Source organism: Schistocerca piceifrons, chromosome 2, assembly GCF_021461385.2.
Source record: "Schistocerca piceifrons isolate TAMUIC-IGC-003096 chromosome 2, iqSchPice1.1, whole genome shotgun sequence".
In the NCBI taxonomy this organism is placed as follows: Eukaryota; Metazoa; Arthropoda; class Insecta; order Orthoptera; family Acrididae; genus Schistocerca; species Schistocerca piceifrons.
The window spans coordinates 756,363,427-756,435,515 of NC_060139.1; the positions used below are offsets into that span (position 1 = coordinate 756,363,427).

Genomic DNA, 72,089 nt, shown 5'->3' on the forward strand with positions numbered 1-72,089 from the left:
AGTATAATTACATATCTTACAAATAATAATGCAGAAGACTCAAGCACTTATCACATTAATACAGTAAATTACCTTTTATTACATAGCATAAATGAATATTCATTCTCAGATTGGAGAAACATGTACTCGTCACTGTTACATAAAAATACTATATTTCACCTCAAAAATAATAATGTACATTATAACACTCAACTTAGAATGTTTTAAGTTGGAACTGGCTAAGTTAGGATGTTTTAACTTAGCCAGTTCCAGTCCGAAGTTAAGATTGAAAAGAGAACTTGGTGATATGAATTTTGTCACATATCACGCTTCTGCTCTCTGACATTTCCATGCACAGAAGAGTTTGCTTGCGTGCGTGATTTTGAACAACAAGAGGGTACACCATGCAGATGTCACTCACTAAGGGGTTAACAAGGTTAGGTTTATTCCATCAAACACAGCATGCATCAACTTACAATTTCTAACATGTAACTACTACAGGGATTCAAATACTTAGTGATTCTGACATGTTTATCGCAGTATCATAATCTCATGCTAGCTTGACCCAACTCTGCAAATAATGATCTAAGACACATTGGCTGGCAGACTTACATACACAATAGTATGTAAAGAAGAAATGAGCAATGAGCATCCACTGCAATAACTTTCCTTTCCTTCTGGTCCTTAAAATATTTTGTCGAAACAGCTTTTATGTAGGAAAATTACATCTAGTGATTTATTATACATCAGATAAGCTTTTTTTTCCATCTCATGAGAAAATCACTCTGCACTTGTGAAGAAACAGTTGTTGATGAGCAAGATTTGGGCATGACTGAAAACAAATTGCGTGCTTTATTTTTGTGGTTCTGTTTACACCGGCCCATTTCAGAATTTGATGGCTGGCTGCACGAGCAGCAAGAAAAAGTAGTTTCTATTTTACTTTAAGTAAGATTAAAGTTATGATACAAACATGGTGAATAATCTTGGCAATATGGCCAACAACAACTGACCCCTATAAGAAACATACCAGTCCCTCCCCCCTGTAACACAAAAGTCTGCGGAGTATGCATTATTTACTAACACTGGAGCCCCATAACCAGGCTGTTCAACAATGGGAAACTTCAAGAAAACTAAATGTCCAGTTAATGGAGAAGCAGAAAAAAATCCAGTTTTGTTATTGAAAAATAGTTTGTGAAGTTCTGCACCCATTTCTTGCAAAGTACACAGCACTCTATACAAGGGTTGGAACTCAAATAGTGACAACTACTTATTCACAACCAATACCAAAGAGTTACAAGTTTGCACCTGTTACTGTCCTTCAAAGTAGTCACCAGCATTGTGTAGAAGCCATTGCCAGTGATGTGGAAGGCGTAGTATACCGTTAGAGCCTGTTCTGTTGACGGTGAAACTGGAGCGGTCTAAAGTTATGGCGATTCTTGTGTACGACTGATGGTGTCATCCTAACGCATTACGTTTCTCCAAGGCAGACCATCAATGCACAGTATTACTGTTCATTTTTGTAACATCACTTGCGACCAGCTTTGCAAAAGAAGTGGCAGCACAAGCTTGGCTTCTCTGTTCAGTTGATGGGACTGGGAAGTACTTTACATCCAGCATACTCCCCGGATTTAGGTCCTTGTGACCGATTTCATTCCGAAGGTGAAGGAACCACTTCGTGGCATTTGCTTCAGAACCGTTCCAGAGATTCGACAGGCAGTAGACCGCTCCATTCGCACCATCAACAGAACAGGCTCTGCTAATGGTATACTACACCTTTGACATCACTGGCAATGGGTTCTACACAACACTGGTGAGTACTTTGAAGGACAGAAACAGGTGCTAACATGTAACTCCTTTGTATCGATTGATGGAAAAAATTAATAACTTCTGTTGTTGTGGAATGAATGAGAAAGAGCGCGCGCACGTGTACGTGTGTGTGTGTAAAAAATTTCAATATTATATTATATACACCATTATGTAACTGTCATGGAGAAAGTTGTGTTTTACCCCATATTGCTGATGTATGTCTAAGTGTCCTTGCTTTTGTAAGGAGGCAGCCAGAATAGCTGTTTGCAGAGTAATAAGTTTCTAAATTTATTTCACAATTAGTTTTCTATTCGTTTGGTTTTGTTAAACATATTAATATTTGCATATTGAAATGACAAATGCATCTGAATAGTGATTGGTGTAGGACAGTTTTGGTGCAAGAATAATCTCTAAGCATAGTTCTGATCATTTTGATCAACCAGAGTTGAGCAGTTCCTGCACACTGCTAGGTAGGTATATTAGGAGAGAAGCAGACTGAACAAGGGTTGGTAGTCAGCTATTGCACATGCAGGTCTTGTTTAATGCTTCTGGCTTCATTATGTGTAAAATGAAGAAATAATTGACTTCTTGCATCCAGATTGTGTTGCCGTAATAGCAGTTCATTTATGGAGTTTTGTGTAGTTAGGAAGTTTCTGGATTGTTTTGTTGGAAAGAAAACCGCGTGTGAACTTTCAGCCTTTATAAAATAATGCGCGGCACGTTTCATATTCGTCTATGGAATACTTGGCAAGCAATTTATTAGAAATCCACTGAAAAGGACCAAATGTGAAACTCATTATAGATCACGTAATAATTCAGGTCAGACTTTAGTACATTTCTGGCTATATTGCGTGTGTAATGGGTTGTATGAACTGCGAGCAGAGGACAGTGATTATTCTTTTAATTAAATAAGGGCTGATGGCAAGTGTTTAATTTTGAACGTAAGGAAATAAAAGAAATCGTTGCACAATTTTGCTATTTTTCTAAAGAGATGATGCAATCTCCCTTCACCCGAAATTTGTTGTAACATATTACAAGATAGTTTACGCAGACTTTACATAGGTATTGGCAGTGTTTTTCTTCAACACTGATTTTAACATCAGTCTGGATGTATCTACGTAAGCAGAGAAATGGGCTGGTGATCAGACGCCATACTGAGGTAGGTGGAACTTTTGCAGTGCACAGTACGATGAGACGCAGTGATCAAACAATTATGCAACAACAACACCACAAACCTTAACCAACTCCACTGCAGAAGGATGAAGATTTGCAACAATAGATGAGAACAGAAAATTTGCAGATGGCACTTCGTGCGATCGAGCAATAGGCACAAAAGACTGCTTCCAGAAGTGGAAACTGCATTGTGAGCAGTGTATTAATTGTGGAGGAGAGTATTTTGAAGGAGACCATGCACAACAAAATGTAGGAACATTCTGTGGACAAAGTAATGAAATTGTTTGAACAGACCTCATTTTGACACCATGATCTCTTCACCAGATTCCACTTGTACCACCTATAAATTTCTCTCATTGTTGATCATATGGAGCAGGCCATTGGAGTGCCACATCTGATGCATAAATCGAAAATTTTAGAAACTTATATTTTCCCTTTGAAATCTATGCTGTTTTACTGTTTCATTCAGTTTAGAATTCTGCACTGGGTAATACTCCAAGGTGGTATTTTAACCTATGCAAAGATAATCGATAAGAATTTCTTTACTATCCCTGAAAACACTGGCCATAAACTTTCTGCCAGAAAACAGACTTGCTACCGTCCCACCAACTTCACTTCTTTCCACCGATTTGTTTCTGTATGATCTGTTGGGCACACATCTCACCCACAGTAACATACTGAAGTATAAACATCTTGGGGACAGTTTCCTAGTGTAATGTGTAACCGATTAAAATACTCCACTGAAAAATACTTTGTGCAATTGTAAAACAAAGTCAGTGTTTAAGTAGCTTCAATTTCATCATGTTTATACCCCTTTACTAAAATTGATTGCATTTTGAAGCAGTCAATTTTGTTCTTAATTTGTTCAGTTGCACAGTCATTTCCATAACGGGTAGTCACAAGTGAAGTGAAAATATGCCAATCGCATGAACACACAGTTCTTACACATTTTTCCAAATTTAAACAACTGCAGATCATTTATTTTCCAGTGCATAAATTGCTTAGTGTTGTTGCCGCACCTATGAGAGGTTTATTTGTTTAATTTAAGCTTCTTTTGCTTTAGGATTTGAATCTAAGTACCACTTGTGGCTTTCAGTAATGCACAGATAATCCAATTCTCTTGTCAAAGCACACTGAAACAATCTTTATTTCAAGTTGGCTCAATAATCATTATCATGCAATCTTATTGACATCAAATTATTCTAAAGCAAAAGTAAACTAACGGTAATGGAAGGAGCTTATATTTCAAGGAATGGAGACAAATATAGAATCAATGAAACAAAATTACAGCCAAGAATCAATTTTACTCACATAAAACTTTAATGCCATCCTACAAAACTTCCTGCAAATTTCAATATTCTGATTATATTTTCCCTTGAAGACGGGATATGCTCATATTTCATAAAATAAGAAAACAGACAATGTTGAAAATTAATGTAGAGACTTCATCAGCTGCAGTAATCTGATTTATTCAATTAAGAAATTACTTCTTTCAGCTGCTCAAGTCTATACACTATTTCTTCAGAGTGTTTGCAGATATAACTACCTACACAAATATTTTTTTCTAATGTACTCTACACTTACTAATTTGAGAATGTGCATTTGCCACATGCCAAAATTGCTATAATCCAATACCATGGACCAATCATACAAACTGTAAAAACTGAATTTCAAATTGACTAAAAACCCCCAAAGTGGAACAATAAACTGGTATTTTAAACAAAAGAGGCAGTTTTTAAAAGAGTTACATTTAATTAGACTGCCTAATGGATGGCAGTTCACAAAATTCTGTGTGTACATAGTTCATTTGATAAGATTTTATATTAACATTTCTCAATCACACCATGCACACAAAGTTTCAATCAAGTCACAATAGAATCAACTTTGCTGCAATGGCAATTTGATTCTATAGACATTTTTGAGATCTTCATTGATGGGCACATTGAATGCCTCCAGAACCAGGACCATATTCATCATCATCACTTGCATAGGCTTCTTGTCTTCCTGATCCTCCCGAACTGCGGTCATTTGGATCATACTCATTGAGATCAACTTCTTCTACGTGCTCTCCTTGAGGTATGTGGAATGTAGGTCGTGGTGGTAACAATTTTTCCAGTTCCTGAGAAAAGTAATCATCTATTAGTTTCTGAACATACTGTCTTCAGTTGACAGTTACCACCTTGTAAACAAAATACAATAAAAATGTACTCTGGGGACTAGAATACAAAGAGCTAAAAAATGAGGTACCCACGAAGCCTTCCCTTGAGTTATACACAATCTACTGAACCATGAAATTCTGGCAGCTATAATTTGCACCTGTGTGATATTCAACGTGGCTATGTTATTGTGATGACCTGATAGTCTGACTCATTCCATTATCACTCAACTAAAGAATGATTAACTCAAAGCTTTTTATGCTGGACATGACTAACAAATATTTTCATTTTAAACTAATTTTGTGGTTGAGAGTTCCAGGACAAATTCACAACAGTTTTTGTTCTTGGTAACCTAAGTCCAAGTAATTGTGGAACCACAGTAATTATGATAAGAATAACTGCATATTTTAGACACAGTGAGCAGACAGACTAAGTTTATTAAGCTATAAACACTAGTGTCCTTACCTTCAATGTTACTTCATTTGCAAAGTTATTGCTTGGGAACAGTACATCAAACTTTATGTATAAGTTTCCCCTTTCAAAGGGATTTCTGTACTGTGGCATTCCTTCATTTTCAATACCCTTTACATCACCTGCAAGAAATTATTTCAATTAAATGATGTTACATGGCATACTTAATTTCCTCATAAATTAACCTACAATACATTATGCAATAATGCAAAACCTCATGGCACTAATTTATTAAATGTTCTGAGACTTCCACATCAGCACCCATGGCATAGGTTGCCTCCATGTTCAATGCACCTACAAATGTGGAAGAAACATGCCCACACATGGTATACCATGGGTAAAGGCGACATCAGTTGGCAGCTAGAATACATAAGGCCATACCAGTGAATTATCAGTAATCATTCCCTTTGCCAAGGAGTGCTTTGACAAATGCTCTTGTCATTTTAACCACTTGACATTGCTGGGAGCTGGAGAACATTTTATTGAATCCTTCATTACTAACTAAGAATTTAGTTAACTATGAACATTAAATCATGTTTATTACAATATTCTGAAGACATTAATATGTAAAATATTGTTGTAAACTTTTCCTGCTGACTTTGGTGATTCTTTTTCTAATCATTTACTTCTGTTACTACTAAAATCTTCAACCTACTATTTGTTTACAACATTTGAGTCATCTACATGAAATTACCAAATTTTATGAACTGTAAGACTTGTTTGAAAAGTTGCTTCCAAAACTCAGGTGACATTCAAAATTAAAGTGTCCAGTGTTTGATTTCAAATTCCCACCAGTCTTAAAAAGGCCTTATATTTGGTGTCATGGGAAACCTATCTGGAAACATTGGATTTAACTGGCACCATACAACGAACATGAATTGTGGAGAGTCACTAGCTTGCTAACACTTATCACCCTCCCACCCTGCTATCACGAACCTCTAACACTATCTAGGCTAAGATGCTTCTTTGCAATCTATGGCGCCAGTGAACTTAAATGTTGTGTGTGTTATTGGTAACCGTGTTAGTAGCTAGTTTCAAAATGGAAAAAGATGTAGACTGTAAATTTAAAGTAAAGCATATGCAGAAGGACATGGAAACAGAGGCTGAGTGGCATTTCAGCCCTCCACCAACAGAAAAAAAATTATTTGCAATTGGCAGGCTTATAAAGGAGCTAAAAAATGTGCAAATAAAGGACTGAATGCAAAATGGCCAAAATGGGAAGATTTCCATGGGTTTTATTTTAAGGTCAGTTAAGTTTTATAAACTAAGAATTGTAATAAAAATGATAAAAATATTTTTAAAAAATTACTTAAAAATTAAGGTACATCTTATTCCATAAAATATGGTACAAACTATTTACAATACAATTATTTTCATAACCACAAAAGATGCAGAAAATTAAACTTTTACTTTTGTAATTTAATTCCCCACACAAAAATCTTAAATTTGTCTTTCACTTAAAGATCTGTCAAGATTTTTATGTATGTGGTACTGTATCAAATATTACTTCAGTACTCACCAGATTATTTTAGTTTCCCAAACATTCCAAATACTAAATTACCCAGAATATCAACCAAGTTAAATGAATCAAGATTATGCATACTATGCTCAGCCATTTGTTTCACGTGTGGCTAATTTTATATGTTGCCTGGCACCTGCAACTTTTCAAAATGTTTGGGATCAAAAGTATTTTCCTTTCGAGTAGCTGCCAGACATAGTTGAATATTTTGGAAACAAATTCTGGTATGTATCCACTTTCTAGTCATTCATTCTGATATAAATGCTGGAATGAAGATGATCTAAATAACAAAAAATGTTTGAACAAACGAACAGTACTAATGAATTACCTCACTGCTTCTTCAATGCTGAGAATTTATTGAAGAGTGTTTATGAGAAGCCTGGTAAGGTACGAACAGAATAGCACAGAACACCATTTATCAATGCATTCACTTTGAACAGCTTATGGGTCACTATGTCAAATCACCTAATTTCTGAACACTTTTCCTGCTCGACCTTATGAAATTATGTGAACATTCACACATTCCAGACAAACATTGGTAAAGTTTAACATTTGTCAAAGCAATACTGGCTGAGATACAGTTACCTCTTTTCACTCCATGCATGATTTTGAGCAAATTGAGCATGAATTTCTGGTAACTGAGTTGTTAAACCTCTGGTAATATTTTGTTGAAAGACATGAAAGTGGCCATCTATGAGCCATATTCAATCAAGAAATTTTTTGGCAAAATTATAAGAAAAAATTGAAAGTTTGGCTTCTTGTATATCAAGGACTAAAGGTATGACAAACATGAACCTCGGCATGTAGTAACCTAACATAAGGTTTCCAAATATAGTGTTTCATCTACTACTTAAAATACTGAATAAATTAAATGCAAAAGTTTAAGATATTGTACAAAAATTAAAAATGTTTTCCATCTGATTTTGCAAAGAAACCTATGTTCCATAAGACTTTCCAAACTGGGTTCATTAGGAAGACCATGGTTTTAACCACAGAAAGTATCTGATTATCCGGGTTGGGCTAACAATGCTAGGTAATTTGAAACAAAGTTGGGATTCTTGTATCTCAGAGTAAATGCATACTAAACATTTAACTTTATACACCATTGCTGTGGCACAATGATGTGGGATACCAAATTTCATTAACTTACTATTTTCCAGTAGTATACAAATTTGTCATTAACATGATTTTTGTAAATAGTAAAACTAAGATATATTTGACTTTTCTGGATATCATTTTCTTAAAAAGCTTCAAAACCAGTCATTTGAAACAACACGTTTTAAGCCACCCTTGACAATGGGTTTACTTTCCAAATGGTGCTAACAAAGCTACATAAATTGTGGCGAAGAAGCAGGAAAAAATCACACTTAGAAAACAGTTTCTACTTTGGCTTCTTACATATCTTCGACTTTAGACAACAACAACTCAGCAACATAAGATTTCCCAATGCAAAATATTCACATATTACTGTCCAAATTTCTACGAAACTAGTTCAAAACATTTTCGTAAATATTGCAAAAAACGTATCACAATCAATTTGCTTTTAGAAAATTGTTTTCCATAGCAGATTTCAAACTAATCACCATTGGAGAGAGCATGTTTTCAAGCATCCAGAAAACAAGCTACATTTCAAAAACTCGTTGACCATGTTTTGCTGTACGTTCTTTTTATTTGTATACTGAAAAGTAACACCTCACTATACTGCGTTTGTCCCACCATGATTCTTCAGTATCATCTGGCTGACAGTATCAATTTCCAGAAATTTGACTGCAAAAAAATAGGTAAAAATCTCAAAAAATGTAAACTGCAATGCTGAGAAGTTTAAAACCAAAATTCACTATACTTTTTTGTCACCTATTTGAGATACTCCTACAGATTTGACAATCTGTGATAAAGTACTTAATAAATGGCTCAACACACAGACAGGTAGCACCACGACAACTGGGATACCAAATTAAGAAATCAAAATAAGGGCTAGGCAACTAGGATGAAGAACCAAACTGTGGCTGGTATTGCACAGCTACCTTGTGTTACCAACATGGCAATGGGGTTGCCAGTTCATGTTCTTGAACTGGTAGTGACAATGGCATCATGCACCAATGCAATATGACAAGATATTACTCACCAATTTAAAAATAAGAACCACACACAATGAGATGTGGACAACAGGTTGCTGCAATGCAGCCTGTTCCAATGGTACAGTCCCTAAAATTTAACCATTTTTATGTATTGTTAGTGCACAGTGGACATTCTAATGTTATATTGTGAATGCCTGAAAACATGCTCTTTCCAACTAATTAGTTGTAAATCAGTTATGGAAAACAAGTTCTCTAAAAATAGTTTACATGTTATCTTTTTGTAACTTTTACAAAAACCAGGTTTTTAATATGAACTGATTTTGTAGAAATTTTAAAAGCTGTACATGAGCAATTTTTTATATGGAATACCTTAGGTTGCTAAGTTGTTTTGTCCAGAGTTTCACATTTACCATGCCAAAGTAAAAGCTTTATTTGCAGTGCAATTTTTTCTGGTTACTTTCCCTCAATTTATGAAGCATTGTCAGCAAATGTTGGACACTAAATCCAATGTCCTGGGGTTGATTCAAGTGAGATTGGTTTGAAGCTTAAATAAAAAATGGTATTTGTAAAAATGTTTAATATACCACATTTTCAACTTTTCATGAAAATCAAATTTGTAGACTCTTGGGAATAGGTGAATGAAATTTTGTATTCCACATCTTTGTACTACAGGGCTACTGTGTGTTAAGTTTCATATTCAGCACGTGACTACAAGATAAAAAATCTTTAAGTTTATGCTTTTTGTGCCACTATTATCACACTCAACTTATTCAAATTACTCAGAACTGTTGGCCCTTATTGGACAATCAAATTACTTTCTTGCAGTCAAGACCATGAGCCCAGTTTGATATGTTTCACAGAACAGTTTTTTGCAAAATCAGGTAGAAAATCTGCATTTCTTATCTTTTACTTTGCACTTATTCAGCATTGGAAATTGGTACACATACAAAACTTTATATTTCAGAACCTTGCATTTTCAAGTTACTACATGTTGAGTTTCACATTCTTAATACCTTTAGCCCTGAGATAAAAGAAAACGAAGTTTGAATATTTTTTGGGTGTTGATTTTACAGGCATTTTGCCAAATATTTTCTGGTTGAATATGGCTCAAAATCCCGTTATTCTTAAGAGAACGCATTCAGTTGAAGATGGCCAAATTTAAAGTCTTTCAATAGAATATTGCACAAGGCATAACGACTCAAACTCGCTGGAAATTCACACTCTCTGTGCAAGCTTGTGCATGTAGTCAAATAAGTGACTATTTTGGCTCATATTGCTTTGACACCTGTTAAACTTTACCAATGGTCATCAGGGATATGTGCGATTGTTGAAACAAAATTACAATGAAATCTGATGGTCGAGTTGGGAGGCTTAGGTGAGTTGACGTATTCCATAAATTTCCCCTATTACTTAGAAAATCATTGCTGTATTAGCTTCACTTATAATACAAAGAACATTATGTGAGTTGTTAACAGAACTGCCACCCAAAACTCACAAGCTTCAAACATGAAGTAACAAATACATCCCATCACATTAAGAATTTAAGAAAATGTCTACTGTAACCTAAGACTTCTTGTTTTTGAAACAATTATGATGCTTTAATTAAAATCAGAGATAAAGTAAAGTAGTGCCCATAAAGAACTTAAAAATCAATGGAGTAAGTTTATGGATTATTTTGGGAAGTAGGTTTCACAAAAAAAAATGTGACGAAGTACATAAAATCAGCAACCAATAAAAGATATAACCATAATTAGACATGTAAGGTGAAGGTAGCAACTGACTCAGAATTTGTTTGTTAGTAGAAAATACATATCAGTTTGTACATTGCAACCTTTATGGTCTCTAATAATAGACAAACTTTCACTCATTAGCTATTCCATCTCAGAAGAGCCACACTCGGTTGAAATACCCCCGAAACCACAGCAGAAAAACAGATAGCCTTTCACCCATTAAGCACACAGTCATATAATCATAATTAACTGTTTGGCAGCTGCAGTAAATCACACACAAAACCCAATAAAGTGGCTAGTACATAGTTTTTGGCATATATCTTGCAATAGCACCACCACACAAATCAAATGCCACATGCGATTTTGAGCCTGTTCAAATGTGATTATCGTTTGCCCATCCCTGACCTTCTGAATTCTTCAAAAGGAATATGCACGTGACCTCAAAAGCCAAGACACCATCTATAAATGTAATATAAACCCATTACACTATTAAACAATGTAAAAATGTTAACCTCAACAAAGCTGGTTGAATCTGTCAATAAAAGACCTAGCACTTCTCAAATGAAGAATTTGGGAAAACCATCTTCTAATCGGATAAATATGGTTAATTAACAATTCCAACAGTCAAAGAGTCTCATGATGCCGAGGGAATTAAATCAGGAAATGTCATATGAAGTTTTAAACAAGTTTTGCTGTTGGAGCAGTCAGTTTACAAATAGTAAGAAGCACACAAGATACAGACTGATAATAGGAATAAATGGTTCCATCAGAAGGAAAGGAAAAGGGAGAAAATGTAAACACTGAACCAATTATCCAAAAGAATTCATGTGAAGTGTAAAAATTTTTTGATATGTAGTGCTATGAAAGACAGGTCAAGATTACATGGGTAAACAGAGCAGTTAATTCAGAGATGCTGCATTGAATTTCTGGAAAGCGCTTCATGACAAAATGTGATTAAGAAGGGTTAGGTGGGTAAGATATCTTGATGCAGTAAGAAACAGTTAACCAAATGATTGAAGTTTGGAGATAAAAATTGCTGATGGAGTCCAAGGGTTGAATGTGGGTCACTAAATAGTGGAACAGTGGTCCTAATTTGAAAGAAATCTTGCAAACATTTTCCCTACTGAATAGAACTACAAAATTTGAGCTCTAGATATGAAACTCAAGTGTTTTAAGAGACTTCCAATGGGGGAGCAGCAAAATGTCGTGCTAACTCCTATAATCATGTGCTGACTTAGAAATGAAATCAGGAATGTAAGGGGGATATATTAGAGGCACAAAGTTGTGTGTTCAGTACAATTATATAATTTCAAGGTGCTGCCATTCACTTAAACTTGAGATGATCATACTACAGTTTCCTTCCATTACTATCATTGTACAAAGCCTCTGTGGAGCCTATCGAAACTGCCAGTTTCTCATGGACCTCATTCAGGCTTGTTTAATACTTCTGACCTTGGAAAACATTTTGAACCTTTTAAATTTTTGCTGCTCTCACTTAACAGAGTGCTGCAGCACTTTTTGTCATGCTTTGTTACTGCAAAAGGATCACATCACTGCTATTACACGAATTTGAACTGAGGAGCAAGGCCTCAGGATAGGATCGACAGGCATGCGCAATACACAGTCCCAGTCACACACTGGCTAACAATTTGTTTTTAATTGTTGCTAGCAAGCTTTTCTAATGTAAATTTGTTTCCTGTAGTTACATAGAACGTGTAAGTATTAAAGACAAAATTACAGAATCTAAAAAATAATTATATCTATGAAACATCACATATAAGTAACATTTTGCAAAAAGTATAACGCACAAAACAATAATCCACAATGGGTGGGCAGGAGTATGGAATGGGGATTGGAGAAAGGACAGGAAGGCGATGTAGCTTAAGGTGTCAGCTATGTCACACTATAGCTGTTCAGGTTGGTGGGTCTTTATGCAGGAGACATCACCTTCAGTAACCAGACAAAAATCACTAAAATAGTATCACTAAAATAGTACCACTGAAACAGCACTCTTCTTGAGAATTGTGAAAGATGAGTGTGGAGAAGATCAGGCTGCCACACTGTAGGTGTTTTGTGTATATGACCCAAAATAAGGGGGGAGACTAAGTTAGACACTTGTTCATGGCTGTAGAATTAACTTATGAAAAACTAATGCACAAGGGCCTCTTTACATAATGTGCGTGGTGCGATAATTTGTTTCCAATGTTTTATTGATGTTTATCACTCAAAAATTATTAATCATACAACAAAATTTTTGTATGTGCCTGCTGCATTCAACTCATATCCAATATAATGAATGTAGTTCTCAGTTCTTGTCAAATGCAAAAGGCAAGAATAAAGGAAAAAAATTGATTTGGCCCAGGCATTTCCTTTACCACCCGACTCACTGATTATGCACTATCTTGTACAATTCTGTTTTAATGAATGACACTTAGATCCATAATTTCAACATCTCTCCTATGAATGGCAACCAGGACAAATGGTTTTAGTGCAAGATAGCTGGCAACTCAAACCACATCACTATTCAGCCTGTACCCTAATTATCCAAGCACAACCACCCTCTTGTCAGTTTCTTTGCTAAATCTGAAGTCCAATTCTGTACACCATAAGCTGTGCAGCACTTGCAAATCAATGTAGAAACTGCTGTGTAATAAAATTTATTCATACTGTCAATGTCATTTACTGTGAGAACTTTGCTGCTTTATCTTTTCTTTGGGACACGCACTTCAATTCCATTAACAGTGCAGTGTCTCCCTCCTGCCATAATCAGCACACCATTTTGCTTTCTCATTCCACAAATTTCCCACCTGCAGTGTCACTGTTTTCTCATTCTGATCAATATAAGTTTAATTTTGTTAAAGCAAGCTTTAAGTGTCAGGTAACACAAACTACACTGGCTGGAGTGTGACTGCCCCTAGTAACATGACCTGATTACTTCCAACTACTGCTGAGTACAAAGTTTACCTGGCCATGTGACAGGCCGCAGTAGCTTTCTGCAAATATGAACACATGATAAACAAGAATGGAAAGGTGCATCAAACTAATCTAGTCTCTGAAAGGAAGACAACAATGACTACAGTATCCCTGCAGTGAGCCTCAATAACACACCAGACTGTCAGGTAACAGTGCCACATTTAATCTTTGCTTTGTGAAAGTATTGTGTAATCTTAAAACTATCACAATATTTCCAGAACAAAAAAGATTATTTTTACAATTGTTAAACTACTTAACAGCCAAAAGTGCATTTGTCTGCTCTTATTAGTAACACGTACTCTATGTTTTCACACGCTTTGTTTTAATAATCAAAGGAACTATGATTATATAAAGGTAGTGCTTGAATGGTATCTACAACTTTAAAAACCTGATTTGGCATTTTAAATAGTTGCAAAGCAATTATGAACATTCGGAATCCAAATACCTTACACTAACTCCTTATTTAAAATTACCACACCAAGGACTTACTATTAAATGGAATACATAACCAACCTCAAAAAATATTTTAGTTGTTTAGAAAGATTGTGGATTTTAGTGTAGATAAAACATCAACGGTAAACTGTCATTTGTAACTATACAGACACACAATGCACACAAAGGAACAGGAGAAGAAAAAACAACAAGCAATGTTGCACACAATAGCTATTAGTCTAATTTTACTTCCAGACTACAGTTGTCAAGGATGGTTATGTACATGTCCTTATACAAATCCATACTGTCCCATTACATCAGGAGAGTATTTAAGGGGATACGGAATCGGATTTTGGGTTAAAAAATCGAATTTTTTTTTATTGGCGTATTATATTCTGCCATGTTTCCTCTTTAAAATGACATATCATACATAGCTCTACTACAATTATAACTATTTTATTTTTATATATTTGTGAGATCGGGTATTGCGCTTTAGTTATACACGTCTCTCGTGGCTGACCATGAACTTTTTGGCAGTACCTTTAAAGTGACATGAATTCAAATATCCCGGTTTCCAGCGACTATTTATACACTAGTTGCCCGAAAATGTTTCTCTCTGGTTTCCTCAAGTTACTCTTTGACTTTGTGGCGGGACTGTTTTGTAAACAGTGTGATATAAGAAAGTAGTTGTTGTTGAGTTATTTCGTATTTAGTGCTTCATTTTTCGCAGTGAAAATGCCTAGAGCTAAAGCAAAAGTATTTAAAAAGCGTGTGAACTGGCAAAAGAAAAGAAATAATGATTCATTAGCAAAGCAAAGCAGTTCATCATCATCACTGTTGGAAAATGTGAATCCACTTATTACTGATTTGCCGAACGAACTTACACCAAATGAAAACAGTGCTTCTCATAAAAAACTAAGAGATTTGGAAGAGAAATATAATTTACTTGATAGAGGGAATGAAGTTTTTGAACTCATTGATACGAATATATTGTGTGAAGCTCTTGAAAACAGTTTGTGCTGCAAAAAATGTCATGGAAACGTTTCTCTGAAAGTAGAATCCCATGTTGGCCTGGCTGCCCAGTTTAATTTAATATGCAGTGTTTGTAAATACAGCTGTAAGTTTCCAAGTTCGGTTTCAGTAACTGTAAATAATGGATACAAGAAAACTGAACTTTATAGTGTAAATATTAGGTTAGTTTATGGATTGCGAGCAATTGGTAAGGGCAAAGCAGCTGGTGATATGCTATGTGGTGTTCTAAATCTTCCAAGTGCACCTTCAAAGTTTGAAGCTTACAATTATGTACTAGGATCTGCAGTTGAAGATGTAGCACAGAAGTCAATGCAGGTTGCTATGGAAGAAGCAGTGGAAGAAAATGACGGCAGTCGTGACCTCACAGTGGCGTTTGATGGCACGTGGCAGAAAAGGGGCCACACCTCCAACAATGGTGTTGTAACAGCAACTAGTGTTGATACTGGTAAGGTTATTGATGTTGCAATAATGTCTAAATACTGTAGGTGCACAGGCAGGCTGAAAAATGAACACAGTGATGACTGTATTGCTAATTATTATGGTAGTAGTGGTGGCATGGAGGTTGCTGGGGTGAAGAAAATTTTTCATCGCTCTTCACAGTGGTATAATGTTCGCTATGTCAAATATCTGGGAGATGGTGACTCTAAAGCATTCAAAGAAGTTTTGGAAAGCAAACCATATGGGAACAGTGTAAATATAAGCAAACTTGAATGTATAGGACATGTGCAGAAGAGAATGGGTGCCAGGCTGAGAAGGTTAAAATCAGTTATGAAAGGGAAAAAACTAGATGATGGGAAAACCTTGGATGGCAGAGGAAGATTGACTGATTCCATAATAGACCACATTCAGAACTGCTATGGCCTTGCAATCAGGCAAAATACAGGCAATCTTGAAGAAATGAGGAGAGCTATATGGGCTTTATATTTCCACACCGCATCCACGGATGAGCATCCACAACATGGTTTGTGCCCCAAAGGTGAAAACAGCTGGTGTAAATACAATAGGGGACTAACAACAGGAGAGAAATACATTCACCACCACAGTCTACCATCAGCCATCATGGCAGAAATAAAGCCCATTTTCAGAGATCTGGCTGACAGAAGTCTTCTGATGAAATGTCTTCACGGAAAAACGCAGAACCCCAACGAGTGCTTGAATAGTGTGATATGGCATCGTCTCCCAAAAACAGTGTTTGTCGGAATTAATACACTACATTTTGGTGTGTATGATGCTGTGGCAACCTTCAATCTTGGAAATATAACTAAATGCCAGGTCCTTCAAAAGTTGGGTATGTGTGTTGGTTCCCGTACGGTACGTGCTATGTTCTTTTTAGATCAGCACAGACTAAGGCATGCTGATAATATAATCAAGACATTAGTGAAAAAAGCAAGACAGGTGCAGAGGGGTGCCAAAAGAAGACTTGAAGATGATTATGAAGACTGTGAAGGGGGTATTAGCTACGGATCAGGAATGTTTTAATCTTCTTTCTCCGTTTCCCGTAAGTTTACTTTTTACTTCATCTAGGAACATTATCTCAGGTACTGGTCAACCTAGAAGTCTGAAATTTTTATGACGTAGTGACATAGGTCCCTATTACATACTGAAACAACGATTTTTTAATTACTTGATTTACAAAAGACTTAAGGGTGATAGTCTAGTAAAAAGCGATGGAAAAAATTTACTTAAAAATAAATGTACAATATCTCTGTAAGAAAATACTTTGACAATAAACTGTTGTTTCAGTATTGTTGTAACATATGAATGCACATACAGTAAAATTTTTACCTCTCTGTCTCCAGTAGTTTGTGAGAAAATGTTCCCTATAGTAGGCATATATTAACATTGCGGGGATAGGTGATTCCGTATCCCCTTAAAATGAGAATGAGAAAACTAATATTCCATAAAAAAGGGAGGAGATTAGTGTTTAATGTCCCACTGACAACAAGATCATTAGAGAGCACAAGCTTGGATTAGAAAGGACAGAAGGAAATTGACTTTGCCATTTCAATGGAACCATTCCAGCATTTGCCTCAAGCGATTTAGGGAGAAACCCTCAGCTGGATGGCCAGACACAGTTTGGAAGCATTGTTCTCCCAAATGCAAGTCCAATGTGCTAACCACTATGCTACCTCACTCTGTATTCCATTAAAAAATAACCCACATCAGAGAAATGCTTAAGCATGTAAAGCAAAACATGTTTTGTAAAACGTAAGAGCACTATTGAAACATTACTGGGAAGAAAATTTACAACAAAATATTCAGCAGCATAGTGCGGTGAAGGGGGACCCATTTGACTGGCAATTTACAGACACAGCACACTCTTAACTGTTTATTCCGAAACAAGTCAGTGTAATAAGGAAAATCCCCTGCACCTGCAGTTGGGCTGAGCATGGCAACACAGCTACATCAACCAATCACATGTTATTATGTAAACAGTCTACAGCAATGATTCCGTGTTGTCACAGCACTGTAGGTGGCTAGTGTTTCTGGCTGCAACTGCCTTTCTTCACTGCTGAAAGCTGAAAACAGCACTGTTAGCTGTCTGGGATCTTCTCATGCCGAACTACTATAGCCAGATGAATAACAAGATGAAAGAAGAGATTTTTAGTGCTACAACTGTAATGGGTTTTCTTGTGATAACCCTGTGTATGTGTTCCAAAACTGTTCAATTAGTGAAGATTTGGATGTTTTAATTATTGTGTATGTAAAATTTGTCAAAGATTCCCATGATAAGATCCTGACTAACGATAGGGACATAGTTGAGAGATGGAAAGAGTACTTTTGACAGCTGCTAAATTGTGATGAATCCAAACTGCAGTTTAATTTCCAGTACCCAATTACAGCCAATGCAGACTATCCCCTACCTACCCTGGATGAGAAAAACCAGAATCAGACACCTTAAACAGAATAAGAGTCCACGGAAGATGGAATACAGACTGAAATGATCCTGGCAGGAGAGAAACTTGCAGAAAAAATACACCAATTGATACAGGCAATATGGACCAAAGAAGAACTACCAGGAGAATGAAAAAAGCTCTGATTTGTCCGATACATAAGAAGGGCGACAAACTGAAATGTGACAACTATCGAGGAATCGCCCTGCTTAACATCTGCTATAAGATCGTGTCCAATTGCCTCATACATAGAATTCAGCCAGTGGCAGAATAGGTGATTGGGGAGTACCAGGGAGGTTTCCGGCCAGGACGGTCAACAGTAGATCACATCTTCAGTCTCCAGCAGCTCACTGAGAACCTGGGCGAATATGGTAAATATTGCATTTTTATTAGTCTATTTTAAGAAGGCCTATGATTGCGTACACTGCAAGTGCCTGCTCAACTGATTAAGATCTGGCAAATCAGAGAAACTCATCAATCTGATAAAGATCAGTCTGAACGAAACACGTGCAAAGGTGAAGATGGGAAAGCACATAACTGACGAGTTTGAAATTGTGACAGGACTCGAGCAAGGAGATGGGTTGTTACCTATCCTGTTCAACTTTGCCCTCAAGAAGATCGTACGCGAGATCTTCCAAGAGAACGAAGGGATTGAAATCGAAGGAAAGAGACTGGCATACTTAGCCTATGCAGACGACATCTGTTTACTCTCTAGGTCTGAAGAGGAGTTGGAGCAAATGACCAATGCACTAAAGGAAGCTGCCAGCAAATTTGGGCTAAACACAGAGTACCTCGTTATGGCGCGTGGTCATTGTCAGAATGCTGATCATCTACAATCACTGCAGGTTGGGGACCAGTCCTACAAGAGTGCAAGAATTCAAATACCTAGCGGCACTTTTCACTGAGAACTCGTCATGTGAAGCAGAGATCAATGCCAGAACACAGGCAGGAAACCGATCTTACCACAGCCTAGCACAACTGCTTCGGTCCAGATATCTCTCCAGACAGTTCAAGATTCGACTGAACAAAACCATGATCCAGCCTGTTCTATATGGCTGTGAGACATGGAGTATCTGGAAATAGGACTTCATAAGCTTTTTGTTTTTGAGAGAAAAGTGCTTCGAAAGAACTTCGGTCCAGTTCTGGATGCAGATACAGGGGAATGGAGGATCAGATACAACCAAGAGCTTGAACTATACCAGCAGCCCAACATAGCGGGAACTGTCAAAGCCAAATGAATGCATTGGGCCGGCCATGTGGCCCAGATGGAGGATCACAGATGGCCTCGGAAGCTCCTGGATTTCACACCTACAGAGACTGCCAGGGAGATCCAAGAAGAGTTGGAGGGATGGACTCCATGAAGATTTAAATTAAGTGTCAATAGATGTGAACAGATGGTGGATAGCAGCAATGGACAGAATACAGTGGAGGAGGAAACTTTTAAATGTGTGCAGTCCACCCGAAAATTTTATCACAAAGCAACACAGATTATGAATATTTGATTTAGTTCCAAAAGCTATATAGTGTTTGCTACTCCCATAATCCCAAATCTTTTAATCTTTTTTATCTTGGCATTTCATTTTTCTCTTGCATCAAGATTTCTTCAAATGGCTCTGAGCACTATGGGACTTAACTGCTGAGGTCATCAGTCAACTAGAACTTAGAACTACTTAAACCTAACTAATGTAAGGACATCACACACATCCATGCCTGAGGCAGAATTTGAACCTGCGACTGTAGCGGTCGCTCGGTTACAGACTGAAGTGGCAAGATTTCTTCCAAAACTTTAAATGATATTGATAGTTTTATCTCAAAATTTATAACATTTTCCAGAACTCTATCAATGATTTACAGTCAAGTTCACAGCAAACAATTTTTGGTGTCAATGAAATACAATCATTTTCACTTTATTGATACAAACAACTATGTCAAATATTAATACAGAAGTACAGTGCCAAATATTAATACAGAATTACAATAAGTCCAAGAACCTAATACTTCCAAATAATTTAATAACTGATTCAGCTTTTGTTTTTATACCCAGGGCAAAAGTTATGGAACATTACTAACCTGGTTTTAATAACCTGTCCTGGAGGATGTTTTATGACAAGATCACGCCCATCAAGATGTTTAAGTGTCATCTCAAAGCCACAGAGAGCTTCAGTAAGAGAAAGTGCATGGGTGATAACTAGATCATCACCAGTTCGTTGGAATTTATCGTGTGGTTTTTGTTGAAGAACTATAATTACATCCCCTGGTTCAACATCAGGCTAGAAATTTAAAAACAATTATTGTCATATCATTAACAAATAAGAAAAGCTACTAATCATTATATAACAAACCTGTTGGTCCCCTTCTCCACGAAAGTATATTTTCTGACTTTCCTTCATTCCCTTATCAACATGGACTTCTAGTATTTTTGTTTCATTCACAACTTTTTTACCCCTGCATGCTACACAGCGATCCTTCTCGTGTATGACCTCGCCTGTAAAATGCAACTGATTACAAACATTCGTGTATTGTCATAATTAAAAATCAGACTATTTTACAGGCTGATACACCAGATTAAAAGGAAAATAGTAGAAAATTTGTGGTGCTTCTGGTGGATACTGCCCATCACATGTATGCAGATGTGTGAAATATCAAACTTTGAGCCTTCTTACAATTTTGTCCAAATTTCCATTCCTGTAAAGAGCTGGTGGGTGTCAAACTCTCGAGTTCTGAATTATGAAGTACGCATACGAAGTATACTGTTGAGCACTGGCAACAAAGACTATGTCCTACCACAATAACAAACTAATTGGCCAGTCTAAGGCTTTCCAGATATTGTCATACAATACAGAAATCTGAAGATACTCCATCAATATAAAATACACCATTCAGTTTAGAAAAGTTAACCACTTCCAGAACTTTTACACTAAGTAACAAAGAGAATTTCTTACTAACCATTTTCAGAAGATCTTTTTCCTGATTAGTTCAATACTTTAAAGGCAATACTTTAAATGCATTAGCTGTAAATTTCTTTCTGCTTCAATTAATTGCAGTTACAAGGTTGGAGTGCTTACCTTCACCACTACATGTTGGACATCTTGACTGCAGTTGCTGCGTCATTCCAGGTCCCAACTGTCTGTAGGTAACTTTAAAACCACAACCAGCACATGTTCGGCACGTATGCGTTGTACCTGCTCTTCCTCCTTTCCTTTAACATAAACAGCATGATAATATAAAACCATTAACACAAATGAAAATTCACAGATCAGTTTTTTCAGTACTTACCCACCACAAGTTGTACAGATGACATTCTTACTAAGCTGCAATTTGGATGTTTTACCATTGTACAGATCTTCTAGGGAGACCCTGGAACAATCAAATGAATAAATTTGGAATGAAGCAGTGATTTCTGCTGATTATTACACTGGACATACACTGTGAGAACAACACTGTTACTTTATATTTTAATGGCTTTTATCAATGTTCAACTATCAATAAAATTTTGTTTTCTGAACTCTTAGTACAAGTTCACAAGGTGACATCATAAACGTCATGAAATTTTGCAGTGAATTGTGGAAACTAATAAAAATTGGTCTATAATCAGAACTATAAAGTATAGACACTCATCTGTAAGTAACTCCATCTATAGTAATTGTGGAAGTATCACTATTTTCATGCCGTCACATATTTGCATTATGGAGCTCTGTTGGTTGCCAGTTATTATAGAAACTCCTCGAGTTCACCTCACCTCAGAGCTGTGTTGGTTACACATTTATGGTTTAGATGTACTCTACTAGGATTGTCATACTTCTGCGAAGTTTTAGTTTTTTTTTTTAATTTCCAAATGACATGTTTTATGAACATGGCAGCAGAGTGTACTTGGTCAAGTTTTCTTTAAGTGTGACAATTGTAGCAGATTTCAGCAATAACTGGCCATGACAGAAGTGCAAACAACACTACTGGCCAACTAAGGACAAAACTGAAAACTCACTGAGGAAGAACATCAGGGGAACTGGGAGAATTATAATTAGAACTATTTTAAAGTTTGACAAAATCTTTGACATTGTCAATGATGAGCTGATCAAGCTACAGGACAGTGAGCAAAATTATAAACCTATCTTGCTAAATGGAACAAGACTAAAAAAGTAAGGAAACTGCTAATGCTATTACTTGGACAGCAAGCCTTTACTTCCTGTTGGGGAATGGAAAATCACCAAGGATATTTGATTTATGCTGTTCATTCACCCAAAAACATTATCTGCTCAAGCACAAATTTCATAGCTGTGTGAAGCACATGGCAGTGCACACTGTCATCCAGCCAAATTTGATGAGACACACACAATTTCCTTTGTTAGACAAGCCAACTGACCAATGACCTTTCTGCACAATTTCTGCAAACTCAGCCCGAAAAGTTCACTTAAATTTATATTACGTGGTACAATTCACCTACTGAAAAGAAAGTTACAAGAAGATGTGGCTCATGTAAAAACTTCACATCATCTCTAAAGATTACACAGCATTATAATGTAGAATTTATATATCAATCACACTGTTATGCAAATGTTAACCAACACATCCCCTGGTATGCGACATTGTGTAATGAAACCCTTATTCACCAAATTTACTGTTCAATTAAGTCACATTTTATACTTAATCATGGTTAAGCACACATTTTCCACTTCAAATACAAGGATAAGGTACCATCAAAGTATTTTAAAAATTAGATTCAACTTCTGCCAAACCAATCTCATCCCCAGACTATTCATTTTTAATGTTATCAAATTACACTTGCATAACAAAATACCTTACAGGCAAGAACAGCAGAGGTGCTTTGAAGTTACATCAATAATCTAAAATCAGTGCAGGACAATGTGCTTTAGACTTTCCATCATTAGATTCTTAAACCTGTATCTTGATTTTAAAAAATCCCAGGCATCAAACCAAAATAATTAAAACAGTTTAGCTGTACCCTGTAACAGTACAAATCACAATGAGATAAGTACTGAACACCATTTCATTATGGAAATCATTAGTATCAATCTACACTTCCACCGTATTTTCTCATGTTCTTTAAGATACTGCAACTACTTAAGCTTTTGATGTTAAAATAATGAAATCACAAATTGAATGTTAAATCTTTGTTAGCACGCACACTAATCTAATTATTTACAAAGAAATATTTACAATCTTTGCATTAGCACAGCAAAATTTGTTTCTGGTTTCATATTTGAACTTTAACTCCACATTTGAAAAGGCACTTTTAATTACATTTTACCCATATGTACAGAATGCATCAAATCTTCACTTTTGCATGTTTATTCCTCATGTAATAATGTGGATACACTCAAAAGATTGTAAATTTTGATACCCCATCTTCGTGTAATGAGTATCTGACAGTCAACTTTTTGCCGTGAATAACAACTGATGTTCTTACGTATGTGATAATACATCACCATTTATTAAATAGGGGGTTTAGTAGTAGCTGAGAAAAACTAAAAATCCCTATGGATAAAGTCCATCAGATAAAATACCAAAAACCCACACACCACTTTTGTTCTACGCAATTTTTCAGTATTTTTACGTGGCTGTCACAACTCTGCAAGTCTATTACCCCAAGTCCATAAAACTTCTTATGCTAGAAAAGTTCAATAATTCATTTGTTAATTCTGAACAGTTTATTTTCAAGATCAATGACTACAGTTACCCATAGGCACAAAAAATGGACCAAAAACTCAATTTTGTTGTAATTATTATACCTCAATCACAACTCAAGGTGAACAACATATCAAAATTTTTCTACAATGAATTAACATGTCTATTCTGACCTGTTAGCAATTAAAGCTGAAGAAAGGAGGATCAAAATTCATATGTAAGTGAAAGCATATTAACTGCTTTGAAGCAACATTAATAATGATACTGTTATAAAAAGAGTATTTCACAATGAATTAAAGTAAATTTTGTCACAACACAAAGAAACAGTTAACTGTTTCCCACAGTAAACCAATAATTACACTTACTTTAGTGTGTGTATGGTATCCTCTCCTCTGTGACGTCTTCTGCCTCTCATACCAGGCCCCATACCCATACCAAACAGGCCACCACCAAATATCTGTGAGAACAAATCATCTGAAGAAAAGCCATGTCCTTCATGGGCTCCTTCTTGCATGCCCTTCAGCCCAACTCTGTCATATGTGGAACGTTTCTTGGGATCAGACAATACTTCATAAGCAAATGAAATCTCTTTGAATTTGTCCCCAGCTTCTGGATTCTTGTCGGGATGAAATTCCTTTGCCAACTTTCTGTATGCCTGGAAAGATGATTTCATTCATTTATAAAATCACAAAGAGGCTTATGGCTGACTAGTACTTACCTTTCGCAGGCAAAACTAATACTTCCTGCTGACCCATCTATAAAGTTTAAGTACTGTAAATGAAAAGCTCTACTTGTGGAATTAACTCTTTGTGATTATAGCCAAATATAAAATATTGATTCATTTTTCTAACAAGAATTTGTTAATTCCCTTTCAGCACGATTTCTGCAGAGGAAAGTTTAGTCATATATGACTTGACACATGCAGCACAACAAACCTGCATCACAGGTGTCAAATTAAACAAGTTGTGTTCTTCCTGCCCATATATTCCAAAGACATTAATAGCCCATTCAGAAACTTAGTTTCTTCTCCTGCTGGTCATTATATTGTAAGTTTAAATTAAAAAGACCAAAATAATCTCAGCTGTAAATACTAACAACACGACTAACTTCCCTTAATGTTTAAATTACCACTACATATGCCCTTAGTACAATTTCATCCACACAATCTCAAATTTACTTACATGACATAGAAAACAAGGAAAACAACGGAAAATGATCTCAGATTATCCTTACACTGAAGACAGAAGTGAGACTGTCATATGAGGAAATTTGCTGTAAGAAATTCTGTTGAATATAAGAATATCCCAAAGACCACTGATTAGACATAGTACCTTTTTGCAGCCAACAAAGCACTGGAAACAAAATCACAAGTATTTTTCATTGTGTAAACAATCCTAAATACTAGAGACCGCTGCACAAGTACTGCAAAAAAATCAGACCAAATTACCATCTTAAGGTAGAAAAAGATTAACTGTGAAAGCACACAACAAAAACTTTCTGCTAGATTAAACCTGTGTGCCAAACTGGGGTTCTAGCCTGGAACTTTTTCTTTTTTGCAAAAAATATTCTACAGGATGAGCTAGCCAAGCACTATTCATGACCTGTCCTCACACTTAGTCCCAACAGTTTCTTATCTACCTTTCAAACTTCACAGAAGTGACTAGGGCTCCTGGAAGAAAGGATATTGCAGGGATTTGGCTTAGCCGCAGCTTGCTGGATTGTCTCCACAATGACTTTTCCACTCACCACTGCAGTGAAAATTCATTCTCATTACTGGGAGAGCATTTCAAGGAAAACAATTATACAGTAGATGTCCAAACTACTATGGCAGCTTGTGAGCAGTTTAACATTGCATGAAATGGAAACAATTGCAACACTACAACCTGCAGCATATTTTTAAGACCCACAAGCACACACAAAGATATATGCCTGGTCAGACCAGACAGAATTGCAATCCCTCTGCAAATGTTATCTAGAAAAATGCCAAACATTAACTGAAAGAATGGAAGTTTTTAAAGTGTAGCATATTGATTTTTACTGCATAATTCCAAACAAATTCTTCTGATCACTTACAAAATGTCAAAGTCGAGAAAGGAAAATCTATTGGCAAATAACCAAGTTGGTCGAAGTAACTTTCACATTCCCTTACTTATGCTACTTTTACCTATATAAAAAGAATTCTGAATGACAAGAAGCCTTAAGCACATGAAAAAGGTTCTGGTTCAAAGATGTAAAAATCTCATTTCATTAAGCATTCATTATATCATTAAACTGAAGACAAGGAAGCACCATATAATTTACCACTTTAAACATTTCTTAAGATATGATGTCATTGGGAATAAAAATCAAAATCCTGTTTACTGCTGATAAAACACGCTACAAAATATTCAAATACAACACTGAATGGTGATGGACAAGCAGCATATTATGAATGAATGAAACAAGCCATCACTAACAACAGGTTATTATATGATGTCTTATCCATTTCTACAAACAAATTTAATTCCATGTTATGCTAAATTGTCTCACAGCTAAAAATGCGCAATTTAATGAGAATGAGCATACAGAGCAATGTGCACTTCTCTTGACCCACAGATTAGCAACATGAACAACTCCTAAACTCTACATATTGCTCCTTCATGCTTTTATTCTCAACAAAGACAACTGAATTTCCAGTAGATATGGTCAAAATTTAACACTGCTGAAAAGCATCTAAGGTAAGGAAAAGTATGTAAATCTACATCTAACAAACACTGGGGGAGAAAAGTTTGCTACTAACTTAGCTTGCATTAATGTTGATTGTGTGTTAACATGTTCCACCTGTAGGACACGACAAACCAGTGTCATCTTTCATATCCGAGTTGCAACCATGTTAACATTGAACTCACTACCCTCTGAAGGGCACCATCCACTGTTTCACACACAACACATTTCAATTGCAGAATATTGAAGATTTGATGCAGCAATCATTCAAATATTGTACAAATAACGAATCACACCATATTTTAAGTGAGCCAGTGTGAATGAATAAGTATGCATTTGTTACTGTTTACTGGCTACCACATGATTTCAGGACACTCTTAGCACAGCAGCCAGTACTCATTCTGACATTTACATTTTCAGCATTTTTGTTCTAACTCAGGTTACCTTGGACTGACTGACGTGAATTTGAATACAGAAAAGCAACTGAAATCACTCAACAGAGGAAAGTCCACTGGACCTGACAGGATACCAATTCGATTCTACACAGAGTACGCGAAAGAAATGGCCCCCTTCTAACAGCCATGTGCCTCAAGTCTCTGAGGAACGTAAGGTTCCAAATGCTTGGAAAAGAGCACAGGTAGTCCCAGTCTTCAAGAAGGGTCGTCGAGCAGATGCGCAAAACTATAGCCCTATATCTCTGACGTCGATCTGTTATAGAATATTGGAACATGTTTTTTGCTTGCGTATCATGTCGTTTTTGGAAACCCAGAATCTACTCTGTAGTAATCAACATGGATTCCGGAAACAGCGATCGTGTGAGACCCAACTCACTTTATTTGTTCATGAGACCCAGAAAATATTAGATACAGACTCCCAGGTAGATGCTATTTTCCTTGACTTCCGGAAGGCGTTTGATACAGTTCCGCACTGTTGCCTGATAAACAAAGTAAGAGCCTACGGAATATCAGACCAGCTGTGTGGCTGGATTGAAGAGTTTTTAGCAAACAGAACACAGCATGTTGTTATCAATGGAGAGACGTCTACAGACTTTAAGGTAACCTCTGGCGTGCCACAGGGGAGTGTTATGGGACCATTGCTTTTCGCAATACAAATAAATGACCTAGTAGATAGTGTCTGAAGTTCCATGAGGCTTTTCACGGATGATTCTTGATGCTGTAGTATACAGAGAAGTTGCAGCATTAGAAAATTGTAGCGAAATGCAGGAAGATCTGCAGCGGATAGGCACTTGGTGCAGGGAGTGGCAACTGACCCTTAACATAGACAAATGTAATGTATTGCGAATACATAGAAAGAAGGATCCTTTATTGTACGATTATATGATAGCGGAACAAACACTGGTAGCAGTAACTTCTGTAAAATATCTGGGAGTATGCGTGTGGAACGATTTGAAGTGGAATGACCATATAAAATTAATTGTTGGTAAGGCGGGTACCAGGTTGAGATTCATTGGGAGAGTCCTTAGAAAATGTAGTCCATCAACAAAGGAGGTGGCTTACAAAACACTCGTTCGACCTATACTTGAGTATTGCTCATCAGTGTGGGATCCGTACCAGGTCGGGTTGACGGAGGAGATAGAGAAGATCCAAAGAAGAGCGGCGCGTTTCGTTACCGGGTTATTTGGTAACCGTGATAGCGTTACGGAGATGTTTAATAAACTCAAGTGGCAGACTCTGCAAGAGAGGCGCTCTGCATCGCGGTGTAACTTGCTCGCCAGGTTTCGAGAGGGTGCGTTTCTGGATGATGTATCGAATATATTGCTTCCCCCTACTTATACCTCCCGAGGAGATCACGAATGCAAAATTAGAGAGATTAGAGCACGCACAGAGGCTTTCAGACAGTCTTTCTTCCCGCGAACCATACGCGACTGGAACAGGAAAGGGAGGTAATGACAGTGGCACGTAATGTGCCCTCCGCCACACACCGTTGGGTGGCTTGCAGAGTATAAATGTAGATGTAGATTAACTATTTGTTGGTTACTAACTGTTGCCAGTGGTTAAGAGGTCTTTGCATTTGGTGTGGTGTGAAAGTTCACAGAGAGTGTAGTGTTTATGGTTAATCTGTTGATATGGACCAGTGGCAGAGTTTTTCCATAATCAAGTTCACATCTTCCTGAACTACTTCTGTTCTCCCCTTTGAGGAGTACAGTTGTGTCATCTGCAAATAATGTGGTTTTGCGTGCATCTATGATCAGGCTCAAGACATTAATATACAGGAGGAATAGTTAAAGTCTCAAGACAGCACTGTGACACCTTGTTTAACAGTTTTAGTAGTAGACAATTTCAGTGGTTTGAGTTGGTTGTTAGTGTACTACATGCTGACTTTCTGTACAGGATTGCTCTGAGACGTTGCAATCCATTTGTCTACAAGTCCTCTGATACCATAGTGTTCAATTTTTTCCAGCAATATCTCTTGATCCACTGCATCAAAACCCTTTGATAGATCTAGAAATATGCCTGTAGTTTCATAACTAATGGATCTAGTATATTAATGCAGTTATATACTGCCTTTTCTGTCGACTTATCTCTAAACCCATGTTGGGATAAACTCAATAAACCTTTTACCTTTGAAGCCCACTAGTTTTTTTATGCACAATTTTTCCAAACCAGGGACTCATGCAAAACATTTTCAATTTTAGAGTTTTAAATGACGACTATTTGGAATAAGTGTAATCATTGGGGGTATGGGTAGTTGTGGAAATAAATGAAATTGTGATATGCCTATTTAGTTGTCAATCCACATCTATCATTACCTTTTCTTTGAAATATGGATTGGTTCAGATAATTTCAGTGCTTCTGGGAATGCACTTACCCAGAAAAATCAGTCAAGAGGAGAATTAGTGGTTGAGCAGTAGTATGCATGCAATTTTTTATGAGAGTTGCAGGAGTATCATCAATGCCAGTTGAATAAGTTTTTTTCTCAGAGCTTTTGCATCCTCTTCTTGTCACTGGTAATTAATATTTACTTGTGGATTTTAGTTGGTTTGGTAGTCGATATTTTGTGCCTGGATTATGTTTCACCAATTTTTCAGCTATGTCCGCAAAGAATTTTTAATGTGTTTAATTTCTACTTTAGCTTATATAACTGTTTTCCATCTTCATCTTTTTGTAATATTCCACACTGCTTTTACTCTGTTTTTGGATTTGACAGTGTACTCCCTGTGCATCCTCTTAGCCTGGATTATCATTTCTTAGGAGGCATGTGTAGCTTTTATATTATTTGTAACAACAAAATTGACAGAATAATTTAATTAGATTGATAAATCTACTCACCAAACCGCAGCAGAAGACAAAAGAAGGTTGTAATTAGGCAAGCTTTCAGAGCCCAATTGCTCTTTCAGGCAGACGGTTTGCTGGAAAAGGACTGGAGAGGTCTAAGAAAAGGGTAAATTTCAGTAAAGTCGCCCAGAAGTGCAGGTCAGGGGAGACTTACCACAGGTATGAGAAGGAAAGACTCTTTCCCTTGCTGTAAGTTTCCCCTGGTCCACAGTTCTGGGTGACTTTCCCGAACTCTCCAGTCCTTTTTCTTCACCCCTCTTCCTTCTCCATCAACCCTTCTGCCTGATAAGGAGTCATTGGCTCCAAAAGCTTGCATAATTACAACCTTCTCTTATGTGTGTTTTATATTATTTGATTAGTTGAGGGGAGTCTCTGTTTTATGTAAGACACATGAAGTATTTTTGGAGGAGGTTTTCACAGCTGGACTAATTGTTCTTGTTACCCTTACCACTATTTCCTTAGTGATTTTTGTGGAAATGCCTCTTCAAAATGGTGAGTCACTGTGTCAAGAGATGTTAAATTTTTTGTTGACTTTATTCACTACATCTCTCCAATTTACTTATAAAAACATGTAGTTCTTGATTGTAATAACTTAGGCAACATTGAGTTTGAGGTATCTCTGTTTACATCAACATTCAGTATGGCAGTTCGGTGGTCACTGAGCCCTACTTTGTAGATTTGTAGTGTTGGTCTAAGTTAATTTCTAGTTGCAAGAATTTGGTCTAAAGCTGTCTTGGACACTGGTGTTATTCTAGTGGCCTCATTTATGAGACCATGCAGATTGTAAGATTTTACAGTATTGATAGTCATGTTAGGTTTGAAAGTACATATTAAAAGTCACCACGACATGTTTCCACTGACTTTGCTTAAAATAAAGTACAATTGGAGCAAAAAATCATTAACGAGCTTTTGATAGAGGTATAAAGTGAAGCATGTGGCAACAAAGCTTGCAGTGAATCAGGACGGAACACTGAAAACACACAATAGATAGATCCAGACACCTCATTCAATGACATGGTACAGTCTGCATTTGAATGTTGAAAGGAAGCCATTTGTCAGAAGCTTTCATTGATAAGGGCCTTTGTTCTGTACTAGTTACATTTCCACTAAATGTTCACAGGATAAACAAATGCTCCCAGCATAGCAAAATAATGCAGTATGGAAAAAAAAACTGTGGACACAGAACAATGAATTTCATCAGGTCATTCAAAGCACAGTGAAACTGAAGAACCAATGAAATATCAACAGACCTGTTATGCTTGTAAGGCTGGAGCCTGGACAGTGAAGAGCACTTTATTACAGGAAAACCAGTGAAAAGACTTAATGACTATAGTTAAGTCTCAAACCCTATAAGTTAAATGATACCACACAGAATAACTTTAATGTTGTGCCACAACAGTATACTTTCAAATGTGCAAGCAAAGTTACTAGAAATTATGTACAGACCACCAGCGCAAAATATCTTCAATGTCACCATGCAGATTATCTATACAGCTACACACACTCAACTTGAGATTTTATGTCTGTAGTGACTAACATTTAAGAGATATTACAGACTAAAGACAATGACAGTTCAGGACCATTTCTATTTTGTAAATATCCTGAATGGCATTAAACAACAGTGCAACAGCCACTGAACTATTTCATCTGACAACCACACAGGTTCCCAGTGCAACATTGCATTAAATTACACAGGAAAATACTATCTGCTTGCTTCACAACCATTCATTTCATATGGTTGTAAGTTTTAGATTAGAAAGTGGACATATAACCCAACTTACATGTTGTATGACAGATTTGAAATACGAAAGAAGAGTGCTTCTTTGTGTAATAACTTTTAGACCCAATTAGTACCAATGATAGAGGTTAAACAGTTTATCCCATCATAATCATGAAACAATATGGGTCTAATACAAAACACTGCCATGCATCATGACAAACTTTCATCACAAAGAAATTCACAAATGTACCCAACAAATTTAATACCCATTTCTATTAACATTAAATATTTTCCTCTACAACAGATCAGAGTAAAATTAAATAGGCAGCTACATCACCATTGAAAAATTATTGGATTCATTCAACATCACATAAGAAATATCAAACAGCCATGGAATTTAAAAATGTGAACAAAATGCTTAACTATTTCCAGAGTTTCCATGACACAAATGACAGGGAAATTACTGGCCACAATATTCAGCAGTATATCTACATATATGACAGCAGGGAAGGACTATTGGTAAATACATATCCCACATTCTCAATTGCTCAAAAGTAGTAACTATTCTGGCTATGTCACTGTACAGTACTGAACTGAGTTACATTTCCCAACAAAAACACTCCATTAACACCCATCCACGAAACTAGAGGAAAGGAAAATCTCTACTTGGGGAACTCTTCTGTAACTGTAGCTCATATCCCACATGGATTTATTGTTGTAAGAAAAACTTGTTAATTACTTCTCAGTTTGACTCTTACAGAGGAAATTCGATAAAGTCACTGTTGTTTTGGTCTTCAGTCCTGAGATGGGTTTGATGCAGCTCTCCATGCTACTATATCCTGTGCAAGCTGCTTCATCTCCCAGTAAATACTCCAACCTACAGCCTTCTGGATCTGCTTAATGTATTCATCTCTCTGTCTCCCTCAATTTTTACCCTCCACACTGCCCTCCAGTACTAAATTGGTGATCCCTTGATGCCTCACAACATGTCCTACCAACCGATCCCTTCTAGTCAAGTTGTGCCACGAACTCTTCTCCCCAATTCTATTCAATGCCTCCTCATTAGTTATGTGATCTAATCTTCAGCATACTTCTGTAGCACCACATTTCGAAAGCTTCTACTCTCTTCTTGTCTAAACTATTTATCGTCCATGTTTCACTTCTATACATGGCTACACTCCATACAAATACTTTCAGAAACGACTTCCTGACACTTAAATCTATACTCGATGTTGACAAATTTCTCTTCTTCAGAAACACTTTCCTGGCCATTGCCAGTCTACATTTTATATCCTCTCTACTTCGACCATCAGTTATTTTGATCCCCAAATAGCAAAACTCCTTTACTACTTTAAGTATCTCATTCCCTAATCTAATTCCCTCAGCATCACCCACGTTAACTCTACTACATTCCACTATCCTCGTTTTGCTTTTGTTGATGTTCACCTTACATCCTCCTTTCAAGACACTGTCCATTCCATTTAACTGCTCTTCTAAGTCCTTTGCCGCCTGACAGTTATGACGACAGCGGCGAATCTTAAAGTTTTTATTTCTTCTCTGTGCATTTTAATACATACAACATATACAACAAATCTGTTTCACAGACATAAAAACAAGCAGTTTGTGCTGTTCCAGCCCCTATATTCCCAGGACACAAATTATTCAGAAACTTATGTTTGTCAATGAGAAGCATGAAAAAGAGAAGTGTTGTGTTTGTGGTGCCCTTGCCCTGTGGTTTTATGAGAATAAGCTGATATGTTACAAGCTGTTCACCAGTAACAACTGACAAAGAGGCAGACACTTGACAGTGAGGAAACAATTGGGTCAAATCCTAACAAGAATGTAACTACCAAACGCCCGGGGCGCGGAGTGGGGGCTGACAACACAGGACACACAAGTGTTTATAATTCCAAAACTACATAAATTTGCCATAAAAATAATTGACATGATATGCAGCCAAACTTACAATCCAAAAGAGCCAAACATTTAGGTAACCTCTGACGTCTTCTGAATGTATACAAAGCAGTGTTTGATTTGTGGGGCACTCAACTGCACCGTCATCAGCACCCATATGAAGTCCCAATTTTTATTCAATCCAATCTGGCCACTGTCATATGATGATGATGACAACACAACACTCAGTTCCCAGGCAGAGAAAATCTCCAACCCAGCTGGGAATCTACCCCGAGACCCCAATGCAGCAACACTAGTCACTAGACCACTATCTGCAGACAATTTGTAACAACTGTAATTCCACTTATACAGTTGCAGAAAATACTGATGGTTGGTTGGTTGTTTTGGGGAAGGAGACCAGACAGCGTGGTCATCGGTCTCATCGGATTAGGGAAGGATGGGGAAGGAAGTCAGCCACACCCTTTCCAAGGAACCATCCCAGCATTTGCCTGGAGCGATTTAGGAAAATCACGGAAAACCTAAATCAGGATGGCCGGACGCGGGATTGAACCATCGTCCTCCCGAATGCGAGTCCAGTGTCGAACCACTGCATCACCTCGCTCGGTGAAAATACTGAATTGTGGCTATAAATTAAGGTAGCCTTTCATGACAATTTAGCTACAAATAATCTGCCTCTCAAAATACACATTAACCTATGTACTGTGGAGCAAGAGGGTCGAAACTTCCATTGCTCCTATTTTAGCCTTTAACGAGAAACATTAAGTGCCAATTCCAGCAAACCGGAAACAAATTTCCTAGATAATATATGACTACATACCTCCCATTAGTGTCGCTCAGCAGTGAACTACGCCATAACTGGCTCCAAGCCAAATGTTTTAAGTAAAACAGTTATCGCTAAAATATCATACCTCACTGGGAAAAATAAGTATTTTCACCAGGGACGCAAATTTAACTACAAAATAAGATGTGTATAACGAAAAAGATTACTATTGCCTTCAACTTCCTAACAATCACCTTCCAACTACAGATCAATCTATTGCGCACACATGCACAAGCTTTTACCCACTTCATCAGAAAAGGAGGAAAAAACATTCATTCACACATATCTGCAAAGTTTGGCAGCTCATTCCCTGACAAAGACTGTGGCCAAAAGCTCACGTGTAAGTGTCAATTGTGCCTGTCTGCAACTTGGCATGTTATCTGTAAATAAGAAGTAAGCTATCTTTTCCTACAATGTTGACAAATTATGTCTAGGACAGGTTTTGCATTTCTGCATATTAATATGAACAGTTAACTTTTGTATCATTCGCAACATCTGTAGCTATAGTCCATCCATTCAAAAAACTTAATACTTCATTTTCTTTTTAATGGCTGCATCAGCTGCTCTTGTCTAGGCAAATGTTCTGTTAACTATGAAAAAGCAGTTTAAGTTTTAGTTGAGATCCATAGCCACTTTTTAAAAATGTGGAAAGTTAATTTTCGCATGCAGTTTATGTATTGTTCAATTGCTAAAGCAAGTGTCACAAGAAGAATTGAAAGGCACAAAAAGTAAACTCAGCAAACCATTCTCAGAACATACTCTAATTCTGCTTTTTCAAAGCAGTAACTTTCTGCTAATTTTGTCACTTACAGTCTGTGGAAGTACTGCACTAGATTAATGATAACTACTGCAGCCAACAGATCTTGTCCCTCATTCCTATTTATCTCTCAATTTATGTTTAGTTTATGCGTATGTATTCATAAAACTTCAATTCTCATAGCAATTACCGTTCCACTTATCATAGCAGATGCAAGTTGCAATGACTGGACATGGGCCTAAATTTTCTGTTCATTTCTTTCACTTACTGTGAAGTATAAGAAGTCTCAAATCTTCAGTTAAGCTTTTGAAACTTGACTTCTTCACTGCCACTACAGGTTTTTCAACGCATTAAACATGTTTAAGTAGGATAATTATTGTCTCCATTAGAAGTACAACCAAAGAAAATTAACACCTGATTGTGAACATATATCTCTATCTGTTCTTCAGATATATTACACAGAATCTAGTTAGGCCTACAACATACAAAGGTCGAACCAAATGCTCTGTTCTCCACTAATAAGGCAAAATGGGTACAGTTCAACCAACACTGATGAAACTGGCTTTTAAGTGTCCCTCATCATAATGTATCAAATACATGTAAAATTTTACTATATATACACCCGGCAGCGGTGGTTCCACGCTCATTTATGATCGAACTGCATTACTGGCACTAGAGCACTTTCAAAAATAAACATTTCGTGACCATGTGATATTTGCACATTCGTTAAGCAATTTGGCTACCTTGATGCATACGGAATATCAGCTTTCGACGAGGTGCTTTCGTGCCACAGAATTTACAACGATCAGGATAAAATTCACCTGCACGTAGGTAAGAACACTACACAACCTTTCTCGTAATATGCTGCGAGGCAACTCTGGCACACAAATAACCACTTGCAATTTCAGTGTCAATTATGAAAAAATTCTAGATCGTCGACGCATTTACAAACTATATATAAGGTACGCCCAAGCATCCACCACGCAATGAACACAAATACTTCTTCACCAAACAGCATGTCACGATTCAATGTGATGCAAGAGATTTACTTAATTAATCATCGTGTCTGACAAAAGATCGGGGTCCAATAAATACATAAAGCGTTTCACATGAATATAAAGTGCTTAACTGGCCAGCACTATGTAAATGGCAAACGTTAACACAAATTTCTAAATTTAAAATATTAAGTGGGAAGAAATTATTATTCCAACGTACAAGTCACTTGTTCGTGCCTCAGAACAAATAGTATCAAAAACACGATTCCACATAGCACCCAGTACTAGAAGGCAGGTGATCCTTAAAAGAAGAACACAATATTTATATTTCTACAACTACCTACCTTTTTAATTTCAACTTCAGATGCATTTCTACTTACACCTAATAAATCATACAACTTAGAATCCGCCATCTTCTAAACAAGGAATGACGTCCGCGATTGGACTCAGGAAGAAGAAACCTATTGATGGCTAAACTTGATCCAAAGTATGTCTTTACGAAGTGAATGTCAACGACATAATACCAAGTCAACGTACTTCTCGATGGTGGTCGAACAGCTGTGTACGAATCGATGATCGTCTACCGGATAGACCGAAAAACAAAAATAAAATAAAATATCACTTTAACTTTTATTCACAAATGGAACTGAAACTAATTTGGTGAATTCTGTTCGTAAAATATAATTTCCAGAGGCCTCTCAAGGGCAGATTCACATATCAACAGAACTTAACGGAACGAAACGTCTTACTCGTCATCATTAAATGAAGCGTTCACACAAGACAGAATACAAACACCTGCATTATCTGCATTGAACTAGGTATCTATAGTTCTCAAAGATGTAAGAAATCACAAACCGCAACTACTGCGGAAATAGAAAGTACCACTGCTATTTTGTCTAAAACTGACATAGTGAGACTGTGGCTGTGTACAATTAATGTAGACTGATTCTTACACAGAAGAAGACAGCAAAAAGCCACTACTAATAAGGCTATTTATTTAAATAAATAGGGCCGTAACCGGTTTCGAACTGAAAAGTTCATCATCAGACGACTGTTCACATGATTCAGAAGACGCACTTCACATAATCGTCGGTTTTAGATTTTTATTTTCCCACTGTAGCGAAATATTCTTGGTGTGTTGGTGCCCAACGGTAGAAAACAATGTTAGAAGTGTCCTATGTGAACATAACTAACCTCCAAGCGATGGAATTTAGAGTAAACAAATATGTGAGGTTAAGTGGATATTGTACTTAGATCGAAAATTCTGCGAAATTTTGTTGCAAAGTGGCAGGATTGTGTTTTTGAAATGTTGCAAACTGCTGCATATATTTTGCAAAATTTCAAAAATACAATCCTGCAACTTCTTCTTTGTAAGAATCAATCTACATTTAAACTGCCACTGACGTGGCTTTTCGTACAATGAACTAGTAGTCAGGGGCTTATATTGTTGGCCAATAAATTTTGGAACGTGTATTTTTATACCAACACAAACTTTTTAAACGGAACAATGCCTATTGATATTAACAAACTAAATGTAGGGTACATTAGAATGTCAGTGGTGTTTGTTGCAGGGTTTTAGTGCAACCCATTTACAGGATATCGTATTTTGAAAACATATCACGCCAACACATGTACAATATTTGTGGTAGCAGACACTAAAGAACAACGCGAGTGTATACATTAGTTCTGTGAATTCTGACCAGTAATTTGTGGGTTCTGACCAGTAATGAGACAACTGACCATCACAGTTTGTGTTTAAAATGACCACCTGCAGTGGCAATACAAGCTTCCAGTCTGGTATGGAACGACTGCTGCACATGTGCTAGCATTTCACCAGAGATGACCGAGTAGGCTGTAGCAATACGTTGTTGCATATCAAAGGAAGTAGTTGGTATGTCCTTGCAGATAGTGTCTTTCAGCTTACCCACAGAAAAAGTCTACAGGCCTCTTATCTGGGGAACAGGCTGGCCAAGATACAGGTCCTCTGCGTCGAAACCAACGATTTGGAAACAATTCGTGAAGCCATGTTGCAATACGTCCTGCATTATGGATGGACAGTCATCATGCTGGTACCTCCTAGTCTGCAGAGTAACTTGTTCCAGCATCTGCGGAAGATGGTCTATTAGAAGGCTGCAATACTTGTGTGCATTCAGTGTTCTGTCTCTGAAAAATGTGGCTAGGAGCTGATAGTTCATTATTACACACCACACATTAATACTCAATTTATGCAGATGTTCCACCTGATGACGCCAATGGGAATTGTCAACAGACCAGTAGTGTATGTTTCGGCGGTTTACCTGGCCATGAGTGGTAAATGTGGTTTCAGCATTAAAGAAGATGCATGATATATCCGAAATATCCTGTCTGAATGCCCATGTACAAAACGTAACACGATTCTTGTTATCATTTCCATACAACTCTTGATGGAGATAGGTGTGATAGGGATGAAACCTATGTCAATGGAGAATGTGTAGGACACTTGCCTGACTCACACAACACACTTGTGCCATCGCATGGGATCTGACGTGTGGATCATCTGTAACAGCAACAAGAACATTAATTTCCCCACTTTTGCCATCATTTGTTTCCTTCTGTTACGTTTTCTAGGTGTTACACTATCACGTTCACATAACTGATTGAAAAAGTTGATAAATATTTGCCGAGATAGTTGACGTCTATTGGGATATCTTGTTGCACACACCATACCAGAACAAACTGCATTCTTCCTACACTCTCCATACACCATGAGCATGTCGACTTGTCTCGAGTGGTAAATCCCATCGTCTGCAAATGACCTACTGCTTGGACTGTCATACACTAACTGATTAATAAGTCGCAATGCACTCAAGAGGCACACAAGGATGCTGTAAGTAAACATAACATTGTACCCACCTTCTACACATGTTGAATGGCACGAGAAAGAGTTAGCATGGAAATTTTTCAAAATACAATATCTCACAAATGACTTGGACTAGAATCTTGCAACAAACGCCAGCGACATTCTATTTTACCCTACTTTCTGAGTGTTAATATCATTAGGCATTGTTCCATCTAAAAAGTGTATGTCTGCACAAAAAATTTACTTTCTAAATATTATAACAATCAGTTTATTGGCTGATAATATGAGTCTCTGACTACAAATTCATTCTGTAAAAACCTAACATCAATAGCACTTTCAATTTCAGGAATACTTGTGATGTAAATTTTACATTGTTCACCCTATACATATGCAACAATTACACACTTCATAGTAAATAGCACTACACACTTAATAGAGACATAATCGATTGTATTACAGAAACAGTAACAATTATTAGCGTGATAGGAAATGTCTCAAATTAACTGAAAAGATCATTACAACCATTGTCTGCCCCCGGTAGCTGAGTGGTCAGCGCGGCGGAATGTCAATCCCAAGGGCCTGGGTTCGATTCCCGGGTGCGTCGGAGATTTTGTCCAATCAGGGACTGGGTGTTGTCCTCATCATCATCATTTCATCCCCACCGACGCGCAAGTCGCCAAAGTGGGGTCAAATCGAAAGACTTGCACCTGGCGAACGGTCTACCTGACAGGAGGCCCTAGTCACACGACATTCCAACCATTGGGCGGATTTTCTACAATAAATTACCACACAGGATGAATAGCATTGCAAGATCACATCTTTTCAGAAATTAATGAAGAGGGTATTTAGTCTCCTGTATATAACTTAAAAGAATACCTAGAAACTAAACACTAGACAAGATCTCTGACACACAAGAAATTATTAAGACATTTGTGTATCCATAAAACCAGGAAGCATAATTAGACAATATATATATACTTTCACATCATATAAGAATGGCCCTGTTGTTGCTTGCACTATTTTTGTTTGGTACAGGTGCCTTGCATAGGCATGATGCTACATAATGAGGCTCCCTTCAAGCGGGTATTCGTGATTAGTCAGTGCATGGTGTACACTACAAAAGTGAAATGTTGAACATGCACATTGTGAAGATTTGAGTATGAGTGTGTGAAAGCATGTAGATATCAGAGTATGATAGTTAACGTTTTTATCTCATTCAAGTTATGTCAAGGAGGTCATGGACTGGTACTGCATATTCGTCTAAGGATGATTAAATTAATTTTTGGCTTAATTAAATATGTATGTGTGTGTTATGTTATTTGCATAGATATATCTGCGGTTGTGTATGTCCTGACTAAGTCTATAAAATGGAAATTATCTCTAATTGAATTATTGAAGAAATAACAAAATAAACGTTAACATGATGTCAATTCGCTTAACCCAGTACTAAACCATATAAGTGAGGTAATCAGATAAAATCCTTGATACAAACATTTGAGTATAGAAATTAATAGGAAGGACAAAGTCTATTAATGGCAAAAGCAAATTTCGTAACAGTTGTTCATGTTCAATTTTGTATGGTATACTAAAGAGAAGTGAAACACATTTCAAAACATTGGCATTTGTTTAATTGAGAATGTATATACAGACAAAAACATCAAACAATATTTATAAGAGAATACATCTAGCCTATTCACCTTATGCTTTATCTTGCATATAAATATATAGTTGCAGCTGTATTTAGTCTTTCATTTTTATATTACTACCAGTTTCATGGCACTAGGAGCCACATCTTCAGGCGAACATATAATTAAAACACTAGAGGTAAGAAGCTTGGAAGTTGGTACTCAACATTTTATCTCTGTCAGAATGAAACACAGGTAAAAGACAGTGTGTCATTGAATAAAAAATGCTGGAAGTGGCACCATTCACCGTTTTGGATTCGATTCCAAGCATCCTACTGGTTTATTCAATGATATACTGCCTTTTAGTGAGGTTTTATTTTGACGGACAACAAATGTTGGGTACCAAGTTCCGTGCATTTTGGATCTAATGTTTCAGTTATTGTTCACCCGAAGATGTGGCTCTAAGTGTCATGAAACATATAGTGATCTAAAAGTAAACAACCAAATACAACTGCAGCCATTTATTAATACCCAAGAATATTGTTCAGAGCTGTGGTTGCCCTATCTACGAGGTTGTTTGCTTATCCATTATATTTTTTTTCCCATATTCAGCAAGCAACATCAAACATAATTACATTTTTCTCCTTCAATAGAGCTGACTTTTTCACTTAATAAAATGTTATTTAATGAAATTGGTACATCAATTTATGTTCTTATTTGTACACAGCGTAGGCATCAGCTCTATTCAGTTATTGTAAAACGTAAATCAGTTATCGCTTTCAGGTATCTGGCATCTCTCATAGACGAACATTCAATGGAGAAACACATCTGAGTCATTATGGAACAATCAAAGTTTGTCACAAAAGCAAGGTAAAATAATAAAATAAAGACTAAGAATAAACAAAAGTACTAAATCTACAACTATAACATGAGTGAGTGTGACGGAAAAAGGTTGACTTCAGATGTTAATAGATGATGGCATACAGCAACCAACACCAACATTAAAACTTTCTTCCCAAGAAACCTTGATCGTGACATCCCATTTCATTCCATTCTGTTCCACGTTATTGATGGCATGTTTGAATGCCACCATTTGAATACATTGTGTAACATTTTGATGCAATGGTCTATTCCGCTCAAAATGTGTCACAGAGGAAAAAAATGTGATGAATAATTCTTCTGTAGAAGAAAAATTTACTTGAATGCAGACTGCTTTGGGTTTCCTATAAAACTCTAGATTTCTCGCAGTACTAGCATTGTGAAGGAGTTTGACCTTCGAGATTCTGTACAAACAGCTTCAAATTAAACATCACTATACCTAGTTTAGTTCTCTGTGTGTCCATACTTGTCGAAATGCTGCTTTGTTAGAATGCTGGTCAGTCGAGTGGCTGTTATAGTTGTCAGTAAACTCACATTTCACAATGAAGAGCTTTTCTGTATGGAGGGGTGTGCCCTCACAAGGCACATATACATCTGCTGGCTATATCTAACCCAATACTGGATCAGAAATTGTGTATATTGGCCACATAACGTGTGAAAACAAATACATCATTATTAATTGTCTGAAGGGACAGTCGTAGGAAAGGATTTCTGTAAAGCAATCGGCAATGGCTTTTTTTATTTATCATATCATAGAAGTAGGGACTCATAAATGATCAATATATACCTACCTGAACCAATATACATTGAATAAGGCCTGTTCTTCAACTAAAACTGAGTATAATAGGAGGTATATTCCAAAGTATTTTAGACACAGCAGCAAGGTTAAAGAACCCAGCAGAGGCAGCCTATATTGACTAGATGTTGTAGTAAGCCAGTAGTATGTAAACGTTTCCTGTGCCATCTATGGTTAACATCAGTCATGTAATGAATAATCCAAAAATTGTGTAACATATTTCTTCTACAAAATCTTAGATACCAACACTGAGTTAAATGTTTTCATAAGCTCTACCAATCTATTTGGCTGACTTATGCATAATTATTGGTATGAAGAGCTTTAAACGATCTGCAGTGTTCCTCAAGTTCTCTCAGTCCATCTAGGGTGGCTGCCTTGGTCAGCTTCTCTGCTGTTTCATTTCCAGGAATGCAGCCATTGTTGCACAATGTTCTGTAGTTGTGAGCTTTAATACAAGGTTCATGATGTCATATGCCACTGGATTGTTGTTTTGTCCACTGCAGAAATATTTTAATAAATCAAGCACCAATCTAGAATCAGAGGATATTGATCTGATCCTCCAGATGATAATTGATTTTCAGAAGTGCCTGTTGTATAGACATAGACTCAGCTGTCGTAATACATTTTCCTTAGGTGGTATGAATTTACCTCTCATCCAAGTAAATACAAACACATCGATCTTTGTTCTCTGAAGTGTCCTTGTATGTGGTGGTGGTGGTGTGTTGGGGCTTATGGGCGCTCAACATCGAGGTCATCAGCGCCCTGACACACATTAAAAGGAACGAATGTGGACAGACCTAAGAAAACTAAACCACACACTCAAAGAAAGCAGGAAAAGAAGGAAAATGCTACATAAGAAAGTAAAACCTAAGGAAAGGGGAAACATAGCAACAAGAATGTCACAGGTAATTGTTATTGGCTGGCCACTTACATAAAATATGGGCGAGCTTGTCACAGTGAGCAAATTAATATCCTCTCCCTCAAATCTTTGTAAAAACATTTGACAGGGCACAGAACTTTAAAACTTTAGCCACATTCGTCCGAGTGTTGCCTAAAAGAGATGGCAGGTCCGCTGGCAAGTCAGCCGCGACCCGCTGGTCAGAAAATAAAACGCAATCCAATAAAACGTGGCGCACAGTGACCTGGACGCCGCAAGCACCACACATTGGAGGGTCCTCTCGCCGGAGAGGGAAGCCATGTGTCATAGGGCTGTGGCCTATTCGAAGCCGAGTGAGGAGAACCTCGTCCCGTTGATGGGGCTGAAAGGAAGTACACCACACACGCGTTGAGGGCTTGACTATACGGAGCTTATTGTCAGTCACTTCCAGCCACTCATCCTCCCACCGACGCATGACCCGTGAGCTCAACAGCGAGGTGAGTGCGTGCAAGGGGATAGCACACTGAGATACTTGTGGGGCGAGACACGCCTCCTTGGCTGCGAGATCTGCTGTTTCATTCCCAGCAATGCCGACATGCCCTGGAACCCAGCAGAAAGCTACAACTTTCCCCAGTCGCTGTAGTTGGAGGAGGGCATCCTGGATGGTCTGGACTATTTTGTCTGCCGCATACAAACGTTGCAATGAGTGAAGGGCACTGAGTGAATCGGAACAGACAAGAAATTTAGGAGAGGAAGAATGTTTCATGTGCTCCAGTGCCCGCAAGATCGCAAACAATTCTGCATCAAAGACAGTAAAAGTCTGAGGCAGTCGGACCTTGAGGACACGATATGGAAAATCTGCTGAGCAACCAACAGAATCCCCTTGTTTCGACCCATCCGTAAAAACAGTTACATAGTCGTGGTGCTCAGATAAGACGGCAGAAAATTCTGCATTAAAAACGGTGGCAGGAGTGCAATCTCTCTTGTACTGCAAAAAATCTAAAATCACTCCGGGCCTCTTCAGTAACCAGGGTGGCAGGCGGTTAAAACCTTGGATTTGGGGTTGTACAGACTCCACACTGAGGGACTCTAGTACACGTTGCACACGGATCCCAAACAGCAACATAGCCCGGGGACGGCGGGAAAAAAGGCGGTCCAGAGGTGGATGGGCAACAAGACGTTGAGCAGGCGAGCTGGGAGCTGCAAGAAACTTACAAGCCTGGCGCACCAGCAGGAGCTGCCGCCGGATGGTAAGTGGCGGTTCGCCAGACTCAGCACAGAGGCTGGGTACGGGACTGGTCCGATAAGCACCCGTGGCCAGTCGGATCCCAGCATGGTGAACAGCGTCAAGGATCCGCAAATAAGATGGCCTCGCTGACTCATATACTGTGCACCCATAGTCCAGCCGTGAACGCACAAAAGCTCCATAAAACTGTAGGAGACGCGCCCTGTCCACGCCCCAAGACCTGTGGCTGAGGCACTTGAGGATGTTCAGTGCCTTCAGCGTTATGGCTTTCAAGTCACGTAGGTGTGGCAGCCATGACAACCTGGGGTCAAAAATTAGGCCCAGAAACCGCACTGTGTCTCTAAAATGTAGGACAGTATCCCCCATATGCAAGGCAGGCAAAGTAAAAAGATGACGAGAACGATTAAAATGAACACAAACACACTTTTCGGCAGAAAACCGAAAACCCGTCTTTGCAGCCCACTCCTCTAACCGCCGCACTGTTAGCTGCAACTGACGGCTCACGGTTGCAACACTGGAGGAGGAACAGAAAACAGCAAAGTCGTCCACAAATAAGGAGCACTGTACTGGACTCCTCACTGTAGACGTTATACTGTTGATGGCTATGGCAAAGAGGGTAACGCTTAAAACTCTGCCCTGGGGGACACCGTTCTCTTGCTCAAAGCGATCAGACAGTGTGTTACCAACGCGGGTCTGAAAAAACCGCCGAGACAGGAAAGACCGAATGAAAATCGGGAGGCGGCCACGAAAGCCCCATTGATGCATTTGTGCAAGAATACAGTGTCTCCAAGTAGTATTATATGCCTTACTGATATCAAAGAAAATACCGATACAGTGATGCTGACGGAGAAAAGCCTGCTGAATAGCCGCCTCTAGGAGGGTCAGGTTGTCGACCGTGGACCGAAATTTTCGGAATCCACACTGAAAGCGGCTAAGGAGCTGTCTGGTCTCTAACAGCCAGACCAGACGCCGGTTAACCGTCCATTCCAGGGTCTTTCCGACACAGCTTGTCAAGGCGATACTACAATAACTACCGGGACATGTGCGGTCCTTTCCTGGTTTGAGGAGAGGGATGAGAATTGCCTCCCTCCACGAGGTGGGGAACACTCCTGTCTGCCATATGAGATTAAAACATTCGAGGAGGATTTCCTTTGACGCCGCTGGTCGATGGAGTACCGGATACGGTCGTAACCTGGTGCAGTGTCAGAAGTCTCAGTAAGTGCCGATTCAAGTTCCCACACGGAGAAAGGGGAATTGTAGGCCTCAGGACTGTTCGACCGAATGTCCAAGGTCGCTCTTTCGACAGTCGCACGGTAGCGACGAAACGCTGGATCCTGATTTGCAGTGGCAGTACTTTGTGCAAAATGCTCTGCCAGCGTCTGAGCAATGGCTCTGGGTGTCGTTTGGAGGCATCCCTGGTTCAGGATAGCAGCTATTGGTAAACGGCTATGTTTACCGGAAATCCTCCGGATGGCTTCCCATACTCTTGTGGAACAAGTGGAACGATTGATGGAGTCCAGGAACTCCTGCCATGACCTTTTCTTGCTCTCTTTAATGACATGGCGTGCCCTGGCTCTCGCGATTCTAAAAGCGGTAAGATTGACCGCTGTTGGGCGGCATTTAAATCGGCGAAGAGCGGCAAGCCTGTCCCAGATGGCTGAATGGCACTCTTCCGTCCACCAAGGCACAAGGCGCCGCTTAGGAGGGCCAGAAGACTGTGGTATGGACAGGTCAGCAGCATGATGGACCACAAGCGTGATGTGATCCACCCATTCCTGTACGTTATTGTGGCGGTCCAAGACAGCCAACCAAGTGAACAGTGGCCAGTTAGCCCTGCCAATCATCCATGATGGTGGCCGCTGCTCCAGCAATACACCATCCAGGAGATGAATGCGGATAGGGAAGTGATCGCTGGAATGAAGGTCGTCAATGACCTCCCAGTGAACAGAGTCGATGAGGGTTGGAGAGCAGAAAGATAGGTCAATGGCTGAGAATGACCCTGTAGCAGTAGAGAAATGAGTCGGAGTACCTGTGTTGAGGATGCACAACACTTGAGATGTTAGAAGGCTCTCCAAAATTCGACCCCGAGCGCAAAGAGGAGCCCCACAGGACATGATGGGCATTGAAGTCTCCCAGGAGGAGAAATGGGCGAAAGAGTTGGTCGATAAGATCTGTGAGAGCGTCTAAGGTCATTGCATCCAGAGGGGGTAAAGAAAGGGAGCAAACGGTAAGCCTCCGAGGTGAATGAATTTCAACTGCAACTGCTTGCAGGTCAGTATTCAGGGGGAGAGCAGAGGAGTGGTTGTCATTATTGACAAACACAGCGACTCCGCCTTTGGCCCTTTCTCCAGTCAGGACATCTTTGCGATATGACGTATAGCCCCTTAGTACAGGAGCATCAGATGGTTTTAAATGCGTTTCCTGTAAACACAAGCACAGGGGGCGTTGCCGTGCTAGGAGGTTCAGTTCCTCCACATGTGCCCGGAATCCATTCATGTTCCACTGTATAATGGGAGCCATCTATCAGGGTGGGAGTACCTTCATTCTCACTTTCTGCTGGGGAGGACAGCCCACAACAGGTGGAGGCTCAGTTTTGGGGCGAGATGATTGCCCCAGTCTGACATCAACCTCCATCACCTCAGAAGAGGAGTCGAGAGAGACGTCAGACAGAATGACATCCACATCAGGAGACTGTATAACTGCAGTCTCCTTTAGTGGGCGAGTCTTCACCTTTGTCTTTGGCTTCGATGTTCTGGCCTGAGGTGGCATTGGAGCCAAAACCTCAGAAGCAGTAGGGGGTGTAGCAGCGCTGGGCAGTGAACAAGGCTGGACCCGGGAAGGGGCAGGAAGTTCCATGATATCAGCTACCACTGCCTGGTCAGAAGGCCGGGGGGGGGAGCAGCAGGCTTCACAGGAACGGCAGCAGCACACGTACATTGACAAGCGCAGGTGCTAGCGCTGACAGTAGCAACCTCCGTTTGTGTAGCGGCATTGGTTTTCAAGACTGGTTGTTTGAGAACAGAAGAAAAGGAAGCAGCGAATGTGGGCGGCTGCATGGACTTGTAGATTTTCTTCGCCTCACCATACAGGATGCGTTTTGTAGTTTTTAGTTCCTGGATCTTCCGTTCCTCAAGGAAAACTCTGCATTCCCTACTCCACACAGGGTGATCCCCAGAGCAGTTGACACACTTGGGAGGAGAGGAGCAACCAACTCCCTCATGGGCGGCTTTACTACAATTCCCGCAAGTGGCTTCCCCTCTAAAGCCGAGAGTAGTGTGTCCAAAGTGTTGGCATTTAAAACACCGCATGGGGTTGGGGTAATAAGGCCGTACACTGAGACGTAGGAAACCTGCCTTCACATGCTCTGGCAATTTGGTGCTGTTAAATGTAAGGATAAATGAGTCAGCCTTTATGAGAGCACTATCCATCCGTTTCATAATGTGTTGCACGTCGACAATTTCTTCCTGGGACCATTCAGCCTTCAGTTCGTCTTGGGGAATGTCAACGAGATCTCTGCAAGTCACAACACCCTTGCTGTAGTTCAAGGTGTTGTGAAATTCAGTCTCTATCGCAAACTCCCCAAGAAATTGTGCCTTCTGAAGGTTCTGGACTTGCTGGAAGCTAGATGTTTCAACCAACAAGGTGCCATTTCGCAAGCGCTTTACAGATTTTAATGTGCCAGCAATACCTTCTAAGCCCTTCTGTATATAAAATGGCGAAACTTTTTCAAAGCTCCCATCTTTTCTTTTAATTATGAAAAACACATTCTGTGAAGCAGCATCCATTCTGTTACTACTACCTGAATCAGGAGGACTGGCTACACAAGCCCTCTTGTTGGATTGGGTGTTAGAACCCACCAGCGGTCCACCCTTTCCGCTGGCAGGAGAATAATAAAAGTTCGAGGGTTCCATCTCGGTCCCACGAGCAGCTAGGGAACTAGAAGTCCACCTAGACAGAGCCCCGCCTTATACAACTGGGGTGTGGCAGGTGCCCCAGAGGTTGCCCGCTTGCGACTGTTCCACCCCAACAGCCATGCATCTTATAGGCGCGCAGCACACCGTAAGATTGAGGGGTTTTTATACAGGTTTACCTTCCTCGCAATCCAGGCGGTCAAGCCAAGATTACCATTCCCCGCAGCACACAACATTCCACCGCCGCGCCATGCGGTGGTCGTTGAAGCATGTCCGGGGGTTATGGTGACAGGAGACTGGCGGCGCTGACCAGTCCCCAGCTCAGGACCCTGGGGTCGCCAAGCCCGTACTCAGCAAATGAATGCTGAGCCCCTGGGGGAAGTGTCCTTGTACATAATCCTCTTGTTTCTATAGCTGGAGAGATACTCGTTCAAAATGTAATCATATGAGTATAAATAGGTAAACTCCAAGCCAAATGAAACTTGTACCTCTAATATGCTGATTTGGCAGTGTGAATCATATTCGACTATTCATCATGTAAAATTGTTATTCTGACAAATGGAGTAGTTTCTGCATGTACCAAAACACAAGGGGGAAGAGTTTTTTTTTTGTAGCAGTATATGGTTGTGGGGCACTAGCACATGTTGTAGAATATAGAGAAACTAGTCCATTTAACAAAAGCATTTATCTGAATGATCTGCACTTGTTATGGTTTAGATTTCCAGATCAGTATAAAAAAAACTGCAAGTTGTGTTATGCCCAGAATTTGCTTGTGAATACCCAGATGATTACTGTTTAGTATGAATATCTCTCTAAATACTGTAACTTGTACATTCTTGTAGTATTTGGTCTTCTATTAACTGTGAAAATTTCGCAGTTTATTTGCAAAATAGGTTTGCTTTGAGTAAGAGAGTATTAGTCCGAGCTACATTCATTGTCTCTAGACACACTCTGTGCTAATGTTAGTAACTGGTGTAAATTATGATTCTAATTTATTCTACATGTGTAGCTTTTTTTATTTCTGTGGTATATTCGTTTGCTTGTTTTCATCATATATTACTTGTTTTATAACTCATGTTTCAGTAGTTGTGATTTTGATTGAGAATTTTGCCATTATTTATAACAGATTGAACTTATGTCTTCAGTGCTCATGCATTTTGGGAACAGGTGCAGGATCTTAAATCTCCTATAAAGCTTTTACAAAATTTGGTAATTGTTGCTAACATTGCAGGTGCCTCATATGCAGCAATAATATGGAATTGAGCAATGTTCACCTTTCGCAATCCTCCAATGTCACCATAGGGCAGGGCTGAAAGGAAAGTTTATGGTGCTCAGTTAGGCTTAGATTGCAGTTTGAGAGACTGAGACTGAATTTGGGTGTGATTATTACGTTGTTATTTTCATTATCATTCGTTTGTGCAGTATGCCATCCATGAAATGGGGCATTCTTAAACTAATGCTATTGTTTGATTTCCTCTTTGTAGAGAGGGGTTTGTGTGTTCCAGGTTTTCATGAAGTTAGCTAGGAAAATGTACAGTTTGATAGTTAAGTGGGTTTTTCCCTTTTGTTTTTGGTTGGCTGGGTGAGGTTTTCTTTGTTGTGTTGGGTTATTTGGGGGGGGGGGGGGTGTTTGGTTGGGTTGTTGGGGTATATTGTTTGTGTGCTTGTTGTGTTGGGAGAGGGTGGTTCATTTGGGCTGGGGTATTCTATGTATGGCATTGTATTCTGTTATTTTGCATGTTGTTATGGTTGAACCTTTGTATAATGGTGCTTTAAGTGAGTTAGTTTAGTACCATTCATTTTTTATTTTTTATCTTTTGCGTGTTTATGTGTAACAGCCTCAACCTCTTACTGACTTGAAATTCATGTCAGTTAAGTTTATTTTTTTAATGAATGAATTATCTTATGATTAAAATGTGTTTTATTTCAGTTTGATGTTTTCCTCTTTTAAGTTGTGTATATAAAGGGTGATTATATTTAAAGTTTCACTTGCACAACACTGTATAAAAAGAGCCACTACCCAGTATGAATCCAAATTTGATTGAAATATTGGGGAAACGTTAAGGAAACAAAAAAATTTAAAGAATATTTTCAAAATATATGACAATAAATGTATCATAGCGTTAATTGACTCAGTTATAAATGACAGGTGACTCATTATATGGTGACTATGGAGTGAGTTGCATATTTAACCAAATGTACTGTGCGATGTGCATGACTCCACAAGTTTGCAATTCGACAGTTTTGGCACTCTTAGTTAGGTAAATTCATCCACCATGGCAAGGTTACACAACACCGGACTGGAAAAATCGGTTTTTGATTGTCCTGAGGGCAAACACTACATAAACAGCAACAATGAAATCTGTTGTGAGAGTGGCACAAGACAAGTTCACTATGCTGTCCATCGTTACCCAGTCTTGGGAGTAACGTTCAGAATAAGTTGTGCAATTAGCCTTCAGTTCAGCTACATTTGTATCTGGAACACTGAATACAGTATCTTTGAGATAACGCCATAGCCATAAGTAATATGGATTAAGATCAAGTGATCTGAATGGCCAGGCTGTAGAAATATCTTCTTCTTCTTTTCCTTCAACGTTTTTCCCACGTGCCTGGAAGGTCCTCTATATGGGTTCGTTGTCTCCATTTCGCTCTATCACGGACTGCATCTGGATGGATGTTCACGTATTTAAGGTCTTTATGAAGTATATCAGCCCAACATTGCTTAGGTCGTCCTTTGGGTCCACTGCCGACGACTTCAAGTGTGTATTTCGCCTTGGCAATAGTCATCACCGGCCAGTAAAACAGGCCCAAACTATCGAAGACGACTCTCACGCATCTTGTATTGGATCTGTGCAACACCAAATGCTGTCATTAGAAACGTGATCTAACTTAGTGAGGCCACCTGGCCACCTCATCACCTTCGTTTCCATTACACTTAGGCAGCACTCTGTCTCATCTGTAGTTGGCCAGCACTCACAATCATACAAGGTGACTGGTCGGATGACAGTGCAATAGATTGTTGATTTTAAATTATCTTTCATCCTGTGGCCGCAGGTGACTCCTGTTGTTGTTCACGACTTCATCCAGGTTGCCTGAGTTCTGGTGTTGGCCTCTTCGGTGAGTTAGCCGTCAATGGTGATCATGGAACCAAGGTACTTAAACTTACTCACACGAGTCAGATCTTCACCATTAATCGTGATGGTTCCCATTTCATGTCTGTCTGATGTCATGTACTCGGTTTTCTTCAAACTAAGACGCAAACCGTGTTGCACCAACTCGTCACTCCATTCTTGAGCTAAGCTCTGCAGATCAAGCTTGTTTCCTTCTGCCAGCATCATATCGTCAGCATAAAGGAGGGTCCATGGTAATAGCCAGTGCAGGTAACTGTCACGATGCCCATTACGAGAATGAACAGAAGTGGTGATAATGCAGAACCTTGATGGACGCCAACTGTGATGGGGAAGTCCTTGGATAGTCCTGAGGTTGTATGGGCATAGCTTCTGGTTGTGCATAAAGTAACTGCACCCAGTTAATAAGCTGCTCTGGGACATCATGCTGTTGAAGTGCGAGCCAGATGAGACTGTGTGGCACCCAATCAAAGGCCTTTTCGAGATCCAGGAATGCTATATGCAGCAGCTTGGCTTTCTCATGATGTTTCTCGACTAAGAGTCTCACAGAATGAATCGCAACAGTTGTACCACAGTTCTTCACAAATCCAGGTTGGTTTCTGGAAAATTGTATACTCTCACAGATCCTTTGGTCCAGAACACACTCAAAGATTTTCATGACGTGGCAGAGAAGTCGAATTGGACGGTAGTTTGTATACTCAGCGGGATTTCCTTTGTCTTTAAGATAGGCACGGTGATGCTCTGCCGCCAATCAGTTGGTGTTTGTCCCTGGTCAGTGATCTTGCTGAAGAGTTCCGTTAACCATTTGGCTGCCTTCCAATGATGAGAAACACCATAACTCTGCTGGAAGGTCAACTGGGCCAGTGGCTTTCCCGGGCTTCATTTTCCTCAAAGCAGTCTTGACCTCTTCTCTTAGGGCCCTTCAACAGCATGGCCGGTGGGTATTGGTGGATGGGGGACATGACAGCTCATAATTCTAGCACTACCAAAATGCAGCTGCAGCAGCTTCTTCGCTGTCTGTTAAATGTGCAGAAGAGTGTCATCTTGCATAAATGACCCTCCTCACACATCTACTACAATGTTGAAGGGGTGGAATGACGCTGTTGCAAAAAAGATTCTCATAGTATTTACCAGTGATGGTACAAGTAAACAGGATGCACAGGATCTATCTCCTCGAAAAAATATGGCCCTACAAGAAATGGTGCCATCAACCTTTGCAGAATGAAGAGGAATTTGGTCAAATGCAAGCCGATTTTCCATTGCATATATTCCAGTTATATGTATTGAAATATCCTTGGAGGTGGAAATGGGCTTGTCTGTACACAGAATGTTTCATGGCATTCATTGTCTGCTTCCATGTGAACAAGAATTTCTAGAGCAAACGTTTGTCTTTCCAGCAAATCGGCATGAAGCAACTCCTGAGCATGGGTAATTTCTTTCGGATAACAATGCAGGATGTTTTGCAGAACTTTATGCACTATGCTCACAGATATGTCCAAAGTTCGGTTAATTCCCTGTGCATGGTATGTCTGCACATCATCGTTCGACCCCTCCTGCTATGCTGTGGCCACATCTTATATTTGTCGGATCAAGGATTTTCCTCTCCCTGCCACATAGCATTTGAAAAGAACCTGTCTTTCCGAATTTCGGAATCATTTTCTCCAGACCCTTGTCAGACATAAGGCCAATATCTTTTTTCATAGCCTTGGGTGTCCGGTGCTTCTGCAGAGTTACTGGCACACAGTCGTTGTTCTTGTAAAAGAGCTCTACCAGCAACACATGATCCAGCCTTGAGGCAGTCATGTCGGTTATCTCAGATGCAAACTGAGAAATAGCCACGTACCCCACGGACACCTGTCCGACGTTTTTAAACTGAAACCCAGATTATAATCACCCTGCAGCTGAACTAATTTTGTCAGTGCTATGTTCTCTTAGTTTTTCTGATTTTTGGTTAGATGTGTAGTGGGATTTCTGTTAGAGTTTTTCTTTTGGTGTTAGCGTGTAAAGTTGAGCTGTATGGATGAACTTACAGTAGGTCGTCAATACTGTGCTTCATTAGTTTTTGAGAGTTTGCGTTAGGTGACTAGTGCGATTTCTTTTGTATTAGTGTGCCTAGTTGGGCTATCAAGATCAATCTTGGTAATCGAAACCGCGCTTCGTTAGTTTTCGTGTTTTTTAATTCGGTGTGTATTGCCCTTTTGTAGAATTTCTGTATTGATATGTCTTTTGTCAGCTATCAGTTGTCGATTCGGTGGTATGTTACTTTTCGCGATTTTTCACTATATCTCATCTCTGTCACTTTAACATTTTGTATACACTACGTGATCAAAAGTATCCGGACACCCCCCAAAACATACGTTTTTTCATATTAGGTGAATTGTGCTGCCACCTACCGCCATGTACTCCATATCAGCGACCTCAGTAGTCATTAGACATCGTGAGAGAGCAGAAAGGTGCGCTCCACAGAACTCACGGACTTCGAACGTGGTCAGATGATTGGGCGTCACTTGTGTCACACGCCTGTACGCGAGATTTCCACACTCCTAAACATCCCTAGGTCTACGGTTTCCGATGTGATAGTGAAGTAGAAACGTGAAGGAACGCGTACAACACGAAAGCGTACAGGCCGACCTCGTCTGTTGACTGACAGAGACCGCCGACAGTTGAAGAGGTCGTAATGTATAATAGGCAGACATCTATCCCGACCATCACACAGGAATTCCAAACTGCATCAGGATCCTCTGCAGGTACTACGACAGCTAGGCGGGAGGTGAGAATACTTGGATTTCATGGTCGAGCAGCTGCTCGTAAGCCACACATCATGCCAGTAAATGCCAAAAGACGCCTCGCTTGATGTATGAAGAATAAACTTTGGACGATTGAGCAGTGAAAAAACGTTGTGTGGAATGACGAATCACGGTACACAATGTGGCGATCCGATTGCACGGTGTGGGTACGGCGAGTGCCCGGTGAACGTCATCTGCCAGCTTGTGTAGTGCCAACAGTAAAATTCAGAGGCGGTGATGTTATAGTGTGGTCGTGTTTTTCATGGAGGGGGCTTGCACCATTTGTTGTTTTGTGTGGCACTATCACAGCACAGGTCCACATTGATATTTTGAGCACCTTCTTGCTTCCCACTATTGAAGAGCGATTCGGGGATGGCGATTGCATCTTTCAACACGATTCAGCACCTGTTCATAAAGTACGGCCTGTAGCGGAGTGGTTACACTGCAATAACATCCCTGTAATGGACTGCCTGCACAGAGCCCGGACCTGAATCCTAGAGAACACCCTTGGGATGTTTTAGAACGCCAGCTTCGTGGTAGGCCTCACCGACCGACATCGATACCTCTCCTTAGTGCAGCACCCCGTGAAGAATGGGCTGTTATTCCCCAAGAAACCTTCCAGTACCTGATTGAATGTATGCCTGCGGGAGTGGAAGCTGTCATCAAGGTTAAGGGTGGGCCAACACCATATTGAATTCCAGCATTACCGATGGGGGGCGCCACGAACTTGTAAGTCATTTTCAGCCAGGTTTCTGGATACTTTTGATCACAGGTGTATTTTACAGTTACTGTGATTTCCCAGTTGCTCTCTTAGACGTTAGATTTGGCCCTCCCAAAACCTCATTTTCTCGTGGTTATCCTACTGATGATTAATTTGATTTGATTTTAACAGGGAAGCTAAAACAGCTTACATCTATCCCGCCACTCGCCTTCACCGAAATTAAGTTTATTGTGCGGTATCGCTCCCTGTGTATCTGGTAAAGCCCTTAAATAGTGCAAGGAGTCCCTCTGCCAGTTTTTTGTTAGACACAATTTCTTCTGATCTAGTTGTCCCGAAGATTATGTATCTTTTACTCTCCAATGACATGCATTCGAAGATTAGGTGTTGTGCAGTTTCTTCACCCTCATCACAGATCTTACATTTAGGGTCCTATTCCGTTATACCCATTGTGTGTAGGTGTTTTTTGAAATTCCATGGCCAGTCATCAGTTCAGTCATGAGTTTGATCTCTTTCCTGTTCAATCCCAGGATTACAGAGCTTCTTGTAAAACATGGCTTGGGCATTATTACCTTACCATGTTTTCGTTTATGGACCTTGGTCCAATATCCTATGTGCTGTTTCCTAAGCCAGTTCTGTAGTTCTAATTTGATCATAGCCTTGGTGAATGTCAGGACAGGTTCCGGTCCAATAAATGGAGTTGTTGCCCCCATCCTAGCCAATCTGTCGGCTTGTTCATTGCCACAGGTCCCTGAGTGGCCAGGAACCCGCATTAGGTTTACCCTATTGCTTCCCCCTAGATCCACCAGAGCCCTGTGGCATTCTGCAACAGTCTTAGATCTCGTTGCAGTAGCTCCCAGTGATTTCAGAGCTCCTTGGCTGTCTGAACAGATTTAGATGCTACGGTCCTTGTAGCACCTACGCATATTCTCCTCCACACATGCCCTGATTGCAGTAATTTCAGCTTGGAATACAAAGGTCTGTTTTCCTAGAGAGATAATGCCCTCCAGTCTTGGCTGAACCACGTACACTCCTGCCCAACGCCTTGGTCTATTTTCGACCCATCAGTGAACGAAACGATGTCCCCAGTATGGTGTCGAACTGTTTTTCTCGCTGCTCCCTGCTTCCAATTATTATATTGTAAGGTTTGTCGAAGCAGTTGGGAGTAATTATATAATCGGCAGGCATTTTCCTAGCCATTCCTACAGCTACCTCACTCACTATGTTAGTGTGTGATTCTGGATAACCGAATGAGACGCAGTTTTTGCCAGTTTTAAGTCTGTGTGCCCCAGCTGCTGCCTCCATCTTGACCCAAAGGTGTAGTGGAGGCATGTCTAGCATGGCTTCCATTCCAGCGGTTGGTGTGCTGCTAATTCCGCCTGTTGTGTCTAAGCAGGCCAGTCCCTGCACCTTAGCAACCTCCTTACTTGCAACCCACTGTTCTACCATCTTCCACCACACTATGGCCCCGTAGGAGATCCTAGGTCTGACCACTGTGGTGTATATACGGTGCATACTCCTGGGGCTTAGGCCCCAGTTTTTGCCAGAAACCCTTCTAGTACTCACTAGAGTACTTTTTGCCTTGGAGCAGATACTCTTAATGTGAGGGGCCCTCGTTAGCTTCTCACCTAAGGTTACCCATTCATATTTCACTATTCCCTTCACAGGCAGAGTTTCATCGAAGAGCTTTAGATTCCAACTTGAGTGTCTCTTCATAAATGGCACCACAACAGTCTTCTTAGGATTAACCCTGCATCTACATCTACATTTATACTCCGCAAGCCACCCAACGGTGTGTGGCGGAGGACAATTTATGTGCCACTGTTATTACCTCCCTTTCCTGTTCCAGTCGCGTATGGTTCACGGGAAGAACGACTGCCGGAAAGCCTCCGTGCGGGCTCAAATCCCTCTAATTTTACATTCATGATCTCCTCGGGGGGTATAAGTAGGGAGAAGCAATATATTCGATACCTCATCCAAAAACGCACCCTCTCGAAACCTGGACAGCAAGCTACACCGCGTTGCGGAGCGCCTCTCTTGCAGAGTCTGCCACTTGAGTTTGCTAAACATCTCAGTAATGCTATCACGCTTACCAAATAACCCTGTGACGAAACGCGCCGCTCTTCTTTGGATCTTCTCTATCTACTCTGTCAACCCGACCTGGTATGGATCCCACACTGATGAGCAATATTCGAGTATAGGTCGAACGAGTGTTTTGTAAACCACCTCCTTTGTTGATGGACTACATCTTCTAAGGACTCTCCCAATGAATCTCAACCTGGCACCTGCCTTACCAACAATTAATTTTGTATGATCATTCCACTTCAAATTATTCTGTATGCATGCTCCCAAATATTTTACAGAAGTAACTACTACCAGTGTTTGTTCCACTATCATATAATCATATAATAAAGGGTCCTTCTTTCTATGTATTCGCAATACATTACATTTGTCTATGTTAAGGGTCAGTTGCCACTCCCTGCGCCAAGTGCCTATCCACTGCAGATCTTCCTGCATTTCGCTGCAATTTTCTAATGCTGCAACATCTCTGTATACTACAGCATCATCCACGAAAAGCCGCATGGAACATCCGACACTATCTACTAGGTCATTTATATATATTGTGAAAAGCAATGGTCCCATAACACTCCCCTGCGGCAGGCCAGAGGTTACTTTAACGTCTGTAGACGTCTCTCCATTGAGAACAACATGCTGTGTTCTGTTTGCTAAAAACTCTTCAATCCAGCCACACAGCTGGTCTGATATTCCGTAGGCTCTTACTTTATCAGGCGACAGTGCGGAACTGTATCGAATGCCTTCCGGAAGTCAAGGAAAATAGCATCTACCTGGGAGCCTGTATCTAATATTTTCTGGGTCTCATGAACAAATAAAGCGAGTTGGGTCTCACACGATCGCTATTTCTGGAATCCATGTTGATTCCTACAGAGTAGATTCTGGGTTCCCAGAAATTACAGGACACGTGAGCAAAAAACATGTTCTAAAATTCTACAACAGATTTATGTCAGAGATATAGGCGTATAGTTTTGCGCATCTGCTCGACGACCGTTCTTGAAAACTGGAACTACCTGTGCTCTTTTCCAATCATTTGGAACCTTCCGTTCCTCTAGAGACTTGCAGTACACGGCTGTTAGAAGGGGGGCAAATTCTTTCACGTACTCTGTGTAGAATCGAGTTGGTATCCCGTCAGGTCCAGTGGACTTTCCTCTGTTGAGTGATTTCAGTTGCTTTTCTATTCCTTGGACACTTATTTCTATGTTAGCCATTTCAGATCCTGTTTAATGCACCAATTTTGTACAATGTCCAAACCTCCTTGTGCCTATATTTATTATTGAGAATTCGCGTGATTGTATACTTTGTGTGCTGTGGTAACACATATGAGTATTGATATTGGTCGCCATTTTAAATTGCTGTACGTTGCATACTTGGGAATGGTACAGCAGCATTGGCCAAAGGTGGTGAGTGGTATTGTGGGCCCTGCTTTATGACACAGTTTGGGAATGGCTTTATTAAGCAAGGCATAGTCTTAGTTCATTATTAACTTCCAAACCTTAGTTCACACTCATAATAACACACTACATGTTGATGCACTTATCATAGCTTATGACAGCTTTAGTGCTGTATGCCTTCCACTGGAGTTTATGATTGATGTGAGGTTCAATTTCTCATGTGTTTACAATGGTAGTTTGTATGGCACAAATTTCGTGGTTTTCTTTAGACAAACCCTACATCTCATTATCAGCCTAATGAAGAATGATAAATATGAGGAAGTAGACATTAGTTTGTAAGAAACATTGGATCATGCATGATAACTGCTAAATAGTATGTATTGGTTTATCTTTCTGCATGAAACGAAAATATTTCAGAAAATAAAATACTTCAATACAATCTATCTACTTTTTCACTCCAACATCTATATCTGTTCAATGAATGTAAGTAAAATATGAAGTTTTTTATTTTTATTAAGTTTAAAGAATGAAATGTTGAATGACATATTTCTAAACCTAATTTTGTAAAATATAAAGTGTGTAAAATTTAATTAGAATTACTTAGCAGCATAAATTTCTTTTAAGAATAATGAATTGCAAATGCATTCTCACATTTCTTCATTCAAAACTTGTAAAGGAACTAGGAGAAGAAAATATTGCATCTAATTTATTAGTTATGGTTTCTATCAGATTTGCAAAAAATATTTTTGTTAATGACTAGTTTCAAATATTTTGTTCATTCTCAAACCATAACTTATATTAATAGATACAATGTTAGTAACAAAACATGAACTACAACTTCTTCCATCATCTTTTGTAACCTTTCTGGTTGAATTTAGTTCTGTCACAGGTTTTCATTAGATCTATCTTTTTCTTCATGTAGGCACAAGTGTCCTGCAATGACTGACAGGGCATGTATTTACGTTAATTTCAAAATTAGGTTGTATCAGTATCAGCAACTAAATATATTTGCAACTCTGATGGAAACTTTAATTTATACATTACAAATATATTGACTTGCTGATACCAATGCCAACACAGTGTTAGAATTGTGTAAATATTACCTGTGTTTGTCAGTTTGCATAGTTTATTTTGTTCAAAAAATTAGGAAACTCATCTGAATCTCAATCTCTGCCACAATTCACTTTCAGGTATCACACTAAGAGAAACACAAAGACACTAGCATAATTTTGGTACACTTCAGTTTCGAATGGAATTGTGGGCTGAAGGGCTTTTTAAATTGTGGCATCATCTTCATGAAGGTGATTGCTGTCAGAGGCAGAACAAAAATAAAATTGGTGTAAAGTATTAATAATAGTTTGAGCTACATCATTAGGTTTAAATCCTTACAATGTTACCTTATCCAATCATACACACAAGCACACAAAGACACACACACACACACACACACACACACACACACACACACACACACACACACACACACACAGAGTGAGAGACAGAGAGAGAGAGAGTGAGAGAGAGAGAGAGAAAAGGGGGGGGTAGAGATACTATTCAGTTTGTGAAACTTAGGTGAAATAATTCCAAATAAATACTGCTCATGAAAAACTGCATCATATGTCTACCGTAAAAGGACATAAATCTGGTTGTTTTTATAAACAACATGTTGTCCAAATTTTATTTTATGTTCACATTTGGTAGAGAAATCTGTATTTAGTTCATTGCCATATACAGTAATGTTCCAGCATGTCTATTCATGATGAAAGCAAACTATAAAGAATTTTCAATGTTTTCATCAGAAACTGAGTATTTTTTATTTTTTATCTTATGTGTGTTTATGTGTATCGGGCTGAACCTCTTGCTGATTTGGAATTTGATGTCAGGTAAGTTTCATTCCTAAATGACTGTACTATCTTATGATAAATGTGTGGATTTTCAGTTTGATGTTTTTCACTTTTCAGTTGTGTATATAAAGGATGATTATAATTAAAGTTTCAGTTGCATAACACTGTATAGAAAGAGTCACTATCCAGAATGACTTGAATTTTGATTGAAATATTATCAAAGAATGGGGAAACTTAAGGAAACAAAAAAAATTAAAGAATATTTTGTCTATAGATGACACTGAAAACATAATAGCGTTAATTGATTCAGTTACAGACGACAAGTGACTCATAATATGATGGCTATGGTATGAGTTGTGTATTAAATCAAATGTGCTGTGCAATGTGCATGACTCCACAAGTTTGCAATTCGACAGTTTTGGCACTCTTAGTTAGGTAAATCCATCCACCATGGCAAGATCATACCAAACCGGATCGGAAACATCTGTTTTTAATTGTCCTGAGGGCAAAAAATGCGTAAAGAGCAACAATAAAATCTGTCGTAAGACTGGCACCAGACAAGTCCAGTATGTCGTCCATCCTTACCCAGCATAACTTGACCTCAAGAAACAATGCGTTTCATAACTGATTGGACTGTCGTGGGAATAATGTTCAGAATAAGTTGCGCAGTTGGCCTTCAGATCAGCTACTTTTGTAGCTGGAACACTAAATACAGAATCTTTGAGATAGCCCCACAGCCAGAAGTAATATGGATTAAGATCAGGTGATCTGAATGGCCGGGCTGTAGGGATATTGACAGCTGTTAATTCCAGCATTTTCAAAATGCATCTGCAGCAGCTGCTTCACTGCCTGTTAAAAGTGTGGAAGAGTGTCATCTAGACTCTGTAAGGAACATTTTAAAGTAATAAAAATTAGGCTAAAAACATTCTACTCTGCTCTACCGGCTTAATACCTGCATACATGCTGACTTATACAGGGTGTTACAAAAAGGTACGGCCAAACTTTCAGGAAACATTCCTCACGCACAAAGAAAGAAAATGTTATGTGGACATGTGTCCGGAAACGCTTAATTTGCATGTTAGAGCTCATTTTATTACTTCTCTTCAAATCACATTAATCATGATATGGAAACACACAGCAACAGAACGTACCAGCGTGACTTCAAACACTTTTGTTACAGGAAATGTTCAAAATGTCCTCCGTTAGCGAGGATACATGCATCCACCCTCCGTCGCATGGAATCCCTGATGCGCTGATGCAGCCCTGGAGAATGGCGTATTGTATCACAGCCGTCCACAATACGAGCACGAAGAGTCTCTACATTTGGTACCGTGGTTGCGTAGACAAGAGCTTTCAAATGCCCCCATAAATGAAAGTCAAGAGGGTTGAGGTCAGGAGAGCGTGGAGGCCATGGAATTGGTCCGCCTCTACCAATCCATCGGTCACTGAATCTGATGTTGAGAAGCGTACGAACACTTCGACTGAAATGTGCAGGAGCTCCATCGTGTACGAACCACATGTTGTGTCGTACTTGTAAAGGCACATGTTCTAGCAGCACAGGTAGAGTATCCCGTATGAAATCATGATAACGTGCTCCATTGAGCGTAGGTGGAAGGACATGGGGCCCAATGAAGACACCATTAACAATGCCTGCCCAAACGTTCACAGAAAATCTGTGTTGATGACGTGATTGCACAATTGCGTGCGGATTCTCGTCAGCCCACGCATGTTGATTATGAAAATTTACAATTTGATTACGTTGGAATGAAGCCTCATCCGTAAAGAGAACATTTGCACTGAAATGAGGATTGACACATTGTTAGATGAACCATTCCCAGAAGTGTACTCGTGGAGGCCAATCAGCTGCTGATAGTGCCTGCACACGCTGTACATGGTACGGAAACAACTGGTTCTCCCGTAGCACTCTCCATACAGTGACGTGGTCAACGTTACCTTGTACAGCAGCAACTTCTCTGACGCTGACATTAGGGTTATCGTCAACTGCACGAAGAATTGCCTCGTCCATTTCAGGTGTCCTAGTCGTTCTAGGTCTTCCCCAGTCGCCAGTCATAGGCTAGAATGTTCCGTGCTCCCTAAGACGCCGATCAATTGCTTCGAACGTCTTCCTGTCGGGACACCTTCGTTCTGGAAATTTGTCTCGATACAAACGTACCGCGCCACGGCTATTGCCCCGTGTTAGTCCATACATCAAATGGGCATCTGCCAACTCCGCATTTGTAAACATTGCACTGACTGCAAAACCACGTTCGTGATGAACCCTAACCTGTTGATACTACGTACTGATGTGCTTGATGCTAGTACTGTAGAGCAATGAGTCGCATGTCAACACAAGCACCGAAGTCAACATTACCTTCCTTCAATTGGGCCAACTGGCGGTGAATCGAGGAAGTACAGGACATACTGACGAAACTAAAATGAGCTCTAACATGGAAATTAAGCGTTTCCGGACACATGTCCACATAACATCTTTTCTTTATTTGTGAGTGAGGAATGTTTCCTGAAAGTTTGGCCGTACCTTTTTGTAACACCCTGTATACATTAAAGTGACAAAAGTCATGGGATACCAAAATGCGCAGATGGCGACATTTTCACGTGCGCAAGATATAGAAGGGCAGTGCATTGGCGGAGCTGTCATTTGATCTCAGGTGATTCATGTGAAAATATTTCCGACGTGATTATGGCCCCACGATGGGACTTAATGGACTGTGATCGCGAAATAGTAGTTGGAGCTAGACGCATGGCGAAATTCCATTTCGAAAGTCGTTAGGCAGTTCCATTTCTGAGACCCACAGTGTTAACATAGTGCCTAGAATACCAAATTTCAGGCATTACCACCGACGGCATTCACGTAACGACTGAGAGCAGCAGTGTTTGGATAGAGTTGTCAGTGCTAACAGAAAAGCTGCACTGCATGAAATAACTGCAGAAATCAACATGGGACGTCGGACGAACGTATCCGTTAGGATAATGCAGCGAAATGTGGAATTAATGGCAATAGATGACCGACGCGAATGCCTTTGTTGACAGCACGACATCGGCAGCAGTGCCTCTTCTGGACTCCTGACCATATTAGAAGGCCCTAGACGGCAGAAAAACAGTGCCCTGGGCAGATGAGACCTGATTTCAGATGGTAACAGTTGATGGTAGGGTTCGAGAGTGACGCAGACCCCACGAAGTCAAGGACCCAGGTTGTCAACAAGGCACTGAGCAAGCTAATGGTGACTCCTGTTGTGGGATGTGTTTACGTGCAGTGGACTTGTTCCTCTGGTCCAACTGAATCGATTATTGACTGTAAATGGTTATGCTCGGCTACTTGGAGGCCATTTGCAGCCAGTCATGGAGTTCATCTTTTATGGATGACCATGTCATCAGTCAGAACTGTTCGCAATTGGTTCGAAGAACATTCTGGACAATTCAAACGTATGATTTGGCCAGCCAGATCGCCCAACACGAATCCCATCAAACTTTTATGGGACTAATCGAGAGGTCAGTTCGTGCACAAAACCCTTCACCGGTAATACTTCCGCGGTTATGAACGGCTGTATAGGCAGCACGGATCAATATTTCTGCAGGGGACTTTCAGTGACTTGTTGAGTCCACGCCACGTCGAGTTGCAGCATCACGCCGGGGAAAACGAGGTGCGACGTAACATTGGGTGGTATCCAATGACTTTTGTTACCCCAGTGTAGATATTAGTGTTAATGGTGAAGAGAAATACCGTAAATTGCTAAAACTGAAAAACGTCCCAGTGCCTGATGGAATCCCAATCAGATTCTATACAGTACTTGCAACTGAGCTAACCCCATTCAAACTTTATTATACCATAAACTTCTCAAACAAAGAAACTGTCCCAAGTGGTTGGAAGAAAGCACTGGTCACACCCGTCTGCAGGAAGTTTTGCAGAAGTGATTCACAGAACTATCGTCCGATATGGTACACATCCATGTATCGTCGAATCTTGGAACATCTTCTGAGCTCAGTCGTAGTAACGTATTTCGAACAGAATGATCTCCTTTATGCCAACAAGTACGGATTTAGAAAACAATTGAATAAAAAAATTAAAATTCCGACGCGAAAGTGCGTAGCACACCTCTAGAGGAACCAGACCAATATGGCCCGTCTTCACGTTATCAACCTCGTTTGGAAGGCAAAATACACTGAAAAAACGCAACACTAAAAAACAATTAATATAGAGTGATTAAATTTGGGGAATACATTTGTCTAGGCAACATATTTAAGTGAACTTTGAACATAGCTGCTAAGGTTCAGTGACCGTGTCAGAATTATATTGTAACAAATAAGCCCTCGGTCACAAATATTGAGTCAAAATTGACCTGGTTTCGACGCTACTATGAGCGTCGTCTTCAGAATTAGACTAACTGTACTAAAACATTAGGTATATAGTACATTAAGAAAAGTAAAGTTTGTGCTGACTCGAAAAGATGCAGTACTTACAAGTCACATATTAAATGATGGCCTCATTCTCAACGAACAGCTGCAGCTGCGAAATAAAAACTTTTTTGACTGTATAAAGCCATTGCTTGATCTTTGATTCGGATTTCCTCATGCAGTTTACCGAAATGTTGTTTTCCTGTCACATCTTTGCTGTTTTATTGTATGTCATAACTAACGTTTTTACGTTACAAAATGTATCTCTATTTAAAGCAGATAAATATGTAACTTCATCCTGTTATTATTAATGCTTACGTTATGCCTGAATCAGCTGCATCACAATTTCATGTGTCTAATTTTGAATGTACAGTAGCCTAGTTGTTTCTGCGGCTACTAGATGGCGCTCGTAGCAACACCATGTTTACTTGCCCACACTTTCTAAAGTGGGCACCTCAGTCTTGTTGCAACCCTTGTCCACAGTACGAGCAGCCCTTAGCGGCTCGCCATCTGACAAGTGTTCATGACGTCGCCTTTCCGGCTGAGATCTTTTTTTAATATGTGACTTGTAAGTACTGCATCTTTTCGAATCAGTACAAACTTTAATTTTATTAACGTTCTATATACCTAATGTTTTAGTACAGTTAGTCTAATTCTGAAGACAACGCTCATAGTAGCGTCGAAACCAGGTCAATTTAGACTCAATATTTGTGACCGAGGGCTTATTTGTTACAATATAATATTTAAGTGATTAACATTGCAAGATCACAGGCTAATGTAAGCGCGAGATAAACCATTGAAAATGTAAAATGATGGTACATCAATAACCGGTGTAAGCGCCAGAATGTTGAATGCAAATCTGCACACGTGCATGTTTTGTGTTGTACAGGCTCTGGATGTCACTTTGTAGGATGGAATTCTTGCCTGTTGCACTTGGTTGGTCAGTTTACGGACGGGTAATGCTGGTTGTGGCTGACGCTGGAATTGTCGTCTGATGATGTCTCGTATGTGTAAGATTGGAGACAGATTTAGCGATCGAGCAGACCGAGGCAGAATTCGACACTCTGCAGATCATGTCTGGTTGCAAGAGCAGTATGGGCGAGGGTTAACCAGTTGGAAAACACTCCCTAGAATCCGTTCATGAATGGCAGCACAACAGATCGAATCACCAGATCCAGTAGCGCTGGAGGGAACTGACACCATGAATCTTACAGGGCTATCTATAAATCCGCAAGAGTACGAGGGGGTGGAGATCTCTTCTGAACAGCACGTTGCAAGGCATCCCATATATGCACTATAATGATCATGTCTGGGGAGTTTGCTAGCCATTGGAAGTGTTTAAAAAGAGAAAAGTGTTCCTGGAGCCACTCTGCAGTAATTCTGGACATGGGGGTGTCTCATTGTCCTGCCGAAACTGCCCAAGTCTGTGGGAAAGCACAATGGACATGAATGGATGCAGATGATCAGACAGGATGCGTACGTACGTGTCACCTCTCAGAGTCGTATCTAGACGTATCAGGGGTCCCTTATCACTCCAACTGCACACACCGCACACCATTACAGAGCCTCCACCAGCTTGAACAGTCCCCTGATGACATGCAGGGTCCATGGGTTCATGAGGTTGCTCCGTACCCGCACACGTCCATCTGTTCGTTACAATTTGAAACGAGACTCGTCCGACCAGGCAACATGTTTCCAGTCATCAACAGTCCAATGTCGGTGTTGATGGGCCCAGGCTAGGCGTAAAGCTTTGTGTTGTACGGTCATGAAGGTTGCACGAGTGGGCTACGAAAGCCCATATCGATGATGTTTCGTTGAATGTTTCGCACGGTGACACGTGATGATGGCCCAGCATTGAATGAAATCTGTAGCAATTTGCGGGAGGGTTGCACTTCTGTCACGTTGAAAGATTCTCTTCCGGTATCGTTGCGTTCTTGCAGGATCTTTTTCCGGCCTCAGCGATGTCGGAGATTTGATGTTTTACCGGATTTCTGATATTCACGGTACACTCGTGAAAGATTTGATCGAACGCGTATTTTATAAACTACTTGTTTGGGGCCAAGTCACATTTTCTTAAGATCCATCCAATAACTCTCAGCCCGGCAACTGCTGTTCCTATAACTGATTTTTCAAGGTAATTCCACTGTAAGTCGCAGCGAACGGTCATTCTTAGATATTTTACGGTTGCTACTGTTACAGTAATTTACGCAAATCATGCAATAGAACAGCAAAGGATCTCTCTATTTATGCGCAATGCGATACGTTGTTTTTCATTGAGGGTCAGCTGTCAGTCCCTGCATCAGTCGGCGATGCGCTGCAGCTCTTCCTACATTTCGCTTCAGTTTTCTGGCCGTGTAACTTTCCTACAACACAAAAGAACTTTACATTTTCAAAAATTCGTGCAAAGAAATGGTGCAACTTTTTCCTTCGAACCTTATACTGTTAATAAAGTATCTCTGGAAATTTATTTTATACTTTGCAAACAGTTGATATGTGCCTCTCGAGCCACACAACAAACGCCGAGACGATTATCATACTCTTCCCAAACCTCGTGCAACATGTCACTGTGTTGTGTTGTGCAGCTATGGCAATCCTTGCCATAGCTACAGCACGGATTGTGGCAGGAGTGGAAGGAACTTTTCATCTTCCGCACAACGCAATAAAAGAATCACAGTACATGATGGTGATAGCCACTTGCTTCACGTGTCATCATCAGCAACTGCACAGCAGAGTCATTACCCAGGAAGATGTTGTTCATGTGTTTCTCTACAGCCAGATGAAAGTGGTCCACCATTTTGTTACAAGATGAAATTGTTGGTGTTTTGTTGCACAGTTGAGACAGAAGCCACAAAGACAGCATGTCAAGGTAGCAAGTGCATGTGACGGTTTTCTCCACGAGAAAGAACGGATCTTAAGTCTTCTCCCTCGACACTGCACGGAACGTATTGACCTTTGGAGAATCTCGATCATTTCGATGGAGAAATACGGGTTCTTTGTTGCCCAAAGTGCAGATGAAATTTACCATTAGTGTGAAACGTGGCGTCCTCACTAAAAATTAATGTCTTTGACGCGTCGTTGATATTGTCCAATTTCTTCAACATCTCTGTGCAGAATTCATGTCCTGGAGTGAGTTCCTCGACCAACTGTAATCTGTACAGTTTCATGTGCAAGCATTTACGCAGGATTTTGGAAGGTCGTTTGCGGAATCTGAAGTTTACGACTTGCTCGATGTCTTGACGTTTATTGACTTCATTGGAACGCTGCTCGAAATCCATCAACATTTTGCTTCGACGCAGGAGGTCGATCAGAATTATTGCCATTGCAAACTGTTTGCGCCTGTCATAAACGGAGACTGCTGGGTGGCACTGACGAAAGTGTGAGTGAAATGCTCGTGAACAGCAGTTACGGACTCCCTCTCTTGCTTAATGAAGTTCACGGCAGGGCTGTTGTTGTGTAGTTACCATTTTCTGCACTAGCACACGCTGGTGGCGGCAGCCTGCAATAAAAGAATTATACCCGTACGTAAGAAAACTGCTGAGGATTATTAACGGATTAAAATTAGACCGGAGTAAATTACACTGTTGTCTGAATTTTTGCAAGTCTAAAGTTCTTTTGCATTCATCCTTTACAGCAGCATCATGTGCGAACAGCTTCACGGAACTTCCGACATTGTCCAGTAATTACACTAACAGCATTATCTTTGAGTATTCACGAAGTGACTTTTACAATTGTCTGTTTCGTCCCGTCGATTTCAAGTAAAAACTCTGCATACAGATTATTAATTCACATATGTTTGAACTCGGAACTTCGTTAATTTTAAAATCTTTAGGAGAGACATTGCAAGATCAGAAGTAGGTCTACTGTATTTTCATTTATAAACAAGTAGTTCATATTTTTACATAGTTATTTTGAGATCTCAGCCCTACTTATAGTAGAACTCTTGTCACTGAGACAGTTAATAGAGCCATTCATACACACAAATGAAGAAAGGAATGTTTTCATGGTGAATTGTAGATTTGGAGGACATCTATGTTTGTAGACGCAGCGCAAGAGGATCCTTTTTTGCACCATACCTGGGCAAAATGCAGGTAGATCCACCTCTGAACCCTAACCAGGACGTAATCTGAACTGTGGGGGCCTGCCCCGTGATAAACAACACACACACACACCGAAAAATAGAGCAACCGGGCTAGGTGTTTACAATTGAATTGCATCTACAAGCCAATGTATAATGCGTGACCAGAAGTGACGTCATGATCACCTCAACAGAAGTGTCGCCATCTTGGATCTTTACAATATATAGAAGCTCTGAAAGCAAGTCTCTCTCTAAGATAGTGGATGTCTTGCGTGTTGGAAAGGTACACCGTGAAAGTGGTTCTAATCATGAATCAAATTTTATACTCCAAACCGTTTTTTACATTGTACTTGTAGCCTGTTCCGAAAGGAAACACCCCTGCATTCATCTCCTGTTTCAGTGTTGTCAAATTGTTCAAATGGCTCTGAGCACTATGCGACTTAACTTCTGAGGTCATCAGTCGCCTAGAATTTAGAAACTTAGAACTAATTAAACCTAACTAACCTAAGGACATCACACACATCCATGCCCGATGCAGGATTCGAACCTGCGACCGTAGCGGTCGCTCGGTTCCAGACTGTAGTGCATAGAACCGCACGGTCACTCCGGCCAGCTCAGTGTTGTCGTCCAGTTCAGTGCATGATGTGTCAGACATTGGGTTAGCTCGCTCTAAATATAGAACATGTGAAGCAAGGCTGACACAGGTACGAATACCAGTAACATCGCTTAAGTGCCTAATGAAAGCAACCAGCTGACTGCGAGATATTAAATCTGTCCAGTTGCCTCCTAAGGGGAATGAACTAACTTGGCGTCCCTAACGCATTGGTGTTTGCAATGCTGGCCCATCTTAACCACACTTGTAGCACATGAACACAGAATGTGGCGGCTATTGCGACTGGAGATTCTGAGTTCAGCTCCCTCTTTACTCAGTGCTGAGGTGGAGACATCCTTCTATACTACAGCAAGAATCAGCTCATCGGTCGACTTCATTTTTCCATCTCCCAGTGCCAAGTCATTACCCTATCATAGCTTAGCAGCAAGTGTTCTTAATTATCTGAAACTTGGCTGTTTCTGCCAGAGCACGAATCTCGCCGGCCAATGGTGGCAGACATTCTGAGTTCCATCCAGTGCGGATTAGTAATAAGGTTAAACCAATTGTACGCTTGCAGCTTTCGTTATTATTAACCAACAGTATTTTGGCGTGACGAGGAAGCCAGAGGATTTCTCCCACTCCACGATACTAATATGAAGCTGATAAATAGGAGAGCTTACTATACAGTCACGCATGAAAAAGTGTCCACTCTACGGAAAATAACACTATGAACCAACAGAAATGCTTTAATAAAATATTATCGGGTTTCAAGCCGCGTCAAGTGGTTAACTGGCCACGAGCTTTTGGCAGTGATCTCCTCTACCATTGTCAAGTGGTTGACTGTCGTGTGAATGCCGCTGCCGTGCTTATACAGCCGCGTCGCTGCCAGTGACGTCATTGGTGCCGAAACCCACCAACACCGACTCAAAGGAAGGCCTCGGTGCTTGTTCGTGACGTCACGTCAGCTAGGCACAGCGAACGCCAGGTCTGTTGCAGGCATACTCATAATCGTGGTGTCTCCCTCTCTGACACAGGAAAATGTGAAACTCTTGGCGGTAGTTGACCAACACACATTGTTCTGAGAGATATCTGCAATCAATTAATTGTGCAATTCATTACACTTCTTAGCAAATAGTGTACTCCTGTACTTAAATTTCCACCAGTTTTAAGGATTGACATACAAAAACAACTTCATGGTCCAGCAGCAACAGAATTCGTGCTTCTTTACCTTATTTGTAAATCTGAGGAAGTTACTGGGTTGCTTTCACAAGAAACTGTGAACATAATGGTGCTCTTCTTTCGGTATCTTGGTTGACTATGGGGTGAGGAGCACTGAATGTTAATGAAATATCTTGCGATTGTACACGTTGGGGGAGGGGGTGGGGGACAGAAGAAGAGGCAAAAGAGAGATACTCCTTTTATCAAATAAAATTTTTTTTATCTTATAAAGTTTCTCCGTTCAGTTGCAAGAGGGACATATTTATCTTATCTAATGTGCATTTTTAAAAAAGTTTAAGCTCAGCAGTATTTTCGGTATATGAAGCTATTTTGTTTCCTGTTTAGAATTCCTTTCGTTGAAAACGACTGTAATCTAATGACTGGGAACAGTTGGACATTTACACATGTAAATTAGTTCACATTTCCAGTGACGATGCCAAACGAAAATAAATAAATAAATAAATAAAAGAAACGAGTTATTGTAAGGGGGTTGGGGTAAGTTTCGATAACAAAATGGATCAAATAAATGAAGTTACTTGAACGTAAAATTTCCGAAGCTTGCAATGGGGCAAAGCATCTTCTCATATTGATCTACGTTTGTTTCGACAGGATTCAGTAATACAGAACTACGATCTTCATTTGTAGCTTTGCGATAGTAAGAAAATCTTTCATCTAAATAAAACTGCAGAATCCAAAACAATACCAAACATTTTGTCCAAAAATAAGAGATTTATAGTGATAAACACGCCCAGGCGTTTCTGCCTGCAACAGACCTGGCCGCCTGCAGATCATACAGAACAAGGTGCTACGAATCATCAGCAATGCTCCACGCTACACACGCACCGTGGATCTTCACCATGAATACCGCCTTGATACCCTCAAGGAAATATTCAAAAAACACGCCACACGACTATACAGGAACTCGAGACACTCGAACAATCCTTTCATCCTCACTCTGGGAAACTACGATCACAACCACAGGTGGAAACACAAGCGGCCAAAGACACTGCTAGCTAGGGCATAACCACCTATGGTAAACTAACATACGCAAACAGCGACAAACGCCGGTAAGCCCCTGCATATCAGCAACACTGACTGGCAACTACCAGCTGCTATTAGAGCCAACTAACAGGCCACAGCAGGGACACCGACGAGCTCGCCCACAGACGCACGAACAATTCTGCCAACACTCCCTCACACCGTGCCTCCGGTATATGACCTATCGGACACAAGACCGATAACAAACCTAACTGTTGCAGGTTGCAGGACGCTGAACGAGGACTCTGTACCAGCACCCAGCGCCAGCCGCCGAGCAGCACAAACGCACAGCGTCAAGGTATCGACATGCATGATACCCACTACTAACAAAGCCTATCCTTACACAACCTATCGCAGGCAGCAAGACAACCGCTACTGCTCTTGCCGCCCGACCTAACTTTCGCAGAGGTTTTTTTCCCTTGGCTCTTGCTTTGGCATTTTTTTTCCTCTGCCCTTCAAACCGCTACCCTTCGTCAGATTTCGACCAATCTATCTCCAGATGAGCGCGTATTAATGGTTAATCCTAACCAGACGTACGCAGACATCGCA

General features: G+C 39.7%; 1 protein-coding gene across 1 annotated transcript; it reads right to left on the reverse strand.

The window, feature by feature from the left end:
- Nucleotides 1-4,242: 4,242 nt before the first annotated feature.
- Nucleotides 4,243-36,592, reverse strand: LOC124777972 (dnaJ homolog subfamily A member 2-like). Its single transcript, XM_047253532.1, has 8 exons — nt 36,436-36,592; nt 24,252-24,541; nt 21,520-21,600; nt 21,309-21,442; nt 20,586-20,728; nt 20,319-20,513; nt 5,580-5,711; nt 4,243-5,077 (listed from the first exon to the last, which is right to left on the reverse strand). Exons 1-8 carry the CDS (start codon nt 36,502-36,504, stop codon nt 4,886-4,888), a joined length of 1,236 nt encoding a protein of 411 aa, XP_047109488.1. The 5' UTR covers nt 36,505-36,592; the 3' UTR covers nt 4,243-4,885.
- Nucleotides 36,593-72,089: the final 35,497 nt, after the last annotated feature.

Excerpts from the sequence above, each read along its gene's own strand:
- LOC124777972 (XM_047253532.1), bottom strand. The coding sequence starts at position 36,504 with ATGGCGGATTCTAAGTTGTATGATTTATTAGGTGTAAGTAGAAATGCA. Across the intron at positions 24,542-36,435 it reads CTGAAGTTGAAATTAAAAAG|GCATACAGAAAGTTGGCAAA; the intron begins GTAGGTAGTTGT and ends TCATCTTTCCAG. Across the intron at positions 20,514-20,585 it reads GTGGAGAAGGGGACCAACAG|CCTGATGTTGAACCAGGGGA; the intron begins GTTTGTTATATA and ends TTAAATTTCTAG.